General features: G+C 30.8%; 1 protein-coding gene, 1 long non-coding RNA gene and 1 pseudogene across 4 annotated transcripts in view; 2 read left to right on the top strand and 1 right to left on the bottom strand.

Moving 5' to 3' along the window:
* LOC121125453 (uncharacterized) overlaps window positions 1-2,325 on the top strand; it is a 3,138-nt gene extending 813 nt beyond the window's left edge. For both annotated transcript variants that reach the window (XR_005866657.2, XR_005866658.2), the window contains exon 3: window positions 1-2,325. This exon is cut by the window's left edge and continues 336 nt beyond it. This is a non-coding gene — a long non-coding RNA (uncharacterized lncRNA).
* Window positions 2,326-19,556: 17,231 nt separating this feature from the next.
* On the top strand, window positions 19,557-70,043 carry LOC121125206 (uncharacterized). 2 transcript variants are annotated; one of them, XM_040720343.2, is made up of 6 exons: window positions 19,557-19,858; window positions 20,870-21,006; window positions 49,116-49,296; window positions 64,126-64,557; window positions 67,652-67,734; window positions 67,795-70,043. In XM_040720343.2, the coding sequence occupies exons 1-6, from the start codon at window positions 19,801-19,803 to the stop codon at window positions 68,029-68,031; spliced, it is 1,128 nt and encodes a 375-aa protein (XP_040576277.1). In that variant the 5' UTR covers window positions 19,557-19,800; the 3' UTR covers window positions 68,032-70,043. The 2 variants fall into 2 exon arrangements, with proteins under 2 accessions (XP_040576277.1, XP_040576275.1); XM_040720341.2 differs by having other exon boundaries at window positions 67,652-70,043.
* Window positions 49,861-52,627, bottom strand: LOC139906451 (nucleoside diphosphate kinase 6-like; annotated as a pseudogene).
* Window positions 70,044-72,089: the final 2,046 nt, after the last annotated feature.

Here is a 72,089-nt window from a genome sequence, read left to right as displayed (position 1 = left end):
CAGGTCCTGAAATCTACACACAACCAGAAAGCATAGTCCAGAAGTTTTGTGTCGGGTGAATACGTGTGCCATATTTCTTCTGGCCAGAAATTAATTTTATTGAAGAATATTTTTTGCAGCTGTGGTAGTGCAGGCATGAGTGCCGTCTTGTTACAATACCAAATCATATCCGGGGAGTTATTCCGAAATCACGGGAGGAAGTAAGCCTCCCAATTGTACTTCCAGAATGAAGAAATGCACGAATTTCACTTGAATAACACATCTAGACGCAATTTTCTTTATAAGAGATAATCAAATGAAATGTCTACATAGTTTTATGAAATGTTTAGTTTGTATAACTGTATTTACGTACGTTTCTAAACAAGTCACCAAAATCCGCAAAATTTCCAATAACTTTGTCTTCTGAGGCTTTAGAATCGCACCTGGTATAATTTTGATCGGGGGATTATAATATAAACTTATTATATTAATATCATATTATCTTAATTGACAACTATAAAACATTGAAAATTATTAGCTCAACATCATGAAATGTTTAGTTATTTAATTATCCGAAATGTTATTTTGGCTCATTTTATGAATTTCTAACTCATTTTTTTACTGTTGCAGCATTCTATTTACGATTTGCGTTCATATATAATTTAATATAAGACTATTGACGAGTATAATTTTAAAAAAAATTAAGCAAAAACGAATGGGGGACGTAAAAACAACATTTATCTAGAACAGTATTTATCAATTTATGAATTCTTCCACACATTATTTTCAATTTCTATGAACAAATTACTTTTATTTAGACGTTTCAAATTGTAATGTAATTAAACAAAATGGATCGTCCCCTAAAATAATGAGAATATGACAGAATTTATTTAAAACCATTTTCGGCTGCATAAAAAGTTCCATTTGGGTATAAAAGCTTAATTTTAAACATTATATAAATTATTGGGTATCATAACTCATCCCACAAATTTGAAAACAAACTCTATAATTTACCCAGAAATGTCTATGAATTATTGAGTTGGATTTAAATGGTCGTTTGGGTAAATCCGGACCATTTGTAAATAAATCCTGAACAATCAGAGAAGTATTTAACTAGGTTATTTTCATTTGAAAGTGAAAGTTTGAGTGTTAGCTTTTCCGTAAGTTGCACAATTTTTAATTCAAAATAAGTATTTACAATGGAGGAGAACCGAAGCAATATCAACATAAAAACGTATTTTGCGGGACACAGCCCAGCATACATTAAGGAGATGATCAGCTATCAAAGAGCATAGTCTAAGACGTCTACAACCGCTGGAATGAGGAGGGGATAAAAAAGAGAATCCTACAAGTCCAAGAGTGATAAAAAAGAGATAAGAGAGGGTGGGCGCTGAAAGGTACAGTGAACTTCATTCTGACCAAGTGATACTTTGGATGCAAGATGATGCCAGTGATGTTGAATTCCAATTTCAACAAGACTCAGCCCCTTCCCCAGGCCTGCAAAACCCAAAACTTGTTGAAAGAAGATAAGGTGTCGTATTGGCACCCCTCACACCTGGATCTCTAGTTCCCCCGGTATGAATCCAATGGATTACGTCTTTTTTGGGGAGTTAGAGAAGAAGGTGTCTGCCAATTCACGCACCAGTATTGACTCCTTAAAGGCTTGTATCATCAAGTAATGGAACATAATCTCCCTGTGGACGTGGTGAAGCCCTGAAAATACTTTAGGTATCATATCGTGCGAAAGATTGTCCAAGATGGCGGCGACACTGAAAGGGGGTTTCTTTTGTATTATTAAAAATGGTAATTTGTTTTTCAAAACATCTACTTGCTTCCCATATTGATCAGGATGCAGATAAAGTGGTGCAGATTAACCGGAATGACCCTGTATATATAAGCAAAAAAATTGATTTGGATTACATTTTTGTAATATTTTTATGTTATATTAAAATTGGATGAGTCCGAGTCAAAACAGTTCGGAGTAATTGAACCAAAATCAAAAAGTGTTGCAATTGCCTTCCCTAATAAATGTCTATGTACTTAATAGATTATTAGTTTCTTTAGAAATTTTCCAGAATGTTAGAAAAATAATCCAACATGTATTTGGCTATTTAGAACATAATCTTTGTACTTTTGTAAAGTAATTTGCTTGAGTAATTAAAATAGACTGAATTTTTTCTTCTTATCCTTCCCGAGTAAGCTGAGTAGATAAGTTAATTTTATTGACCATTTTTATTTTTAGATATGAACATCATAAATGTTATTCGAAAAGAAAGGGTACATTGTATGTATAATTGTTTAAAATATGACCTGTCAGTATGTAAAATAAAAGAAACCAAAAATTAACGTGATAATTGTGACAATTTGGGGAAAGTTTGGGAGAAGAGCAGACTAAATTTTATAAAATCAGGTACGAGCTGTCGTGAGAGGAATAAAATAAAAACAAATCCCAGCTCTTATTTTTGATACTAGGTAGTTCTTAGTTAAGGAAATACACTAAATGCATATGGACCTCAAAGGTTAGATGGAGTAGGTATAGTACTATAATATTAACTCCATCTGACAAGTTAAAGGAACATTAAAAGAAAGTGTGATGAAACTACGAAATATAAATAGAGTTGTAAATTTGTGACATTAGACGAGTGCAATACTTTTTGTAATTGCAACCTGAACATAATTTTTTTTTCTTCAGTGGATAGAGTTCTTAGTTTTATTGAGGTAACTTATTTATTTAGCTCTTTTAATTTGAGAAGAATATAATCAAGGCACCTGCACCCTTGGGCAGTCAAAACACAGCCATCGTTTGTCTTCCAATGTTTGCAATGTATCTCTTGCAACGGTCCTGGAGCCATGAAACCAACGGCTGGGACAACTTCCACTGTTCTTTGCCACTCCGTAGATCTTACAAACAGTAGAAACAAAGATGGGAGAGTGAATATAAATGTGTTTATCGAAAGAGCCACAACGCATATACAACCAATCCTCATGATAAGGAGCCAACTCCTCGGCAATGTTTGTCATGACGTAATCGACGTAGTCAGGGAGCTTTTCTTTCCCGGAGGTCTTGAAAAAAGCGCCCAAAAACCTTCACAAAAACACGTTGGTCAACATCCTCGAGGCTTACAGAAACCATGATTTGTTTATATTACTAAAAACGCACGTCCCGCAGCTGAACAGGTTTTTATTTTCTAAAGTTCTCATCATTATTATATATTCTTGAAGAGAGAACATCTAGAAATAAAGTAATCACTTGTACACGAAAGACGAAAAATATATCTGAGAGTATCTTAAAAAGTAACATGTGTAAGTTCTTGTTGGCCAGTGGGAAGAATTGGGCATTGAATTCGGGATAAATCCTAGGTATGGTGTAATTTCCTACATCTCATAGCTTCTTGAAGATAATATATTGAAACTTCATGGCCGCTAAGCTTCTCTCCTTCAAAAAATTCTTCAAATTGTCAGAAAAGGTTTTATTTCTTTTTTTTGGAGATATCGGCTTGTCATATTTTCTACAACTCTATCAATGGATTTATGTTAATCAATATTTTCTAAGTTGTATTCAAGTCATGCTCATACAATTATAATTCCCAAATAAATCTATATATTACTCTTCTGCATTAAGAAGGGTCGTGTAAAATACATTTTTTAAATTTTTTTAACAACATGCAAAATTATTGTTCACGAATGTGATTGTCTCTTCATTTGACGAAAATATATGTCCTTGAAACACAATTTTTAGATGAGGGAACAAAAAAAAGGCGTTTAGGGCTAGATCTGGGGAGTAAGGAGGATGGCCGAGCAGTTTATACCGTCATTAGTGGATTTTCGCCAAGGCAAATGCTTAGGTGTTTAACGGTGTGTTATCAACACACACGCTCACATGAATTAACTCAAACGACTGTTACATAATAAATGCGCGTCCAAAATGACAGAAACTTTGCTGAGTAACAGAGTCGACAGATACTAAAAGTTGTGACAAGCTTATATTTATGATTGCTGTCATCTTTATGTTGAGATCATACATTTTTCAGACCATCCTCATATGAGCACAAGTACTAATTATTACGTTATGCGTACGTGTTGATAGTGGTCAATGTTCCTTTGAACAATATTCCTGGATCCTAATGTTTTTTTCTAAAAATTTAAATTACCTTAGATGTGTGGTAGCGAGTCCAATTTTAATTCTATATCTACTACCAAATTTGTATAAGTTGTTGAGAACATTGCCATTCAAAATATTTTATATAGGATGCTGTCCCTTTTGCGAATTACTCAGACTATAGAAAAAGCTTCTATAGCTTACTATTACTCACAACGTTATAGCTGATTGAGGATACTTTGACCTTTATATATATCAAACACTTGGAGCCGCATTTGGTCACATGCCTGATGATCTTGGAATAACGCACAAAGTCGATAGTAATTATATATATATATATATATATTAAACATTAAATAACCTGCCATTTCACTTTCTTCCATATGCAAATAATTTTGATGTTTGTTGGGAAAGAGTAAGTATTGTTGCCAATTATTTAAGCTAAATAAAATATTCCTGTAGTTTTATCTATATTTAAAAAAGCAAAGTTTATTTTTCTGTCTGTAAGTAATATGCACATATTTTAATAACCATCTTAATAAAATGTCGCAGGCGTTTGGCATGTAGCATTTTCCTAGGCATCATGTATACATAGTTGAGTAACAAAACGTGAACAGTTAATTAATGTTAATTTTCTTATTATTATAGGAAGGTTTAGGGATTAATTTTTGAAGATTGGTTCAATTATCTTTTGTGCATAAACAAACTATAACAAACATGTGTATTAATAAAAAAAAGTTCGTCTGTTTGACAACAACTAATTATTTATATTTATGCTGGATACTACCGCTAATTGTAAATAAATGAAATAATACTTTATAATTATTTTCTTTTCGTTCTTATACTTAAATACTGAAGCTGTTACGTAAAAATATATACATAAATAAATATTCTAGTTTTAAATTAAAGTTTTGGCCTAAATTTACAACTCAATGTTACTCAAATTTGCAGAAAAAACGATTCTAAAACTGATAAAATCAATAATATCGGAGGTAAAAAAATATGGCATTGACAAAAAACAAAGATAATTATCAAAGTACTAAAAAAAAAAATTAGATGTTAAATTTTATTAAAATCCTTTTCAAAGTCTTTCAATGGTGTCTTGAAGTTGTCCAAAGGTACTTAATTTTTTTTTTTTGCTCCAAAGTCAACGAATTATTCACAAAAACGTTACTTTAAGTGCTGCATCTCCTGCTGCAACAGCAATAACAATTGCTCTCAACTAGTGAGAATGTAAGACATCATTTTTTGCTATTCTGTTTGATATTAGGGCCTTCAAGTTTAGTCAAGCAACATATAAAGGCTTGGCTTCTGAGGAGACTTCTCTGTTACAAGAGTTATTGTTGATTCCAAAAGTGTACAAATGATGCAATATTGGGACTTAATGTACATACGTGGCTGAGTCAAACTATCTCAGAGTAATGTAGGTAAAATAAAGAGTTTTGCAACTATATCCAGTCTCTCCTACTTCAAAATATGATAATAAGTAGATTGCTTTTTTATCTACAAAAGTTTAAAAATAGGCAATTAATGACTGTAAACAATTAGTATCCATGCTACTAATAATACTTATTTATTACATTGCCCATTTTGTTGTTGCAATGCACTTTCTCTAAACGGCATTTGTATAAATTGATTACATTGAAATGAGATAAAAGACAGACTTATAGGTCATTTCCCCTAATTGATTATTATACAAATATGTATGTTCATACGTACATATTATGTGCACATGTAGTAATGAAAGTATTCATATTTAAGCATAAGTCATGTTCAATAAAGTTGATTTTGCAATTTTGATCCTTGGCTCCAATAACATTTCCGATATCGTCAAGGAGCTTAGTGTGAACTTGTTACACCATCTAGGATTTTATTTTGAGAGAGTCTTGGTAATTAAAAATAATTAAAAAATTCACAGCTATTGACAAAAAAGACAATTTTTTGTCAAAAAAATTCCAAAGTCAATATCTACTGACAGAAATTTAAATTTTTTGGAAAAAAATTTCAAAATTGAAATTTTAAATATAAAATTAATTCGAATTTTTTTTTTCAAAAATCACAATTGATCACAAAATATAAAGTTTTGGGGAAAAAAATTCAAAAATTCAGAGTTATTGCTCCATAATTTGCCCGAATGATAAAAAATTCTAATAAAAGGCAAAATTTCCTTTATTTCTTTTTTTTTTGGGGGAGGTCTACTGCTCAAGGATCATTCTCAAAACGTTAGGCCACTCAAACTAACCCTCTAAGCCGCCAAGTCCTCATTTGCAGCCAAACTAGTAATTTCCGTGACCCCGAATTCGCAAAAAAAGTCCTTCAATCGATTTATCGTGTCAAAAGTGATCAAAGCTGCTGTGGGGAAGTCAAAGAGGTTTGAGCAGATGTAATTTTTGACTCTTAGGCATCAAAAAAACCGTATGGGGCGTTCTAAGTGTCTTCTTAACTCTCCATCAGTGAGCTGGGACATTTTATTCCCTGTGATTTATATAACTGCTTCTTATTCTTTCGAATCTTCATTTTCTCGCCAATACTTTTCAGTATGCTCCTAAAACATTAATTCAAATTAAATGTAATTCTCTCTTTTTTTGATAATGGCTTATTCAGTATTTATCTATATATTTTACCATTTTTAATCAACCGTTTGCTTAAAAGTATTCCATTCTTTTCTTTTTTAATGGGAGGAGTGAGGCATACAATGTTAGCTAGAAAATTGTATTTGACTTGATATTATTTTGTATAATACACCAACAACATCAAAATGATGTATTATAAATAAAAGTATTTTTTAGTGTTTTAATGGATATTTACAATTAAAAATGAATAAAGTACTTGAAAAAAAGATTTATCATTTAAATGCCGTAATAATTAGAATTTTTCTACTGTTGTATTATTTAATTATTTTTTTTTTTTTTTGGGGTTTCTTATTTACCCAGTTCACTAAGTGTATTAATTTAAGGATGTTCACCATCAGAGTGATAATCTTAAATATCATGGCGTTTAGGTCATTTTCTTCTTTGATACAAAAAAGTAAAAATAAAATTTAGAACTAAATTATAAATGTTATTATTTTACAGAAACTAAAGTCCCTGTAGCAACCTGATATGCCAATGTCTAGTGTTGTAAATCCTGTGAAATCTAGGGCTGGCTCATTTTTTTTTTTTTTTTTTTGAACTTGGTAATATGTGGAATGAATTTTCTTTTCATTAGTAGTTGTCTATTTTATGCTTTCTTAAGTAAATTCAATTATATCAAAACCTGATATAACATTCTTGTGTCTCAAAGGGAGGAATGTAAGAGTAAAATTTTGTCGGAGAGTTGTAATTGTAAGTCCTTGTTGGACTCAGAGTAGAATTAGGGATCAATATCTGAGTAATTCTTGCAATGTCCTTGTTTACTTTCTTCTTCCTCTCATAAGTTGTTTATGAAAATTTGTCTGGAAATTCGTTGGCTTATACATATGACACATAAAATCTTTGTCGATTGAAGTAATTGTCCTTTTTTTAATAATTTTTCATTGTTTTTTTTTCAAAAACATAACTCTTTTTTTTTCATTTTATAATTAAACGTAAATTTTCAATTTTTACTAAAACAATGCGACAAAATGATGCATTTTGGATATTAAATTTTTATATTTAAAATATTAGAATAAAGTATTTTTCATTTTTGGAACATTATATTACATAATTTTTGTAACATTTGCGAAAACAAAACAGTTATGGCGGGTTATTTTTTCCATTACTTTTTTGAATTTTGCAAGCTCGAATTTTTTTGGAAGGGTTTGTTCCTTTTTACAATTATAATAAACTATTCACTTTTTTTTTTTTTAATATGCAAAAAAAAAATTTTTACAATTTTCTGTGTGAATTTCAATGGGGGCAATTTTTTGTCCCAAATAAAATATAAACTTATTCTTTAAACAATTTTTTACGTTTTATAAAGTTTATCCGACAATAAATATTTTTTTAAATTTGTATTGATATAAATATTAAAATGCTCCCCGCACCAAGGGTTTTAAACATTAAGAAGGAATGATATCGACCATTATCAATGTGATTTCCCGCTCCCTCCTTAGCTAGAGCAACGGCAGGTAACATTTTGCTAGTTCTGTATAAGCCATGTCATGTTTGATAATAATTTATTCATTTATAAATTATCTATCTAAACTCTACTGATATTAACTTTATTTTCGCCGATATATATTTTTAGATTATCAATTCACAGTTATAAAATATATTGGTAAAACTCATACCAATTTGTTAATTTAATAAAATATCTATTTAATACTCGATAAATACTAGTGTTGGGTTTCGATCTGGAAATGCTAGACCGGTCTTGTTGGACCGAATTAGCTCGGTCTGGATAGGTATCATGGATCATTTAGATCGGTCCAAAGGAAAATTCGGTCTAAATCGTTCCAAAGGAAAATTTGGTCTAGTTTGGTCCCAAAAAAATTGGTCTATACCAATTTTACGGATAAATTGTATATAACATCACATCATATGATTTTTCAAGTACATTGATGTTATACGAAGTTTAAACAGAGATAAGTCGGATTAATTTTGATTACACCGTCCATTATATGTATACAGTATTTGTTCTAGAACTTATCGTGTACTGTTGAGATTTTTTTTGAAAACAAAAGAATGGCAATTAGTCTGGAAAAGAAAAGCTCTCTCCTAATATATGAGGGCCAAAAAAAAATCGGTCCATAAAGTGGGACCGGATCAATATTGGTCTACAATGTGAGACCGAATAAAATCGTTCCATGGCATGAGATCGACGTCTGGACCGAAATATAGGTCCACATCGCTCTAGAAAAAATCACTTAAAACTGAACCAAAAAAAAAATGATGCGGAACCTCGTCTCAACACTAATAAATACCTTAAGGAAGTAAGATAAGGTTTAACAATTCTTGTTATTTATTCTCTCAAGAGTGATTATAAAACTACGCTCTTACAATTAGTAAATTACTGTTATCTAAAGATCTAATTCATTCTAGAAAATTATCAAATCAGGAAAATTATTCTTGGAAAATATGTATTCAATTCTGTCACTTCATAATTTTTTCTTAAACTATAATTAGAAAAATATTATTTTTAACCATATTCATTAATAAATTCATACATAGAAAATAAAATTCTTAATAACACTTGTCAACAAATTTGTGTACTCTTGTTTTTTTTTAAATAAAAAAATATGGAAATTACTTATATAACCCACAATTTATCTGTCTGTTCCTTACAGAAAGCGACCTTTCAAATATTGTTAGCGATAGATCGGTACTAAGTTTGAATTCTTAAGCATTCTCTTTTTTCAGCCATTTTTTTTTAAATCGGTCCCCTCTTTATTACCATTCAACAATCCTCAAAATTAGCAGTAGGATTAAATTACAATTTCATCTCCATTACTTTTAATCACGAGGTTTCATTACGAAACTAATCGAAAGCAGCTGAAACAAAAATAAACAAGATTAGTTTTATCCCATGTCTCCAAACGTAAAACGTAGCACACTCAAATATTATACGTTTCAGCTACTACTTGAAATTTCATATATCTTGTATCTTTGAAAGAGGATATCGGAACAGCTGAAATGTTATTAAATACTCTCATTTCAAATGTTCATATCATACAAGACGGATAAGGACCGATTGTAGGAGTGACAAATGTTATTCAGACTGGACTGATACCACTGCAGTCTTTTTAGTATTTTTAGACCAATCCAACACTAAATACTATCAAATAATCTTGAACATATGGCATTTTTTATTAATCTTTTCTTCCTCTCCAACGTTTTGAACTTGCTAACGGCGTAGACGCTGGTCCTAGAGACCCCCAATTGCTTATTCAATAGCTCAACCTTTATGAATTATTTAAATAGTAAACGTTCGGATCTCAATAGGCCACCCAGTACTTTTAAATAACCTTGGAACTTTGAAAGATAACCTACAGTATTGTTTCAAGTAACAAAACTTAACTTTTGATATTTTATTCTTTTTAGTATGTCTTTCACTTTAAAAAAAAACAATATTTTGGTGATCGAAAATAATAATTTAAAGAAAAGTCAATTTTTCGTTATTTGTTATGTGTTACGAGACATTTTCTCGGATTCAGAAATAAATAAATGAATAATTATACTATTTTTGAACCTGAACAAATGTATCTACGAACTGATATCATCTGAGCGATTTCCCCTCCCAATCTATTTTTCGCTCTGTTGTGAACAACTCAACTGTTTCAAGATGACAATCAAATAGAAGCAGCCAGTTTTTTGTGAATCGGAGACAACAAGATATCATCAAGACAATGCAAGGCCGTACACCTCTTGGAAAACGCGCATGTAGCTCAGATGGGAAGTTCTTATGCATCCAACCTACAGTCTGTACCCGGCACCAAATGACTGCCACCTTTTCCTGTCTATAACCAACGTACTGGGGGTAAACATTGGACATCCATAGAGGTTGTCCAAGTTTTTCAGGGACACGGGCTTCTACGAGAAGGGCATTATGAAGTTGGATTCTCGTTATTAATAAGTTATCAAACAGAACGGAGAATACTTGGCTTAAATCAGATGATTGTAACACTTCTTATTGTAATAAAGAGAAAAATACGAAATTACTTTTCCCCCACCTATACTTAGAAACTTTGAGGGCTTCAACCACCATCAGTTTTGATTTCTTTTTTTTTAAATTGAATTAAACAATACCTTTTTTTTTTAAATTTTTTACTTGCCTATTTTTATACTTTATTTTCAACATATTATTCGGATAGTTTATTGAGAAAATGTATTAAGAATACAATTTATGTTACGTATATATATAAAATAATAAATAAACTGTTTTCAATTTCACCCAGCATTTAAATTATACTGTTTTGTAGATGACATCTGTAATTATAGTTTTTTTTTATACTTTATTTTCAATTGGACTTTACTATTTACTACTCAATGAATAACTAACTCGTTTTTACTCATAATAATCTAAGTCACAAAAACGATTTTTTTAAAATAATAATTTATTTTATTAACAAGCTTGATAAATATATTCATTACCTCCACCCACAAAGTTGAACAACCCCCCTATTTCTTTGTTTGTAAGTCAGTGGAGTTACTGCAAAAGTCAAAAATGGATTTAAATTAAACTTTAGTTACAATTTTTACAATTTTTGCTTCTTAATGGAGAAAAATGCCATTCAATCTAAGTAATGGATTGAAAAGGGCTATGGAGACAACACTCCATTCAGCAAATAAAAAATTAAAGTAATATATTATAAAATGCCAATTTTGGCCAAAAAAATAATGTTTTCCTTGTTAAGACCAAGATTTTTGAAACTTTGAGTTATATGATCACAATAAGAGGCCATTACCGTGTAGTTCATTGAAATTTGAACACTTCCTTATATTATAATTAAGGAAGGTTGAGTGATTGAACTAAATTGATATTTCGATATATTAATACAATATGTTACAGAAAACCCCTGAGCTCAATAACTTAAGTATAAGTCGAGAAAATTACACTTGAACGTGATTGACAAATTTACATGCGCGTACTCTAAGCATTTAGGCGTCACCAGGACCACTATTTACACCGTCAGCAAGTCTGAAACGTTGGAGAGAAAGAAGGGGTCCGTCAAAAAGGCCAAACTGGATCTGAAGGAGTTAAAGAAAACAGCTCAGGCCAATAGCTTCAAGTATTTGAGGACCTGATCAACAGATCTCGAGGTTTCACACCAGACTGTTCAGAGAGCTATCAAAAAACGGGTGAGAGAGCCTCAACTCGACTACAACTTATGAGTGGATGTCCAGGTGAAGGCCTGCAGTTTCTGTCATCCAAACACCAAGGCCCTCAAAACACTGTAAGCCACCACTAGGACGACATGACAGATGACTACATTGCAGCGATTGTCAGGCCTTCCGCCGCCTTCTGGAGACAATCATATCCGCTAAGGGCGGTAATATTAATGATTAAGAGAGCTCAGACTCAATACTATTTATGGTATTAATTTTACAGAAATTATATTGTAAATTGATAAATTATATCTTGTTGATGTTTAAAATTGAAAATTTTCATAAATGAATGGACCACAAGGTAAGGTCTGGGTTGTCAAGGATAAAGATCAAAGTCAAGTTTACAATAACGTAAAAAGTACATAATCTACCAAAACTTTGGAATATTAGCGATATAGAAGTAAATTTGATATTAAGCGTATGTTTTGCGCTCGACCAAGTGTGCGATATAGTTTTAAACTATACTCATATCTGGATTTAATAAAAATACTCTTATAGTCTATTCCCTTTCAAATACCAATATTTAATATATAAAATACTTCACACAGAAGAAACACGAGGTAAAAATCAACATAGTGTCCACTGTTTCTTCCTTTTTTGGTATCAACTTTATAGGAATTCATAACAATAAATCATTCATATGAAGATGTTTTATTTTAATAGATTCTACAAATTGTGAACAGACACTAAGATTTTTATTTTCTATCCTAGTTTTGTAAGCTTATTTCACATTGCTTTTCAATCAATACTATGATAAATATTATGAGGACACCAGGAGAAAATTTTTTCGTTGAATGTTAAGCTTAAAATCCTCAATGATCTTTCAAAAACAAGATGGAATCACAAACCGATTCCCTTGAAATTTGGAGTTCCAAAATTATTCATTTACATAAGTAAACATAAATTAAGGTTTTTTATATACTTTGGGCATAAGAAAAATAAGGATATGGTCAAGTTTTCATCTAAAAAAATAGTTTATTTTTTCTGGATTTTACTGCAAAATCAAATTAAGGATTATGTACAGGGTGGTTTGTATATTTTGTTTTGTCGGTTTTTATCTAGGAAAAAAAATCAATGTCTAGTCCAGTCTAAAACTACTTATCCGTTCTTAAATAAGGAAAAATCTTTCCTTAGTGACATCATTTAGTATGAGTCTTTTTATTATTCTGTTAAGCTATATAATGAATTATTTAACTAATTAAAATAATAATATATATACTGTTTGCATTACAATGAATGCATGAAGACTTTTGCAATAAATATGCACTGCCTTTTTTAAATATCTAGTTTGGATTAATAAACCATTGTTAGTTTTAGGAGAAGTTGCAAGGTCCAGTCCTGAGACTGGAGTTGACCGAGTAAATAACAATTGACACAATACTACTCATATGTTTTTCGACGATTAAAAAGGATTAAAACAGTATGTCTGAACAAAAAATTATTATCCAAAAATTGTTCAGCAATAATGAAGTTATATAATTTGTATTTTACTTAGGTATAAGCTCCTTTGAGCATAATATCACCATTCAATTTATTAAGAAAACATTTTGGCTTAGACACACAATGTCGAAAAATAAGTTGGCCCATGTCAGATTGATATAAAACCCTTAGGTGATCGAGATTGCTGTGGTAAGTGCGGTTTATTTTATTCTTAAAATGGAGTAAATGGAAAAGTCCATTACATTTAAATCTGCAGAAGAATATGGCCAGATTGCCTTGTATCAAAAGAGATAAAAAATTTCCGTACACCCCTTCTAGACGCTGTTGGTAATGTGGTTTCGTGCACTATCTTACTGAAAGTAGTATGAATCTGATTATTTCAGGAATGAATTCAGGGAGGCACTTCCAACATTGACATGTTCATCTTTTTGCAGTTCGTTTGTCAGACTAAAAGTTTTGGGATTTTAATTGTCCGTATAGGTATGAGTCATCCTGGTGTGCTACTTTTAAAAAAAATGTAGTTTTGAGTTATTCTTCATTATCTCAATAATTGAGAAGACTTACCCTTTATTCCTCAGGCACATCATTATTTAACACAAATTACCAATGTAAGTGGGTTACTGTATTGAGTGTATTTAAAAATATGTACTAATTTGTAGTATTCCACAGATGACTTACTCAATATGATATCTCAAATGTTATTGATTACTTTATTTAAAAAAAAAATTAATTTGAGTTAAACATTAGGACATTAAATTTAAGAACTGTCCATTAAAATAATTTACAAGACACTTTATGGTGCTGGATGAATTACTTTCAATGAACTATTTCCGATTTAAAATATAATAAAATTCTAATTTAAAGATCATTAATCTGTTAGGTGATCTTTATTTTTTTTTACAAAAAAGATTATTTCTTCTTGAGCCACAGGATTTTGTTAGACGTTTGAACAAAAATAATTTCACAATTTTTGTTTCAAAAATATTTTTCTACAACCCTGATGTTTGCATTAGTTTATGGTAGAGGATGTAAGCAAATTTGAATATAATTATTTACTTAAAAAGAAATTAAGTTACTTTGGTGTTTTATGAAGTGTTAAGTGGCAACCTGAAATACATTTTTTATCAAAAACATAATTTTATGAAATTTATCAAACACAATAAATCAGATAATTGAATACCAAAAGTCCAAATTAACCATTATCTATTTCAATAAAGAAAAGTTGGTCTGTATTTATGTTGGTCTAAGACATAACAATGTAGTCAATTTAAATACAGTATATCTTGGTGGACGGTATATAGTGATCTCTGATAAATATTGGGACTGGTACCGTACGGGGTTATACCACGGTTCGATTTGATACTACCCTTAAAGCTTGGTACGTGTTGACCCCAAGTACAGTACGTTTATATATAATTACGTATGAAATATTTTGATATTATAAATTTTTTTAGTATTTTTTTGTTAATTGCTACATCCAGATAGTGAGGAAAAATTTTAGTCCATAAATATCCTTTTATATAAGAAATAATTTATGTTCTTGTTACTACAAAAAAGGGCTAATGGCTTTTAAAATAATAAAATACATCCCAGTAGACGAAAGTCCAGTGGTATGGTGGAGGGGTAATTTAAATAAATTTCCCAATGTTTCCAAATTAGTCTCATGATACATTGGTACTAAATATACATTTATATCAAGTGAAATATTTTTACTGACTACTAATCGGTGTTGTTTATTACCAAAAAATGTAGACAAGTTTATATTATCGCAAAAATATATATTTATAAATTCATGAATAATAGTATTATATAACAAGTGATGTTTTATATCAAATTAAGTTTTTAGAGAAGTTCAGTATATGTTGAAATAATTCATTTTTACAGAAAAGAAATTATTCAAGCATAATATATCAAAAAAACTTTATAAACTACAATTATTCTATTATCAATAATATTTTACTCAATTATGAATTTTTTTTATATACTCTTATATGGTACCAAACCGTTGGTTTAACGGATCGTCCCAGTCCTAATTTATATCTTATACCAATACAGTGCATATAAAAAGAAAAAACCTTAGTATAATATAAAATTTATGTTTGTAAGTTTGTCAAAAATCACGGACTCACAAAGAAAAAACAACATTTCAAGAATAGAGGAAGCCTTTACTGATTCGAATTTTGAATTGAAAAAAGTATTTTGTCCTCACTGTTTAGCTATGAAATATAAATGCATAAATAATAGTGGAAAAAAATCTATACAAGAAAATTTTAACATTTGTTGCAATTGACCTCTTTCTACAGAGTTTTAGAATAAATTTACTTCAAAACATTTAGATATAATAAATGTACCTTTATGTATATATTGTGAAAAACAATAAGACTTATCTTCTCATATGCTTGTTTTCTTTCTGTATCTCCTCAAGTTTGCGGGAAAACATAGGGATAGTTTGGCTCTCACGGACATTCTCAATGATGGGCAATACCTGTACAAGAGGTAGCCTTTCTTCTTGCTGAGTGATGCTCTCTTTTACTACCTTAAATCCACTTTCATTGAAGAGAAGTCTTAGGCCAGAGAAGTATGTTCGAATATCTTCTTAAACTCATGATAGCCCTGCTCTCGTCGTCAGGCATTCCCAGCACAAACTCTTTAATAGCATTGAAGTTTTCGCAGCAGTAGAAGTCTGCCTCGAACCATGTTCCCTAACTTGTAAGAACAGGCTCTGATAAGAAAAGAAAATTCACTATTCAGCCTACCAACTAAAAAAAAGGCGAGCTGAGACATGCATTCAATTTTGATCACAACTAATACTTTATGGGAAAAAACGGTCGCTCCTCCCACCACTGACCTGTGACATCGGTCCGGTTGATGAGTACCCATTTTTTACCTGGGTATTTGTCATTTGTCTGTCAGCTCTCTCTTTTCCCCTTATTGTATGAATACTTACGAGAGTTGTTTGAAAAGTCCGAGGGATGGCACTACTGGCACGTATTGAGATTATAGCTGTTAGTAGCCTCTCTTGTAAGAGCACACACCAACTCTCTACCAGATCGGTCTATTTCTTTCTGTTTGATATATTATGAATATCAAACAGTGATGTGGTTTTCAAAAAATGGAAGAAATGGTCGTGTGTTGATTAAACATTACTTCATGAAAGGCAAAATGCCTCAGGAAGTAATAAACAAACTTGATAGATATTATAGGGGTTCTGCACCTTTGGTTAGATTAGTTTATAAGTGATTTCAAAATTTTCAGAGTGGTGATATGGACACAAGTGAAGCAAAACGTTCTGAACGCACTCTTACGGTTATTACTCCAGAAAAAATAGATAAATTGGTGATGGATGGCAAAAGAGTGACGGTGCATAATATTGCTATTCGTATGGCATCTTGATTTGCAACCCTATTTCCATTAATTTTGCAACCACAACTGATGAGGTCTGAGTTGGTACATTATCGTGATTGAAAATAACTTTTTTTGTGGGCCAATCGTGGGCATTTTTCTTACAGCTCGGTTTTCAAATGGCCCAATAATAATGCATAATATGCATCTGTAATATTTTTAAACTTTTTCAGATAGTCAATAATCCAAAAGACAGTCGCCATATCCTTTCCAGCCGATTCCTCGATTCAAAAAAATGCCAAACAGAAAGAAATACAGCGATATGGCTGAAACATAATTTCGTTACGGGCCATTAGTGCCATTTTTCGGACTCTGCATGGAATTTGCAAACGACCCTCGTACGATGGACCAGGGCTTGGTTTGTGACTAAAGTATCATGTTCATATTTTAAAGTATAACTGAATTTAGTAGAAAAGGAAGCGAGTGACCTAAAATATAAATCTTTTTGTTATCACTACGGATTACACACCACTGAAGATAATAGTCATAGTATATTTGAATGAATGTAACACTGTGTAGCATATATATGATTGTTAAAGCCATATCATGGTTTAACAATGAATAGATTTATAGTACATTTTGCGGTTAGCATATCTTCGCTTCTGAAAAATATATAAAAAATGACTTTTGAAAAAAAAAAATTGTAGAATGTAATTCTTCATATATTTTTTGCCCCCCGCCCTCCCCCCTAAAAAATAAATAAACTCATTTTATATGTTTTGCCAGTTAGTTTGTATTCGAGCTGAGTTAACAATATGTGTAAAAGTTATAACTCCTCATGTGCAAGGGAAAAACGAATTTTCTCTCTCCTACTCGCTTTTTCTATTCCTAAGTCTATGACGTATATGATAAATATTACATTCTAAGCAGAATATATTTCCCCAAGCACATTAGCACGAGGGGAAACATAAAGCGTGCTACGTGACTCAATAGATTTTCACATAATTTACAATCTATGAACAATATATACAGAGTGCGGCAAGGAATTGTTCCACAAGATTTCTTTGATTCATAAAGGTGGAAAAAATAGTGTTCTACCGTTCCTTCTTTTTTCTGCCCATTCAAGTCTTACAGATGGTTCTGTTGGTTCTTAGGAACCTTAGTCCTCAGGACTAGTCATAAAGACCGTCTGTCCTTAGTAATGGTTCTGAGGAATAGCAGCCCTTGAGACCGGTTCTTAATGGACAGTCTTCATAATTTTTCATCAAATATTGATGATATGGATATGACGAAACCAAATCAGATATATGAGATTATAGCATATATTATCCAAAAAATATTCATTTTAATACAATATAAAACAAACATTATAATATTACTTATATATATTTATTTATTCTATTATATGACAGAATGATTAACAAAAGTAAAAAAATAGTGACCGACACAACTCTTATACGTACTGTCCACTGTACACGTATAAAATCAGTTTATTTAAAAAAAAACTTTTTGTATTATAATTTTGAAGCCTCAACAACTCTCTTTATCAAAATAATGTGATTTTGGGATTTAAATATATCTTATTTGTCTGAGTGAAAATATAATGATAATTTAAGTTTTGAACGAAAACTACTGTTGTAACATTTTCACATAACCTCATAACTTTGAAAGGACAAGTTGCTGAGGTTTGAATATTATAATATGCAAAGTCCATACAAATAAATTGTGGGTACACGAATGAAGTAATCTCCCTCCCTTAGCTTTTTCTATGAACCTTAAATTTTTATTTTTTTGAATAAACTTATAAAATGCATACATTTCTCAAGGCCCAAAAGTTTGGCAGGGTAAACATTGCCTCATTCTAGAGCAAGTCATTCTTGGACACTTCTCACCTGATTTCACTTCCGAGGAGTAATTTGTTGAACAAGGTTGTTAAGAGACATCACCGCAATGTGGACATGTTAAAGTCCGCCATCATGGAATATTGGAACAAGTGGTGGTCCAAAAAATATATTCGGGTAATTCCAGTATAATGGACGTTACATTCCTAGAGAATTCATGGAAACTAAGCTTAACATTTACAAATCATTGATTTGAATTACAAAAATTGAATATACATATTTTCTCGCACTTATTGGTATAAAGATAGGCCTACAATTTAAAATGTTTTAACCCTTCGGATTTTGAGGGAAGTGACAAATACTCAGCGTTATGGAGGTTACATTTGCATAGAATTGCTCATTCAGAAGACATGTGCCAAGATTCTTTATCGTAAAACAAATAAGATTGAATTCAAGGGTAGTCACATTGAATGATGCTGTCGGTCATTACAAAGTGTTTCATAAAAAAGTAACTTCTATTGATAATATACATACTGTTTTTAAAATGTTGGAACGTCAACAAGCATGAATGATTATTTTTCAAAATTTAGTGTGTATTAGACTTTTATTATTTGGAAAACTATTGCCAATTTATATTAGCAAATTATTCTAATTAACCTATTGGTGGCGCTGCAAATTGGAGTTAAAGTATTCAAAATGGATTGTCACAATAAAAGTATCAAGTTCTATATTTGAAAGGAACCATATCGGGGTTGTTATAAGTATTTCGAATCACATATAGACAATAAACTATAGCGTACATATATGGGTACATTAATTCATCCAAGAAATTTGAATAATAAGCCTATAATTGACTCACATATGTCTAGGACACATGGGGACGTGTGTATTTATAAGTATTTTTTCATTTTTGTTCAATAATTTTTTTTTTTTTTCAACATCACAATTAAGATATTTCATATAAATTAGCTCCTGCACCTAGTATGTGTATGAACGTATATGAATATGACCCGCGCCTTACTTTTATAAGGCATGTACCGCTCTCTTAAGGCACTCGATATAAGTGTCATTGCGTAATGAATATCGCCCGCTTCATGCAAGTACAACCGAATATATATTTTTTAAATATTATCTCTTTTCATTTTTATTTCTTTTATTAATAATAATATTAGTTTATTTTATTCTGTGTCTGTTAATGAAAATAATTGAGAAATGAGGAATTGAAGAACTGATTATCAAAACAAACAAGGAATAATTAACAATAATATTGTAATAGTGATATTAGAATGAGTGAATATTTTATCTCATACTAGGCATGAATCAAATTTATTTCATCATTATCACACTTTATACTCTTCTCATTCCATTAATAGGTAAGATGATATAGAATTATGTTGGTGGTGAGTTAACACAAAAACAATCAGGAACAAAAATCCAGACAACGAAAAATGTCTTCTTTATATTTTTGTAGCATACAACACATTTATTCACAGACATAAAGGGGTCAATTATAAACTTTGTATTCAATTTTCTGTTATAAATAAAAATTGTTAAGAATATTCACTATAGTTTAAAGACTTAAGTGTATTTATGAGCCTTAATTAAACTGGATATGGCCTTTCAAATAGAAACTCTCAATTTATCATTTAATTTATTCATTTTCGTTGTGTCAACGACAGGCTTTGTATTCAATTTTCTGGTCCAATTTGAGATACCTTTAAACTTTAGCAATAGTTATAAGTCTTTTTTGCTTTTATCATTTATAATTTAGCGCCGAAATTACCTTTCTGCACGAAATCGTCAATTTATCATTCTTTCATTGTGTCAAATTAAATAGTTTATGTACATATTTTGGGAAATTTTAGGCTTTGTATTCAAATTTCGGTTATGAGTCTATATGCACACAGTATTTAGCTATAGTTTAAAGCCTTCAATGAATTTTTAAGTCTTAATTTATCCCCGATATCATCTTTCAAATAAAAATATTTAATGGACATAATTCGAATAATTATAGGCTTTGTATTTAAAGTTCTTCTAAGTGTTAACATATCTAAGAGTTTAAACTATAGTTTGAAGCCTTCATTTCATTTATTAGACTAAATTTTATCCTGACCTAGCCTTTTTCAATATTAATTCTACCAATTTTTAATTATTTCCCTGTAAGGATGCATTTTTTCCAAGATTTAAACTCTTTTGTGGCACCTCTTGAAGATTCATCATTAAATTTTGTTTATAGAAATGGACCATAATCCGTTGAATAGAACAAATATAATCTCCCCTCAATTTTAAGACTAATCATTCTTGGTTGCTTTTGTGTTGACGGGCCACTAATATACTTTTGAAATTAAGTTTACTATTTGTTTTGTTGATATCAAAATTTTCAGACTCAAATGATACAAAATTACCTAAAATCATCGAAAAACTTGCAATCACAAATCGAATCGAGTACTCAAATGGCGATAAAATAAAACTCCGATGTCCCATTCTTGGACCAAGCCCTTTTAAAATCACTTGGAGAAAGGTAAGGTCTAAAAATAGGCAGCTTATTCATTGTTGAAAATAATTATGTATGACTATGTTTGTCGTATATGATTCGAATTCCTTATTATTTTAATGACGCAGTCTTACTTATCAATGAATAATAATTCACAACAACTATTTCAAAGGGAATTAGTTATTGTTAGTAATGTCATAACAATCAAAATGATAAACAATTTGATCTATTTGATGATTAATTCAGTCATATCTGATTAAATTCAATCCAATAATTGAAATTATAAGATTGTATATCCGGTAGCTAAATAATCTATTTATAGTGTACGCAATAATTTCAATTCCGCTTTAGAGGATTTTAGCACTATTACTGGTAAATTGATTTACCTTTAATTGGCACTATTAGAAAGATCAAAGTCTGCCACTTTTAGAAATGGTTCATTTTTTTAAAATCAACGGAAAACTAAACATATGTTTAACTTAAAACTACACAAAGCGTTTTCCTTTGGCGGGTAGCACTTTCCCAATAATCACAATCCATGTCCTATTGATATTCTTGGCGTGACTCCTTGTTTGATTATCTTGCCCACTCATCTTACACTTGGTCTTGCAGGCAATGGACTTGAGAGCCCTAATGAGCTTCTGAATGTTCTTCCCGTATTACCCAATAGGCTTACAATCTGGAATTGACTTTTCCAAGCCTACCGTCGGTCCACACTTTGATCATATTGCTGTTGGGGATCACGGGTGCAATACTAAAAATAATAATAAAAAATTAGTTAAATGATTTCGACGTCCATAATTTGAAAGCTAATTATTTACTCCTTAAGTTAATTATACTTGCAAAAGATTGGTTTTTTCATAACTAGAGTACAACCGCAGAGCACATACAAAATTTGATCTGTCCTGGCTCAGAAGTTGAATTGTAGTACGGCAAAAAAATAAAATATATATGTAATATATTTGGGCTAATTGTTTATGTGCTAGGTTCCATGATTCTATATTCAATACTGTTAGTGCAAATATATATTGTTGTGGTATCGGAATTAATGTGGATCTCGTATATAGGGCCGGTTAGATCAATCATAGCCCCATTAAAACTTACCAAAAAACTTGACCCATTAACGGCGATAAATATTAAATAAGTTTTTAACAACAAATTACAAATAATCAATTTTTTAGGAAAACAAAATTCAAAAATCTATTCATAAAAATGAAATTTCAAATAACACAAAAACTAAACTTCCAATATGATATTTTTTTGAAATAGGAAATCTTAAAAAAAAATTTCGCATAGTTTTGAGTAAAATTTATTCATCCTAACCCAAAAAATTTCTAGTAATAATAAAAAAACCTTAACTTATGGGGAGGGGGGGGGTTACAGGGGACTCCTCTGGTGTGTTACATGTTCGATTCAAAGTTTACAGCCCTTATTCAACGTTGATGACTTGTTAACGGCGTAGACGGTAGTCCTGTAGACGCCCAATTGTTTGGAGTGCGCGAATGGAAATTTTCCGATCACGTTTATGTATCATTTTCTCGACTTGTACCAAAGGTAGAGAGCTCAAGTTTGTTCTGTTTTGGAACTAATTGTTTATGCTTCAATATAAAGGAATATGAATTAGTTTCAATCACTCAACCTTAACTAATTATTGATTTTGTTTGTGTGAATATATCAATGGACTGCCCGGTATACTGATTAACATTTTTATTTTCAATTATTACTTATATCTACCCCAACTTCCCCCATTGACAGTATTAGTAAATACGTTTAATTACCCACATAAAAATTAATATAATAGCTAAGGTACTGTTAACTATTCTCTGCCATTGGTGTACAAAGTTCCATATTGTTTTAAACTCTGCAAATCAGAAAAATATGTTTCAATATCAGTTTAAAAAGCTTTGTAATATATCGAATACGGTTTTTTTGTCCTTACTCACTAATTACAGGGTGTCCACGATAAATTGGAACTACTTTAAACTTCATTCAGATCCATAATGTGGAATTTGGGGTTAAATCAACCTAATATAAAAGGTTGCGTGAACAATAAACTATAACTTCCACCACAATTGTTTTGTCAACAAACAATAGTCATCATGGAATAAGCAAGGAGAGACGCCATCCTCGAATTGGCTCGCGTGGAACACAAGCCTCTGCTATCTACAAGCTTCTTAATTACCCTAAGACCACGGTGTGCCGGGCGTTCAATGCCTGGGAGGTTGAGGGGAAGGTATGTCGCAAGGCCCACAACATGAAAAGTGACCGAAACCGTTGGAGTGAGCAAGCAGCTGGTCTCCAAGGCTGTGAGTAAGGACCTCGGGTACAGGTCATACCGAATGGACAAACAACACATCCTCACGGCATCCATGAAGGCCACCAGGCTCACCAACGGTAAGCGTCTCCTCAATGACCTGAAGAGCCACGGAGGAAGAATCATCTTCTTCTCCGACAAGAAGAACTGGACTGTCGACAGAAGCTAAAACGTCAAGAATGGCAGGTGGCTTGCCAAGAAGAGAGAAGAGGTCCCTGCGGTCTTCACCACAAAGTTCCCGGCTCCATTACGAGGGAGTGGAATGCTGTCGATTCCGCAGAAGTTATCAGGGCAATCCTTTAGGGGCAGGATGTAGAAGATGGTGGCTGCTGAGGGAGGACATGTTGAATAAATTTATTGTTTAATATCATGTCTAACTTTTTCATATTAACAAATACACTCCCAATTCCATTTTTATCAAGCAGGTTGAATTTTAAGATAGTTCCAATTTATCGTGGACACCCTGTACCTATCTCTGATGATATTATTAACCATCAATAGAGTAATTTAATTGTGGAATCATAACATTTAATATGATGACTGAACGACAAATTGTAAATACGCATCACTCATTACAATAATAGGATAAACTCAACTATGAAAACAAGTAAATTATTTTGAGAATATTATGATTTATGATACTCAGAACAACAATTAATAATAATAAACTTGCACAAAATAAAAATGAGATGTATATAATATATTTCTGACAAATAACATTATTATTTTTTTACTATGTGTCAAGAAATATTTATAGTCAACTTTTTAAAAGTTTTGAAACAATAAAAGGACTAAAATAGATATTTAGCTGTCTGTACAAGATAAAAATGTAAAATTTTATCAGTATATGCATAGAAATTACTATATGAAACCCAATTAGTAGTGCTGTGCACTCCTATACTCGGGATTACATAGAAATGAGATTTCTATGCACAAAACTTTACATATAAAATTGTACATTCAAATTTTTCTGTAGGACAAGTTAATGCAGTTTTTAAGCTCTCCAAACGAACAGGTGATCGCAATTCATGCAAACTTAGTTCCTTTTTGACGTATGCCACAGTTGTATTATCGTTTAATTATTGACTTCTTCTTAATACGAGGATCGTTTGAAACGTCCGTGCAAAAATAAAAACTACTTCATTGTTTGGGGTAAACCTTTTTTTTATTTTTCAATATAGTCTCCTTTTAGGCTAATACACTTTGTCCAATGATACTCTAGTTTGTTGATCCCTTCCGAATAAAAGGGTTTGTCCAAGTACAAAAATAGCCTCCTTGTTTGAATGAAATCTTTTTTTCTCCCCAGGCATTTTTTCAAATTGGCGGACAAATAGTAGTACGAGGGAGCCAAGTCTTGAGAATAGGTGGGATATGAAACAAGTTGGAACCCTATTTCCATTAATTTTACAACCACAATTGCTGAGATTTGAACTGATCATGATGGAAAATGACTTTTCTGTGTGGCAATCATGTACGTTTTTCTTGCAGCTCGGGTTTCAAAGAGTCAAATAAAGATGAATAATATGCACCTGTAATAGTTTTACATTTTTCTAGATAGTCAATGAAGATTATTCCTTACAAATACCAGAAGACAGTCGCCATAGTCTTTCCAGCCGAAGAAACGGTGTTCTGATTTTTATTACAGATTAACTTGTATAACTTTGCTTAGATTGTTTTAAGGTTTCATCCACAGTGACGAAACGACACTTAAAGTACTGTATATTCTTCTGAAACAGCTGCAAACCATCCTTGCAATACTTCCCACGACTTCGTTTTTGGTCAAGGGTGAGCAACCGCGGTACCCAGCTTACTGATTGTTTTGTCATGTTCAGATGTTGATGGAAGTACCCGTTCATTTGAGATACCCACAGCAATAGCAATCTCACGTACCTTCACTTTTCTATCATCCATCACCATATCATGGATTTTACCAATTATTTATGGAGTAGTAACCTCAACATGGCGTCCAGAAAGTTCAGCATCACTTGTGCTGATATGGCCACTCCAAAAATTTTGCAACCACCAAGAAACTGTTCCAATAGAAGCTGAAGAGTCCCCATAATGTCTGCCATACTTCTTTTTGGTCTACTGAGACGTTTTGCCTTACATAAAATAGTATTTCATAAACGTAATGAGTAATAAAAATCACTCCACTTTCTTGATCCCACATTTTGCTTCCCATCCCTGTACGCTCCCAAGCACTTGGAGACTGGGGGTGATCTCAAGCATTCCCCTAGGGCTGGCAGGAAATCCAGTGTCTCAAAAAGGAAAGTAAAGGCAGTGTTCAAGAGGACTCCCAGCAGGTCCATTGCCGACATGGCTAGAAAGATGGGAACGTTGAGATCAACTGTTTCAAGGCCATTGAAAAGGGCTGGAGGAAAGTCCCTGAGGCGTACTGAACGCCCTCTTCTAACTGAACGTCAGCGAGAAGTCAGACTTGAGCGTGCCAAGAAAATCTTGAATGATATGAAGAGCTCATCTGGACGCATCATCATTTTTTCAGATGAGAAGACTTTTACGGTCGATCCTGTTTTCAACAGGCAAAATGACCGTGTTGTGAGCTTTGGAGATGTGCAAGATAAGCACCGCTATGTGGCAACAACAAAGCACCCTACTTCGGTGATGATGTTGGGTCTCGTGGCCTCCAACGGGAAGGCCATGAAGCCGGTATGGTTCCCCACTGGCTACAGATTAACAGCGGAGGATTATGTGAAGATTCTGGCGTGGAAATCCCGCCGACGCTTCCAAGAAAGCTCAGGAGTGGCTCAAGGAAAACATTAACTTTTGGCCCAAGGACTACTAGCCCCCTCAGAGCACAGATCTGCACCCACTAGACTTCTCTATCTAGGCGCACGTGGAGACCAAGGCCTGCAAAAAAACGACATAAGAACATAAATGCCTTAAAAGCTGCTGTCAACAAGGCCTGGGCCTCCATGGATGCCAATTACATCCAGCAAGTCTGTGGCAGCTTCAGACGTCGCCTGACCAGTGGCATTGAGTCAAATGGTGGCTAAATTGATTAAATTTGATCACAAACTATTTTATTATTCTAAAAATGTATGAATAAATTGTTTCTCAAGTCATTCGAAATGTCATTATTGTCCGCTATAAGTTCTGAACAAAAATCGGTAAATAATTATGCACGGCCCGGTATTATGTGTCTTTAACTAAAAACCAAAACAGTACAGTTAATATATTCTCCATTTTGTGTTTTTTTTATGTTTACTTTACAATACTTCCCTTTTTCCTCTCACACTAAAATAAATTATTTATGAAGTTAATACGTTTAAAAATTTCAAAAGCTTTACATATTAAATTCAAGGTGAGTTTTTTTACAGTTTCAGCAAGTACTTCTGGACATTTAATGCATCATCAATATAATACATATCTAAAACGTGACTTGATAGCAACATATAATAGTTTGTATTAAATTTTAATAAAATAAGCTTAGTTAGAATGATTAAATTAAACCATGAGTGAAATATCTTCATTCAAATATACTTTGTACAACGATAAGATGTAACCAAATAGTATATATAGGTATTTTTATGAATAAAAAAAAGTTTGAATTAATGCACTTTGTACCGTACACTCTATGGTATATAAAATAACATCAACTAATGCTTTTTTTCAATCTAAAAGGATATTCCATTAAATAAATTAGAGGATTTCATGATGTGAGCACGAGATACAATTTGAAAGAATTTGAAAAATAAAGCTTGTTATGCATCGTGAAAAAGTTTTACAAATGATATTAATTTAACTTAAAAGCCATCTAGTGAGTAAAATATAAGATGTAATCTATACAATCATTTTTGATCAATTAAATAACAATGTCATATATAAATATATATTCAAAGAACAAACTTTGTTTGTATTTGCATCCAGTGTCATGAGAGTAAACCAATGCCTAGAATTCCTTCCATACATCATTCTTTTTCTATTACTTGCTCCGGATTTTATCTTCAGCCAAAGATCATATGAAATATCTTTCATCAACTTTTCAGAGAGGGGCTACAACGGTTGGTCTATTGGCTCTGTCAAAAAGGGCAAACTACGTACGGAGGAGTTAACAAAAACAGACCGGGCCAATCTTCTCAAGTCCATAAAGGTCCATACAAGGGATCTCGAGGTTTTACACCAGGTCGTTCAGAAAGCTATCAAAAAAGTTAGTGGAAAGAGCCTTGGGAGGGTTGTGAGGCCTCTCTTTACACTAGCAATGAAAAAAATCCATCTCACATGACGAAACTTTATTCAGAACAAAATTTAAACTTTTCGACAAAAGCTTACCATATCACATAAAACAAAAAATTCAAAGTTTTAAAGTGTAGTGTATTTTGGGATATTAGAAAGGTTCCTTGGTGCTCAGGAAAGGGGAGGTGGATAAATTTAAGTTGCCTCGGGTCCAGCAGTTCGCTTGTACAACACGTGGGCTGGGGTGTATTATGGCATATTATAAGGTGTATTTGGTCCCTAGAAACCTGGCAGCGGAAGAGTTTAAACTGTATTTTGTCTCAATACTTCATCATTACAAACTGAGAGCTTGTGTGTATTTTGGCATACTATGAGTTTTCCTTGGTGCTTACGGAAGTGGCTACGAGACTGCAAGTTCGGTGTCTGACCCAGAAATAGTAAACACTTCCTCATCACGTAAAAGAAGAGTGTCTATATATTTGTAAACTCATACTCAAACTACCTAAATGTGGATTTAAAATTTTACGGGTTTTATTTTTTGTTTTATATTTAGCAATAGAGTTCTTAATTTATTTTAATTTCTAACTGTGACGGGCCATACAGGGTAAATCTACTCTAGTTATAACGAATTTTTAGACAATACAAGGACACAATTTGCGTATATAAGTTAATTTTTACAAGCCCAAAGCTCTTTTTTTTTTCTTTCCGCCAAAGAAATTGAATGAAGTTTGGTTTGTTTTTGATTTGTTTATTTACTAGGCACCAGGCGTACAGCAAAAGACACGGGTCAATTTTGATCAAACTTCTATATGATCACTGCAGGATCCCATTAAATTTTGAGGGATGAAATGTCAAGGTAACAAAAGCTTAAAAAAGGCATAATCGACCATAACTATGGTACAAATTTAGGTAAATAACTCAATTTGATTTTGGGTGAAGGTGTTGCCCTCCACCGAGTGCCCACTCTAGTTGTATAATAATAAAGTTATACGTCATAGGATACTTCATTTCCTTTATTGTTTCACAGAATCTTTCCTTACAAATAAAAAAATAAAAATCAGATGATAGTAGGCTAAATAGCGGGCCAATCGTTATTATTTACTCCATTTTAACATACAAAGTATTGAAGTCCATGGCAAGATCCTGGGTGAATTGAAACACAAAGAACACGTTGTAGTCAATGCATCCCTCTCATAATTGATTTTGAGCTCCAGGCGGTGGGGGAAGGTGGCGGAGACACTCTAGAGCTACTCAGCTTTCATAGATGACCTTGGACTGCATGTGTGCCAAGATGGAATAGCCTAGAGGGTTAAGGTCTGGTCTCTGCCGTGGATAGAATTCCTTTTACCTAAAGTGCATGTTGGTCTGCAGCCCCTCTTAGGCCTTCTTTGCGGTGTGAGTAGGTGCTCTATCCTGTAGGATCACACAGGGAGAATTGGAAACGATGGATTTGATCCTTAGAAGAGCTTTGGTGTCCATAATTTGGACATACTAATCAGTTTTCACCCTGTATCCTTAAAGGAACTACATTTCCACCATTCATGGCCTTCCCGTTGGATGCAACCAGGCCTAACATCATCACTGAAGCAGGGTGTTTGCAGTTGGTACTCATCTGTTAAATCCCCGAATGTCTCTCCTCGATTATTCTTCCTGTTAAAAACAGGGACAACAATCAAGATATCTCATCAGAAAAGATCTCAATGAGTGCAAACGTTTCTTTGAGGTGGTTCAGTGTCTTTTTTGCACGTTCCACACGAACTTTTAGCTGATATGGGCTAGTTCATCTTTTGTAGGCAAATGAAAAATTTGGTTTTTTCTTGAAAGCCAACTTCACTCAGTTGACACGGAGGTTTTCTTGCCTACTCTTGGAGAGTGTCTGAGGTCCTTCTCGACCTTCAGTGCATGGATACATAATAAATCGTCTTCTTTGAGGCCCCATTCTGCTCCAAGATGCCCTTTTCGTAAAACCCCACGCAGAGTATTGCCGCGATCTCAATCCTCTTCTCGTACTGTTTTGCTCATGGTGGAGAATAGGACAATGTTTTTCTTTGCAATTGACCGACAATTATGTGTTCTACAACCCTCATTGGAACATTTAAAAAAAAAAGCCGCTTAATCGCCAGAAATTTGCGTAATAGATATGAGTAAATAATAACGGTTGGCCCAGTAAGTTAATCATACACTCTTATTCTTTAAGTAATCCCAAACACTCATTGACATATTATTTATCCACATTTTCTAAAATGAATGATATGTTTTGCATATGAGTGCGTGCAATTTAAAATTAGAAATGATAGCCAAAATTAGTTTATAGAAATAATAAGATTACTAATATATTATATTTACGATGAGTAAAGTAATTATTCTTATTCTTTTGGAAATGGAGCATAAAAAAATACTTATTACTTACCTTGTTTATTTATCATAAATTATGAATTAGCCATGGTGTATCAAGTGAGATGTTATAACCGTATCCGTAAGAAGGCTCTGTATCAGCAGATCTCTTTCCATAATGGTGTCCATAACTGTATCCGTAAGAAACGGGAGCGTAGATTACGAGTAAATCGATAAATTAAAGTATTATAGGTCCTGAAAGTGCTATATTTGATGATTAAAAGATGAATTTCTAATAAAATATGATATAAAATATTTCCATTTATAATTCCTCAATTGTGAATTATAATCCAGACGAAAAGATGGAATATTTGAAACATAGGCTGGAATACTTATAAACTTTAAAATTTTCTGACTTATTTTTGGCAAATTTGTCCATCTAAAATATTTTTTTGAAATATCAGGCTGTAAGTATACAGAATTTGGACAATAAACATCAAACATAGACATCAAAATACATCTGGTATTTTTGTTTTAGGAAGTTAATGCCTTAAGAAATACAAAACTGAAAATAAAATTATTTTTACCCCTTCTTTTGTGAGTTAAGTTTTTCTGCCACCCACATAATTATAAGCCATTATAATTGGTTCAAATCTGTTTAAAACATTATGAATTTTATACTCCAAGTTTTTTCTGAAATTTTATGAATAAAAATGGAACGATTAACCTAAAAATAGTAAATGTAAGTAAAAAAAACACAATAATTCTTAATATAAAAACTTTGAGTAGTTTTTTTGTACGGTGCAAACTTATTTTTAACAAGGTTTGAAGTGTATTTTTTTTTACATTGAAAAAAGCTTTTCCAAGAGTAAAAATACAGGATGTAGGAATGAGAAATGTCAGGAAAAAAAGAAGACATTGCATCAAATCCTACTTTGAATGTCATGTTTATTACACAAATAAAAGTATTACCATTCCAGCAGGGCTCTAAAAAGCTTTTGTAATATAGTCTAAAAATCAGAAAAAATCCACACTTTCTCACGCTTAGTTTTATAATGTCACATGTGGAATTTCCCATATTATTCTTTCAAATATATCTAGAAAAGTTAACCTTGAATTATAATGTATGACATTATCAATTTATTTTATAAATTAACATTAAATTGAAATGTTCCGTTCATTCGTCAAATGGAGTTGTACTGATTAAGTGTAAGTAATTATTATAGTTTTACAATGGTGACATCCCTTATTTGTTCGGTCGAGTGGAGTCTTAGGATTGTTCCTATCAGTTTGTTAGTCCTTCAGACATTCTTTAGTAGAATTGATACAAAAAGTAAAAAAAAGTTCTAGGATCAAACTTTTAGGACTGATATGCAGTACTGAGCTGGGCTGGACCAAAACTGTACTTGATAGGATTGCAGTTTTCATTCCCAAATAAGGACTGACACAGCACTAATTACAGCTACTCCAACTTCTCTTTGAAGTCCAGCTATATATTGATTGTGAATGTATGTGTGTGTGTCTCCGGGATTCACGGTCAAACCATAAAATGGCCGCTTTAGTACAAAAATTTCATTTATGCTAAAGTGATGGTTCAGGTAAAAAAAAATGGCTTTCAAGGCCGCAGCGGCCTTAGTATATGGCTTAGAGGACAAAACAATAAAATAAATAATTTTAAATTCTTAATGTCCCGGGCAACGCTTGGCAAATCTACTCTAGTCTCCTTTTAAAAAAAGAAGGCGAAGACAAATTTCAACATGCAGTCAGAATTATTCTTATAAATTTACTGTTTTTATTTTTGTTTAAATGAAGCAAATGAGTTCAGAATCAATTTTACTATCTAAATGTCCTGGGCAACGCCAGAAAAACTTATTTTTTATTTATTTGTGTTTTTTGGGAAACCTGTTTTAATTTTTTACTGTCCGAGGCACTGCCGCGCAAAATCAGGTATATATTAAGTATATTTACTTTCCTAGGAACAATTGAGACGATAAGTAAAAGTTAAGTTAAATTTTAAAGAAGGCCTTCTTTTTTTCCCCCTTTAATTGGTTAGATGGAGTTGTACTCATTAAGTATCATAATATTAAAATTACTCCATCTAACCTAGGAATCTAAGGATAGTTTTAGTTAGTTTATTTGTTTCAAAATATCATACTAAACTTATTTGAAGACTTGCTAGAACTTCTTTTCCTAAGTTGAAACAAGATAATGGTAATTTTGCCCCATCTTTGTCGAATTTAGTCTTGTTTTTATTTCCACAGAAAATGTTTTCGAAAGACAAAACATTCAAAAAACTGTTTTGTTTTGTCTTACATTAGTGATGCAAAACACATTTGTTGACGAAAAAATTTCACCTAGTCTTTGCTGACAAAATTAACACTGGTTGGCGTTACATTCAAGACTCATTTATATCAATATAAAAAAATGTTAAGTCAGTCGTTCACAAGGTACGTAATGGTTTCTATAACAAGATACCATATATGGATAAAAGATACTAAATATTTAAAATTGTTATTTCACGCTAAAAAATGAATTTATAGTGATTTAATCATGGGACATGTTACAATGTGAGTGACAAAGTATATGGACAATTTTATTAATGTGGCCCGTCCAGAAAAAAGGTAAGCAAGAATGATTTTTTTTAAATTGAGTGTGGATTGCATTTATATATTGTTAGACGAATTATTGTCAAATTCTATGCACAAATTATTCTTATTAACACTTTAAAGGCACAACAAATTGCACTTAAAGTAGCCAAAATTGACTGTTATAATAAAAAAAATGATAAATTTTATCAATGTTATAGTTAAAGGTTTAGATTTACCTAAATAAAAGTCTCTTTAATCCAACAAAAGTTCTAAACTATTGATACAAATCTTGTATAGGTAGAATCACCCCAGAAATTTGAATACAATCATCATAATTGTAAGGTTGTACCCGTATAGTCTAGTGGTTCAATCAGTTCCGTTTCTTGAACTGCTAAAACTAGAACCGACAAAGTCCAACCGAAACCGCACAATATTGCTTATTGGTCGCTCTTCTTGTGCTTATGTTCGTTTGTTGTATTTGTTGGTAAATTTATAACTTTATTCCATCTTCATGATGGAGGACCCTTTATACAAAACATGTAGACAATGTATTTGAAGACTGGAATCAATCCTCCATTCTCCATATTCCTGCACCCCCTAAATCCTCACTGCCTCCCGTTTAGTGTTTGAGGTTCTTGCTAGAGCTTGGGGGAATAATTACTCTACGTATAAAGTAGCTGTGGCCCTATTTGTATTTAATATAATTTTCTGGCCATAATTTTCTAGCTACGCCCCTTGTTTTAAGTGTGGGTTACCTAACTGAGCCTGTAATAAAAAAGAACTGAGACCGAAGACCGGAACTGATAGAATAGCTGAGTCTGAACTCGGCAAAACCTCCAATAATTGACTCAAATATGTTCATGAAACTTTGGGCTGTATGAATAGATGGTGTAAATAATTATAACTTTTTCACTCAAAGATATCTTTTACGCAAAGTTATTCAAAATATAAAATTCTTTATTCATGGATCGTAACGAATAAACTAAGAAATACAACTTTTGAAATATTATTTATTCCATAAACATCTCTAGTCGCATTCAAAAGAGCGTAACCCATGTGATATATTGTAGGTAAATGTATGTATTAGTGATGGTTAGGTTTACTTATATTTGGACGCAACATGTACATATTTTCTTTAAAAATCCATGCTTCAATAAAAAGAACATTCTTATCACATAAATTACGTGTTGAAAATACTAAATTTTTATGTATGAATCGTTAAGAGTTTTCAAAAAGGATGTGTTGATGAATGGTGTAAGTTTTATTTTAAATACATTCGTAATCTTATTGATTAATGCCCAAGAGCTTTTCCTTCATTTGCATTAAGTAACTGCTATAAATTAAACCATAAATATATTATTTTTGTAATAACATTTCTAGCCTGGCAAATCTTTTTTCCCGGGATTTTTAGAAGTTTAACACTTATATAGAATTTACGGGAAATATATCTATTTCCTCGAAAAATACTGCATTTAATTATTTCGTAATATTAAGTAATTTTTATCATATAATATGATTATTAGTATTTTGCTAATAATGTTGTGTCTGTCTTAATTTATTTGGTCCAGTCCAGTCTTAGCACCGTTCCTATTAGTCCTTGGGACCTTAAGAGTGTTGGTCTCTCGCATTACCAGTACAAGAACAGATTAAAAAGAAGAAAAAATATAGTAGATTGACGTCATCAACGACCTGACTTTATAAATTAAGGACTGATATACAGGACTTAACTTGACAGGATTGCAGCCTCCAGTCCTAAATAAATACCCAACCATCATATAATAATATAATATATATATATATATTTTTTTTCGAGTCAGATCGGGTTAGGGAATTCAAAATACTGGACTTGCGGATAAAAATACAACAACTTGCTAACAATTAGAGATAATGAAATAAATGATCTTAAAATTAAAATCTTGTTAGCTAAAGTAAAAAAAGTAATAACTCAATTAAAAATTATTCACTCTGAACGCTCAAAATCTTAAAATAAAAAATCCCCCACAACGACAACTTCACAGAAAATAAGATCCAAATTGATTGTATATAACTGTATAAACAGTAGTAATTGGGCAATTTCAAAAAAAAAATCCCAACGCCGATTTCGATGCGATTTTAGATAAAATTCTCTATATTCGTTCTTTAATATTTAAAAAAATAGTTGAATAATACTATTTTGGATTCTAAGAATTACAATTGAAAAAATAAATTGCTTTCCTTATTGAATTTAAATGATATTTGTACTAAATAAAGAAAGGCGATTCCCCTGCCCGGCCAGCTTTTTCCAAGGCAAGTATTCTGACGGCGAGTTATCCCGCAGCAAATTTTCCAGAGGCGAACTTTCCCAGATCATATGAGACAGCATGCATTACATTTACAAAACGTATTCTCTAAAATAACAATTGCGGAACCGACCGCATACGCTTATAACGCGTTTGTTCACGTTCATTTTGTGCTCAATTTGTTCCTTCTTAGTTTGTGAGCATAAAAAATCATAAATGATCTATTACGATATTTTCTAAAATTACAAAACTCAAGTCATAAATTCAAATGGTCTGTTTTCGATCTTGATGGATATTTTTTACATTTTGTTGCATAACTTAGAAAAGTAATGAGTAGTTATATAACAGTAATAAATAAGAATACATTAGAATCGGAAATTAAACATTATTTTCCAGATAAAGATTCCAAAAAACCACCCGATTCCAATTAACTGTCCCATCACTAATATTTATATTATAACAAGCGTATTAAATATATTAATTATGTAGATATTTAAGTTGTGTGGAAATAACAAAATAAAAATAACAATTGAAATATATAATAAAAATAAGTTAATTGAAATTTATCGTTTTTTTCATCTAAGTTTTGAAAGCATAATTGTTGAGTCATTTGAAATCATAATTATATTTGTTTGATGGGGGATGGGAAGAGTAGGCCTAGTTCACACAAAATTTACTTTTATGACTATTACACAGCTTGTAGAAGCAATAGTCAGACATGAATTATTTGCAAAGCTCAAAACAATACGCATCTTTTGCTACCAATTTCATACAATAGTAAGCTGTATTTTATTAATTTGATTGAAACAGTAGTAAATATTGATTACAATATAAAAGTGATTGTTGGCATAACTTAACACAACTAAATTTTAAATTAACAAATATATATAGCTTAATTTATGCTCCTCGTATACAAGGTTCTGTACCGTGGGATACCAGTGTCATCTAGTGTGATGCAGGGTAATAATATTTTTTATTTTTTTTTATTTAACAATCGGGTAAAATCTCAAGAACTATCAGCCAACAACCGCCTGAAACCCTTTATCTCACAAAAGTGAACCTTGCTTTATTCTGGATATTGCGTGCCCGTCAATATTCCTCTTTATCCAAAAGGGCAATTTCTGTTACTGTCACGAAATCAAAAATAAGAAAAAAACTATATCAACTTTGTGTGCTACTCTGCATGTCAGGCTATTACACGTCCCATCATGACTTGTAGCCCAAGTTTCTCACCAAGGATAAGCAGAATATGTAGTTTGGCCCTTACAACTAAGAGTTGCACACCAATATCTACACTCTAGTTTATTATTTGGTGTAAAACATGGTAGTCTCTTTACCCATTTATTTAGAAAAGTGTCTCTTGGAAATGTGTTGACAAAAAACATCAAAAAAATCAATGGAATATAGGATACAGATATCAAATAATGTTTGTCGAATTTTTTCTAGAAATTCGTTCACATATAAATTTGACACATACAAATTGATGATTAACTTTGTAATGTTGTGGATAGTAATTTTATAATCTTTTTTTTTTTTTTTCCATCAAACGTCAATTTTCAATTTTTAAGAAGAAATGCTACAAGACGATGCATTTTGTAGAAAAATGGATATCTATTCTATTAGTACAATAGTCCATTTCCAATTTTTTGAACATTTTATAACATAATCTTTGCAATATTTAAAAAATAAATCAGTTATCAAGGGATTTTTTTTTCACAAAATACTTTTACCTAACTTTTTGTGTTTGCAAGTTTATTAAAAAAATATTTGAAGGCTCGTGTTTTTCTTTACAATACCAAAAGTGTTTTTAATTTTTTTTTTTTTTTTTGGAAAATTAGTGCAAAACAGTTTTTTGCATTTTTCTATAGAATTAATATTTTGCAGTTTTATGACAAAAATAATAATAATAAAAAATATAAAATTAAATAAATCATATCAAATTTGATAATAATACTTATATTATTTATTATAATGCTTGCCCGCATAAACGGTAAGAAGAAAAAATATTCACCATTGTTAATGCAGTTTCCCGCTCCCTCTTTGGCCCGAACCACACATGGTAGCCCTTTGCTAGTCAAGTATAAAATCATACATAAGAGACCTGGTATCTTAACCAGTCCATGGATTTTTTCCTAAAAATGTCGATAGTAAATATTGGTGTAATACGAACATTATTTTTACTTACTTATTTATTTTATTCTATTACAGAACAGAAGAATTTAAAAAAAAAATACTTCAATGACGCCCCAAATGATACATTCTACCTAATATTAGGACCAACAAATGAACCCAGACTAAACTATAATCGTTGGCCCTAATTAAGGATTGCTCCTATACAAGTTACAACTCTCTAGCTCTTTGATGCATACCTTGCAAGTTAGTCTCAATTTATCTTAAAAACCCCTCAAGCTTAATAACTTTAATAGTTACGTTGTTTATATCTAATAGACGTTGTATCAATTTCCTATTAGATATATGTTGTTTTCATGAATGAGTAACAATTTATGAGTAACTAATAGAACATGAATGATGTACCATGTTTTCGTAAGCTTTCATTTGAGGAGATCATTAATCATAGAATGTTTTTTATGAAGATATTTCCTTTTAACTATATTAAATACATAAATATTAGTAAGGGTGTAAATTGTACACAATTTCGGTATTTAAAAAAACAACTACAACAGAAAATGAACATGGTAACACTGACATGAAGTTTAAATATATTATAAGCAAAGCTATAAATCAAGTGGTGAAACGAATATCGCGTGATCAATATTGGCACATGTTAGTGTTCTTCGCCTCCTTTATTTTTGTCTGCTAGGAATGTTGAATATTAATTTATAAGTAACTACGCAACCTTCATAAATTCACCCTCTGTGAGAATAAATTCACATGGTAAATTCTTTTAAGTGAAGAACAAGTCTCATACAGCATAAGGGAAATTACAAAAAAATATATAATTTCGTCATCTGTCCTATAATAAAAATCGACATTTCATGTGGTAAAAAATACTAAATACAGGCTATAAATCTATTTAAGCAAATAGGGATTTTATTTAGATTTAACTAGAGTTAGTATCCAGCATTGCTCAAAGTAATTAGGTGATGGCAAAAAGACAAATTTTACTTTAAAAAGAAAATAACTCCTCAAGATATCGCTGGTGATAGTCTCTGTTTTTCAAACTCACAAGTAATTACTCCATACTTTTATAAATCCCTAAGTAATAATGAAAATCCATTTTAGAATGGGCATATTAAAAAAAGAAACCGAGCATCAATATGGTAACCCTGACTGTTTGGAGGAGAGGGAGAATTATGCTCATAGCGTTTCATTAGATCACCTTCAATAAGCCGTGACAAGGGAAGAAGGAGAAAAGGATATAAACAAGGACATTCTTTAGAATGCCCCCAATGTCAATTCCCAATTCTACTCTGAGTCCAACAACGACTTACAACTACGCACAAATTCTCAAGATTACGTTCCGTTTTCAATGAGCACACCCAAATTTTGAATCCAGTTTTGAATATAATTGAATCTATTTAGAAAAGAATGTTCACTAATGAGGAATTAAATAATAATCACAACTGCTAAGGAAAAGAAAATCAATTTTTCCGAATACCAATTCCCAAAAAAAGGGGTCAACTAAAAAATACATCAGATTTTCATCATTACCTACGATCAAGAATACTAATAAGAATTAAAGTATTTAGAGGGTTAACTAATAAACAATATATTTGATTAATGTGACTACATAATTATTTCTTATTTAAAATTTTTTTATATGTTTTATATCAGGGAGTACTATACATTTAGTGCACCCTGTATGAAGTTCGATTCTATATCCGCATGCATGCAATATTTCCTTAATACGACTAAATTGTAATTTCTTAGATCAAAATCTCCTTATGATATATATCAGGGAGCACTTTATAAAGGTTAGAATGTGAATTTCTTTCTTACATACAGTCACTCATTCATGAATACAGATAAACTTGGTCTTATATATAGTATAATACTCGCCCTCTCATCAAAACTGTGTTGTTTTCATATATTTAGACGTGCATGAATACAGAAAGACGAACAGACAAATTTTATTATATTAATATAGATTTTCTGGAATACTGTAATGAAAGGAATGGAAAACACTCAAATCCCACTATGTATCAGCAAGGATTTCTGCAGAAACTCGTGTACACTTAATAGTATTTTATCTCATCAAGGATGAAAAAGTAATGTCTACAACATTAAAATTAAAAATGGCAACATTAAAAAAAAATCGCAACCTCCAAAATGCTTAGAATTTACGATCCTATATATATGAATCCCGAATCTTCAAAGGCAGTATTATTCGTTTAGTAAATAAATTCATATTTTAAAAGTTATTATGATGGTTTTATATTGAAAATAAAATTATTTTTTCAATCCATCAAATTTATTTAATATTCATTCATTCATTGGCAAATATAGTTTAATGCATTTAAAAAAATTATTTCAAATATATCCTTATATACTAGCAAGTCGAAAAAAAAGAAACAGTGAATGTTTTTTCGGCAAAGAAGCTGTAGAATCTTCATTCCATTTATTTTATATTTCTGATCGAGTGAGACCTCCTTTATCCATGGTGGCGATAATAGCAAAGACTCTCACAATAATTTATGCTTGGAGATAAAAAAAGACTCCTCTTCAGTCTCATTAAGACATCTTTGCATGACAATATACAATAACAAATTTTTCCTTTCTTTTGGAATTGGGTGCATTCATTAAGTCAGTAGACTCATGTTCAATTTGGTTTGACATATATAAGCAGTGTAGTTCATAGCTTAGACAGCCTTGGAATAAGTGGCTGACGCATTGATAGCTCATCAACTTTTCAGAATAGAAACTGCTTGCTTCCTCCAGGATTTAGGATTTACCCATTTACAATCTACCACTCTGTAATTGCTAAATTCGATTTCTTATTGATTAGAGAATATATTATTTTATTTCTTAGATTCTAATTCATAGATTTATAAATAAAATATTAAAATATACAATTCATACATGAATTAATTTTAGTTCTTCATTGATTAATTGTTTCGAACATATTTCCTTGATTGTGTAATATATCATATGGAGATATGAAGCACAATATTGGCTAAAAAATATTTTACTGTCTTTACATCTCCTTCCTGAATAAAAAGTATTCATCCAAATGACTACTCAAGAGTTCAAAATTCAACAGCTTACATTGGCATTGTTTCAATTGTAATGGTGTCATTAATCCAGTTAGACTAAATGTTATTGATATGAGCACCTGATAGGGGGTCCAAAACAATTATTTTAGCTTGAATACGAAATTTGATAATTTCTCAGGTGACGAGTTGAAGTGAAGAGCTAGGACTCGGAGAAACTCCATACAACACATGGCTAGAGTTAGAATTCGGAGAGAGATTTAACCATTAATTGAATATTGGAGGTATCCATACTATAAATTAAATTATCATGCCAAACAGAATCTGTAATTTTCCTTCATGAAAGTGGCTTGGAAGCAAGGATAAAATTATTATCCCTATCATTTAGTGATACTCAAGAGAACTAAAACATGGAAAGATTGTTCTTATATAACGTAATGGAGACGAAATATTTACAGATGATTAAACACCAGAAAATATTGAAGTGATGAATTTTGACTGCATATTATTAGAATCTCGAACTTTAAAGTTCTTTCACTCGAAAAGTACATCCCAATCGATTTGAAATTTAAGAAGATTATTTATAAATGTGTGAAAATTACAAATCAGTATCTTTTGATATCCTACATTGAAGTACTAAATAATTGTTGCGACATAATCGATACATGTCCGACAGTTGGGAAAGATGTGTAGCTTACTCGATTTATTTTTTTCTAAATTGTAGAAATGACTTATAGAACGAAATCAACTCATCAAAAATAAGTTTCTCATTTTCAATCACAATGATCCAAAAACTAGTTTCTCGAAAGTTGAAGCTATACAACTTTATTATAAAAGTAAACAGCAGTACTAATGAATAATATTTAAAGTATATGTAGCTATCAAGGCTTGTTGGTAGTACATAAAATGTTGCTCTCTGTAGACAACAAAAACATACATTTTGGGCTGTGAAGTTTATTTTTATGTTTTTTGAGATTCAAATGCAAAAATATGTTGACCTCATTTCTATACCTTTAACCTTTATATTTAAAATTCATTTTAAATGAAATGTACATCTATTAAACTTTACATAATTAAAATGATACCACAAATTGGTATGAAAGATTACGTGAAATTTAATTTTTTCTGTGGGAAGCTTTGTGGTGTAGTGTGTTTTAGTAATTTTTTATAATTATTTTGCTAAGTGGTGTAAACTAACTGAATGTCAACTCCAACAACAATTTGATTTCAAACAATAAAATTGTTGTATAGAAAAATACTTTTTTTAAAGTGTTAAACTATTAATGTTTATGGAAATTATATATATAATGTTGGACTTATAGATTACAAAAACAGACATTTCAGACTATTAATATCTTTCGATAAAAGCTATGTTTGTTCCAAGTGAGATATTCTTCTTTGTTATTTATCTCTTAAGTTCTCTGTTAAGTTATTTATCCACAATTTTTATAATGAATTACATATATACCTATATTTCGTATTATTAAAATCTTACATAGCATTTTATTCGATATTATAAAATATTCCTTACTTTGTAATATTATAAGCAAAGCGTGGCTTTACATTTGCATTTGTAGCTAAAATGTATTCATAGAACTAATATGATGTCCATATATATATACAAGGAGGGATCAACTAGAAATTGTATTCCTGTCCTTTTGGAAACGGAGTACAAGTAGAGAATAACTTATGACTGCATTTATTTTCAAAAAGAATGAATATTGAAATAGCCATGACGTATCAAGTGAGACAAGGGCACATACAGCTGACAATAAAATACATAAGATATTTTTGTGGTAACGAATATACAATATACAAAACATCATTTGGCAATATATGATATGAAATTTTTTTATAAATACTATTTTAAAAATTTAACAATAACAAAATGTACAACCAGGTTTTTTTTTCAAGAGGAGTGTAGCACGCCTTCTTTCCAAAGTAGTCACGTGCCTATACCCCTCTTATATAATGGCACGGATTTCTCAGCATGGGCTTCCATACATCAACGTAATAGTTATTAAAAAAATATTCATTAACAGTAATTACATTTTTTCATTCAGAATTAATTATTTTTGATAAGAAATTACATTTGACTTGATGATCGTTAATCTATTTATATCTTTAGAAGTGGTAAAAATATGATACAACAAAAAATCATATATAATTACTTTATCAAATAAAAAACATGAATGCTATCCCATTACAAATTTAAGTATATTCAGATTATGTACAGGGTGCTCAGGAATTAATGTCCAATGAATTCTTACATCATGAAATAAAGAGGAATATCTTGGGAAATTTAGTTTTTCAATTCAAAATATTACAATAAACACAATAGGGGGGGGAGACCAAAATGCATTTGAAGGAAATTTGGGACAGCCACTTTGGCCTCCCTCTTGACTTGATTTTAGCACTCTTGACTTTACAATATAGAGTATTGTTGAGGAAGGTACCATTGCAGGCTCGGCAAGGACTTCCTGATGGCAGTTCACAGTTAGCTTACAATAGGTTAGTGTTTGTTTTAAGTATAAGAATAACAAATATTATCTTGTTGAAACTCCAAACTCATGTTGTTAATATAATATTAATATTTGGACCTATCTTTTCTCGATATACAATATTTATAATAATTTTTAATATGTAAATTGATATTTGTGAGTACAAAAAAACAGATGAAATAAAAATGTAAACAATATTAAAACTGTTATAATTGTTCATTCTGTTTATTATGTCATTAAACATATTTAATTTTGGGGTTCATTTTTTATGCAGCTCAATAACATCACCATAGAAGTAATGTTTACAAACGGAGGTACGTGTAAGTTAAATAACTCTCTATTTGTCAACATCGTTATTATAACGCTGTCAGTAAACTGGGTAATAAATAAACCCCAAATATAAAATTTATTTTATTAGATGATAAACAGTTGAACAATTATAATAATTACGTTATTCTAACTTTGTATATTTTTTAAGTATTTTATTAATTTTGCACTAAAAATATTAATTAATTAATAAACAATATTAAATTTATTATGGATATCTTAAAAACATAAAATTTTTGATTAGGATAAAAATTATTTTATATTTTCACTACGATATGCAAATTATGGTCGTCAAATTTGTACACATCTGTTTTTAACGAGGTTTCCTGTATTTTATAATATAATAACAAAATATTATAATCTTGCAGTTACCATTTGAAATTTTAATGCTCGCATGAAAAAAAAAAAAGTATTCAAAAAATCAAAAGGAATTATTTTGAAGCAAAACTACTAATTAAACCTCTATTAAAAATTGCTAAACATACGAATTAAACCATAGAGAGATCTATATAAAATTGCACGTAATCTGATTTTATGTTTATTGTATCTAGTGGTAAAATTTTTATTATTTTCAATTTTTCAAGAGTAAAATTTAAACTACAGGTTTTCTGTTTTTTGTTTAGCAAAATAATCTGTAAATACTGCTTGGCACAACTTTTGTTCAATATGGGAGCCCTTATTCTAAATAATTGCCTCAATGCCAGACGTAAATCCCTCGCGAACCTTGACTATTTAGTTATACTCGATCTTTGTCGACTCTAGAGACTGGGCACTCCAGTCGGGAGGAATAGCACACACCCTCTCCCTCAGACCCGTGTAGGTAGAGTAGTGTAAGGGGTTTGCGTCTGGGGAGGAGGGCAGTTGCATGTGGAAGTCCACAATGTCCAGAAAGTTGTTTTTCAGGAAGGTCTTTGCGGTGCAATGATAAGGAACTGTGTCTTGAGTGAAAATCAGGTTGCCCCCTTACTTTTCCCTGGTCCATAGTAGCACATTCTTATTTAGAAGTTCGATGTGAGCATCTGCATTGAGACTTTCCTTCCTCTCTACAAAAATGGGAGGGCAAGCTGAGGTATTGTCTACATGTGTGGCTGTATAGCTTACTCACAGTGGCATTAACAGTGGAAAAAAATTCATGAGAAAAGAGGAAAACTCTGCTCGTATTTTTGCTCAACATTAGAAAATTTAAATCGTATTTGCTCTTTCCAACCATCTTAGTTTATCTCTGTTCAGAGATACGATTTCTTGTTGTCCACCTCTGTGATTTTGCAACAATGTCATTCCGGATTGAAAATAATAATAAAAAAAATAAATTATAGAGTATTTTGTATATATACTTGGTTTCTCAAGTCAAAAATATTCCAAACGCAACATGGGTACCAAAGAACATGTGGAAGAAAATCTTTTAGCCTCTTTCTTCGCCAGCTATTAACTCATTTTTACTTAATAATGGCATAGAAAGATAACAATGCGGTTTTGAGGGTTCCTTATTGCAGCGCCGTGGATAAAATAACCCGTAATACTTGGGCTTACTAGATGTAAGTCTATCTAATGAATAATATATTTCACCATATGTGGACAATATTAGAACTGTAAAAAAGTATCAATCAATATTATTCAAACACAAATCTTAATTTTTGTGTCATTTAATTATTTGGATAGTACTTTTATTCTGGACCACCCTGTATGCTTTGAATATCAAACAACTTTTGATATAAATTATGATCATATTAACAATATAATAATTAATAATTGCAATTGGAGATGAGATTGTCTGTATATCTATATAAATGAAGAAAAAAAGATTTGACCCTAGTATGTATATTGTATCAATATCTAAGTATATGATGCGTCAACATAAAAAAGTCTTACACAAAAGTTAATAACATGAGAAATTTTCAATACACACCCTAATATTCCGTAGAAAAATTTGTGTAAATTAGAGGTATTTATTCAAATTTGTGGGATAAGTTAAGATACCTTAGGGTTTTTATTATAGTTTGGTACTATTTCTTGTTTTGAAGTGACTTGTACTTAGCCACAAAGTAGGGGCGGCATCCCCAAGATTATATATAAGAATATATATAATTGTTGATTTTAAGGGAGTGGGCTTGGTGTTTGGTTTTTTTTTGAAAAAAAGATCCAAAAATTAAAATTTATTAGAGGAAAATATGAAAAATTATTTTTTGGGGGAAAAATTTCAAATATTTTTTTTTTCTGGAAAAAAATTCAAAAATCCACAGCTATTCACAAAAAAATCAAAAATCCCTAGGTATTCTCAAAAAATTAAAATTTAGGAAAAAAATCCAATTCCCAATTTGTTCACAAAAAAATTAAATATTTCACTCAAAAATATAATTTTTTTGTAGACTATTTCAAAAATTCAAAGCTTCTCAAAATAAGATTAAAATTTGAAATTGTTGGAAAAAATTTTCACAAATATAAAGCTATTTAGAAAAAATTTAAAAATATATAGTTATTTACAAAAAATTTCAAAAATCTAGTGCTATTATCAAGAAATTATATTATTTGAAAAAAAAATTCAAAAATTAAATAACTAATATTAAATTTTTCGTAGAAATATTTAGAAAGTCCATAGGTATTAACAGAGAAATAATTTTAAAAAAAAAACATTTAATAAAACAAATTTAAAATTAATCAATTATATTTTCTATAGTAGAGTTAAAATATCTTAGTTGAAAAGGGGTGGTGCAGCCCTTCCAGCCCACCCCCTGCGAATCGCACTGAATATGGTGTTTCGAATAAAATTTGTCTGTTTATCTTTATTGTATTATGTTGATCAATTTCAACTACTTCAAATGGCATTTGCAGCGCTTACAAAGGGCTCGCAAAGAATAATTTGTTCAGAATTTTGTAAAAAGGTTTTAAAAAGAGACAAATGGCAAAAACAAACAATTCTACTCTGCTTATGTGTTGACGGGCCACACATGAACATATGCAATATTTAAATGTACATTTTTTTACTTGTATTTTAGAACTTCTTTAAGGTGACAATATCTTGCCGGACAAAATTGTCCGGATTTGTAGTTATGTACACATTTTAAGTGGTGGAAAACATCAACGTACTGAGGATGGATATGCTTCAAACACTATTAGAAAAATTGCCGAGGCGGAATATTGTCATCAAAAATATTGTTTGTCAGTTACCCTTGAAAATACTAAATTTCTTTCAACTAAACCTATGAAACACATAAAATAGCATGAAATCAACGTAGATTTGTCTAAGAGACAATTTAGTTTTTGGAAAATGTATTTGTGGTATGTCCTTAAATCATTAAGAAGTTTAATTTACAATATTAAGCTTCTAATTGTATTATTATTTTGGTTTTTGAATAAAATATTTAATTAAAATAAAGGAAGATGCATAAAATTTTTATTTAATCTTTGATAAGAAATGTCCCATCTTCATTTCACAAATTCATGAAGAATACAAGATTCACCATTACATTAGGAATTCTTAAATTAATGTGTTGATTTAAATAAACTAAGATGTGTTTTAATTGTTTTTTTTCTTCAATGTCTACATAGTTTAAAACAATCTGTGTTTCAAAAAGTTTGTAAAAGCATTCATTTATTGTTTCTTTAAAACATATAGATTGTATCAAACAAATGTAGACTTTTAAAAAATAATAAGTTACTTTGGAATGTGGAGCTTTGATGTACCGAAATATGTTTAGGAGGTGTTTTGAAAAAATCAAAGCAATACTAATAAAAAAGAGGATTTAATTATAAATAATACATAGTTTTATTGGAAATTATTTAACATTTGGTTCTACGAACGGATTTTCATGGTAAATTAAATAATTGAAAATTGAAAAAAAAAAAACTCTCAATGATGAATTTTTGTAAAAGCAGAAAATTTTATCCCAAGAGGGCTTTGGAACAAAAGAAAAAATATAGAACAAAACTATAATACTTCTTTATGAAAACAATAGGTACATGTCATTTGTTTTCTTTTTAGACATTTTTCTCGAAATCCATATTTTGATAAAATTTTGTGTTCCAACTACGGCAATTTTCCTCCTCAGCCAAATTTCCCCTTTGCCATTTTCTTGTTAACTCCACAAACTTCTCCGATAAATTTAAGCTTCATGGTTTTCCATTTCTGTAAATATATTATAATAAAGATTAGTCTGGATGATGTCATCAATCTTGTAGATAATGCAAAAGATAACGTGAAATAGATTCGTGTTGTCAACCAACCAACGGAAAAAGGAACAACTCATCCTCCAACGCTAGAATCATAGGAAAACATTTTAAGATGTAGAGGAGTCCAATGTAGGGATCGTGGAGCAAAGTTGCATTAATTTGGTTAATATTCTGGGAGGCTTCACCACAGAATGTGGGATTGTGCATCAGCAACCTTGATAAAAACTTTATGTACCTATTGTTCCTTACAGCAACTGTCCCCAGATGTCTTATTTTAAAGGATTTGTAAAATGCTAGAATCCTGTTTAGCATTAAAACTACGATTTAAGTCTAAAAGTTCAATTGTCAACCATAGTTAATATTTGGTGGAATAAAATAAAGATTAAAAAAAATCGAGTGTGTACTTTGTTTTGTACAGAAAAAAAAAATATCTATGAAAGTCATAAGCTACAGTTCTTTTGGAATCATTTAATGATGTCTTTTTTTTTTTTTTTGACTTATTGGTTTATTTTTCTATATGCTTCTTTATTATCATAAAAAATGTGATAGGTCTGAGAAACGACATATCTGCTGACAAAAAGTACTATTATGTATCTTATCTTAATTCTTTAACTCCTTTAAAATGGATATACAACTAACTTTAGTTAACCTCAAAAAAAAATCAAATACTTCTAAATTTAGTTCTTACACAATTATAAATATTCCTCAGATGTTATAATAAGTCAAGTTTTTTCTGCAAATATGGATAAATCTATAAATTATAATTCTTATATATGTACTTTCTACATTATAAGCTAATACGATATTTTACAAAATATGAGACATCGTACAAAAAAAAATTGAAATTTGTAACATACATAAATCATTTTCTTTATATAAACTATTACATTTAGAAAATACTTTCATAAAAATATGTTCATTGACATACGAAACATGTTATAAAAATTAAAACACAATATTTTATAATAAATATTAGGTCAGAAAGTACCTTTATGGAATTAATATATTTTAAAGTCATGACAAACAGGTATATTTTTTACTAAATATAGCATCCATTTAATGCGTGAACAGCCAGAAATCTTTACCTGAAGTCATTGCAGACAACCTCAATAATGTCTTTGGATAAATTGTATATGGTTCATCAATATTTAGGTAGGGAAGTCTACAGGGTTTCCTTTGACCTTGGGCCCAAAAGACATCACCTAAAGGGGTTGATATCCAGGCTGTAGGGGGCAACATTAACTTGCTCCAAAAGCCATTCATGTCTTTAAAAGTTACATATACTTTGGAAATAAACACATTTATTTTTTGGAGTAAGTAGGGTATCTCCAAACTAAAGATTTCCACTTAATCATCTTTAAAACGTTCAATATATTTGCATCATCCATCATATTCTTCATTTGGGGTGGGGGGGGGGGCTTTGACCGTCAGAGCTACAATGTTTTACACGCTTCACTATTTTTTAAAGGTTCTCACATGGAAAATGTTTCCTTGCCAAACAAAAATATATATATATTTTTAATAAAACTCTATGAAAATTATCAAGTAAATTTCGCTACAATCAATTTAAATAGTGTGTTAACGAAGTAGAAAGTTTTGTGATCAGAGCGTATCGTTTTGTAGAAGTGGTAGTCTTTCTTAGATATTAAGGGTAGGTAAAAAATATGTATGTATAACTTTTAATTTTGTAGATCCTAAAAACATCTTTAATAGCACGTCTATGCTATAGATTGATGAGTTTGCATAAATATATTTATTATATAAGAATATATACCATTTTATCTTTTAGCCAAAAAACTAATATATTAATGAATACTTATGTTATATAAACTGTGTTTATTTTATATCAACCTCTGTTTTTTAGAGAAGTTATGTATATTGAAGAATAATTTATCAGTACAGTACATAAATTATTAAACCATAAAATATTGGAAAAACTTGAAAATACATTAATTCTATTATAAAAAAACATTTTACTATTTTACTGTACCAAACCGTGTATAATATATCTAAGTCAACTTTTAAACTTTCCGTACAGTTTTCTCCGTCGTTCGTTTGGCGAAACTATGTGACTCATTTATACAAGTGTTTAATATTTGGATTCATAAGGAGTCTTGAGATTAATGCTATCGTTTAATTATACTTCTATTTTATTTATATAACTAAATCGTTATTAAACTTTGTCTTTTGAAAAGATCAGTAAAACATTATGTGAAAATAATATATCATATTTAATATAATAATTAATTATATTTGTATAGGATGGAAAATTTTTAGAGGATTCGTCAGCTAGGCATTATTCAATAAGTGGAAAGCATGAGCAATATTTGCGAATTAAACGAATGAATGATGATGATGATGGTGAATATGAATGCAAGGGTACGAATGGGTTTGGTTCCAAAACGTTTGTTTTTTCAGTTAGGAAAAAAGGACAATCTTCTGGTAAGTAAAGGATTATATTAATTAATTTATTATATCTATGGCATGTATGTACATTGTACAGGGTTTTTCAGGTAAATCCAGTCCGTATTTAAATACATCCTGAATAAAAATTAAACCATTTAACTCGGTTATTTCAATTTGTCGTTTAGAGGTTCAGTCTAACCTTTAAATTAGTAGTGAACTTTTCATTCAAAACAAGTATTGTGATGTAGGAGATCCGGAGGAATAATATTATTGATTTTGATTGCGTGAGACACAGCCCAACGTAATGAAAAAAGATGCTCAAATTTCCAAAGAGCACAGTCTACGAATATTAGATAATCGATATATCCTTAGCAATTTAAGTATGTATTTTTATTATTTCAAATATCCATAATTTTTTTTTTCATTAGTTATGAAACCTATATATTTTTTTAAATGATCTCTTAATTGGTCAGATGGTATTGCACTGATAAACATTAAGTAAACATTATTACATTTACTCCATCTAACCAAGAAATAGTCTTTGAATTCCATAGGCATTCGGTATATTTCCTTCTTTAGGAACGTCCAAGAAGCGAATCTACGGACATTGACTTGAAGATAATAATTTCTCCAGAGGGTGTTGTCTATTGAGCTACGTCGTTCCATAAGCCCTGTGTTTCTTAATAAAATAAATTTGTAATAAAAATATATAGGCTTGTCTACACAAATACAAGCAAGAATGGTTCTTCTCAAATCAAAATTGAGCAAGGATTAGATTTGTAATGTTTGAAAAATAATAATTGGCAGCTCCTTTCAAAAAATTGATTGCATTTATCCTTTGAAACCACTGCAAAAGGCTCCTATAGTGTCACAAATTCGTCACCACAACAAAGTTATTAGAAATTAATTATTAATAAAAAAAATCCATTACTTTTGCTGTTGATGGTTTTAATAATGTGCATCTTGCGTTGTACCTATAAGTGCGATTGGTTTAAGAAATATACGATTTCCTACTAAAAGATTTCTTAAGCCGTTTCGTAACTGTTTGACTCATATTGTTTGGGTGCTCGTCAAAGATACTCACCAGCAAAGAGAAAATACGCCATAAAGGCAAAAACGTGATTAGCATTTATTGTTTTGATACTTTAACAGCACAATTTGGATTTCATTTTTTCTGATTCGGTCATTTTGATGTTCTCAACTCGGTGTTTTTGTTTTATAAGTAGTGTTACAGAAAACGTGAAAAAATCGATTTCGTTGGAACTTTGAAGGATGTTTATATATGTTTACAATAACACCCAATATTATTTTGATAGGACTAAAAAAACCTTGGGTATGCATAAGGGGTTTTTTTTTTAAAGACAGAATGACGGATAAAGTTTCAAATCGATTATGGTAAAAATTTGTAGGAAAGTTTTATATGTTAACAGTGTGGCCCCATCAATTTTTTGAAAGATCAAAGGAAACAACAATGTGATTTTTTTAATTTTCAAAAGAGCATTATAAATAAAATTACATATTTTTTGTTAAAATTTGTAGGAAGGTTATGTATGTTGACATTAAGTATCGATTATATTTTGAGAAGTTAAAGTCAAAGGTTATATCGACCATAGCTTTCGAACAAATTGAGATACATAACGATAATAAAATTTTGAGAGTTAAAGATAAAAAGGAAATTTTAAGTGGAACATAATTTAGGCGTAGGTTCGCAATCTGCAAGGTGCCCAATCTAAATTAGACTCAATTATGTTTAAAAAAAATGTTTACTAGAGTGGGCAAGGTAACATCGTAGACTTTTTCAAACCAGATAAATAGAGGTAACTTTTGCAAGAATAAAACAGAGTATAACATTGAAGCGGATCCACAAACTTCTTTGGTGAAATATCTTTCTATTTTTCCTTTCGTTGCTACATTGGCCTCCAACTTTGATCAAAAGACGCTAAGCATTTATTTATATAGGTTTCTGATATAGTAACCTCCTGCTGCTCGAAGGAGACCTTGAGTTCATCCAAATTTCGGTGAGGGATAGCCCAGGCATTCTTATCGACTACACCTGAAGCGGAATAGTCGAGGGAGGAACAGTCTGCGAACAGATGCGAACGGTTGACCAATTATGGTTAAACCATGTCAACAATTTCTTGCCTCTCTTGATCTGGTTGGCCTTGGCTGCTGTTGAAAGCTGTTGCCGATATCATCGTACATAGAAAACCTTCCTTTTACCCACATACATCTTCACAATTCAATAACTTACATTGAGAATACTTGATATGCTGTCTTATCAACTAAGCTTGGCTTTTGGTGATCGAGTGTGCATGTCCTCCATAATAACCGAATTTCCGGCATCTACAGCTGTTAGAGAACCTCTAAAGGCTCTTGTATGAAGTTACAATATTTTTAACCATGTAAACGAGTCTTCGGGAGAAACCTATGACCTGGATGATCTTCTCGATACACACTTGTGCGTATAGCGAATCATACACCCTTTCTTGCATCTATGCTAACAGCTTGTTTATGAACTTGAATAAACCCTACTGTTTTACTTGACACACTTTACATTCTTAATAACATAGTGTAATCTAAACAAATATGAGATTATCAAAAGACTTAAGACCAGCCTGGAATACTATTTTTAAACAATAATAAACAGTAATATTTGAATATAATCTAAGTATTTTGTACTGAAATCCCCAGGAAATGGCGGGACTTGTACTCTTTTTGTGACCAATTAAAGACAATAAAAGGGTCATTATAAGAAAAACATAACTTATTCTTCCTAATTTAATTGTAAGTTAAATGTTATTATGAACTAAAAAAGAATTTGTATTCTGTGATAATAGTATTTTTATTATACTATTTTATTTTATACTGGATAACGAATAAAATTGTCAACATCGAAAAAAAAAACCATCTTCCCCAGTAAAACGATCACACTTGTTGAAATCAAAGTGAGGGAAAAATAATGAAACTTCTGGGAAAACGTTTTCACAGAGTCCGAACAAAAAAACTCTGTTTCTTGTGTCTGTTATACCTAACTTGCCTCTTATAGTATTAGGGTTTTCGTAGCAAGCTCATAAAACTTTAGTGGGGGCCATAAGTTATATCCATAATGATATGCTATTTTCTTCAGTATGTTCCAGCACATGAAGAGAACAAAAAAAGGTTGTCAAAAGATTGAAAATAAAATTTTTCTTCATGTTCATCGTAGAAGCAACAAACTTTATTCATGGGTAGCTTATAAAAATCTGATTTAAGTACAACGAAATTATAGTCTAAAATGGGAGGACGAATTGATTGAACAACATATAGTATTTTGTCTATATATATCAGCTTTAATGATGGTTAATATAAGATATATTATTTTTGTGTTTATTTCAAATTGTTAGGCTTAAGACGTTTATTCCTCAGCAAACAAACTTAGAAGACTGAATGGAGGCATTCCCTCTTCAGGTCCATTAATAATTCTCAAGTATAGAAGCAAAAGTGTTAAGCCACAAAGAAATTTACTTTTTACATGGGAGATAAAAGTATATAGACGACGTTTTACATCCATAATTAAACAAAAATAATAATAAGCTTCATTATTTGACAGAGACACGTATTATTTACTTCGTCTATTTAATTGTTAATTGATTGTTTACAATAAAGAAAGAATATTTTATAACGATGTAATATCATACTTCTATTACATATTGGGGTCAAATATTAAAAAAAACCATTAGAGGGATAGGTTTTTGATATAAAGTAAGGTCTTAATCCTTTTATTTGTTGGTTCCATTATGACATCCGAGTACAGAACAATTGCTTTTTATTTATCATAATTATTTTTATAACGTAGTTTGTGTAGTTGTGAAAAAGAAACCTCAAGAATAGAACGTATTGAATAACATGTCATAAACAGTTGAAAGGCTTAAATCATTACGTCATTCAAATTGATCATACTAATTTTTTTCCTAATATTTGTATATTAGGAATCGTAAATGTCAATCAAAATACTAAAAAAAATATAATTTGTTATTCTTAGTTGTTGTAAAAACCGTCAATTTTGATATATTATAAAAAATATCCAGGAAATATTAAATACTTTCTTGGAATCATGGAAAATTAATCAGTAACCTCAGTTTGATGAGGTTGTGTGTGTTAAATTAGATTTTTGTAACTACTGTTGTACACCTTTGTCGTCACATTGAAAAAAAGAAGAATTCAAGAAATGAAAAGAAAAACCAAGCAAAGACATTTAAACAAAACAGTCTATTAAATTCACTAAACTTCGATTAAAGAATGGCTACATATAAGTCCTAATTAGGAAATTATCAAGATAAATAACTAATTGCATATAGTCTGATAGAATGTTTCAGTAGCTATTTGACAAAAAAAACAACCTATAAAATGTAGATTCAAAGGAATAAGAAGTATTTTTATAAATCTCACGTTTTAAAATTCAAGCTCCATAATCACTAAATGACCCTTAGACGACTTGTAGTGAGTGAGGGATTCCAAAAGACGGAAATTTAAGGGAGTTATCGGAGCAATCCTACTGGCCAGGAGCAGTTCGACGGGGATTTCGTTGCCAGGGATTCTGTCCCGCACATGGACGCACACTTATCCATTCATGAATACTCTTACAAGAAATTGTGGCTAAAAGCGGAAAAATAAGGTCACATTTGAAATCAAACTATACTAAGTTAAACATATGCATTTCTTGATCCATTTGGATTTTGAACAGTTTTATTTACTATATTAATAAAAATAGGACATTTATTGTTATAATAAGTCAAACAAAATATTCTGAGAGTAGTTTCGATTTATTTTTACAATAAAATTAACATGATTAGAATTATTCTATTTAGATCAGAGATACACCGTTTGGTTTGTTAACTTTTGTCCATTTTGAATGAATTGCCATTATTTTATCGCCATTTTCACTGATTGGCCTACCATAGCGTTCCTCCTCTTCGACGTCCAGATTCCCAAAACGAAATTGTTGGAAACACTGATTTGCTGTGGCTTTTGATACTGTATAGGGGCAATCAACTACACAATTTTTTTGGCGGCCTACTCCGACTTTGCACCTTTGGTTGTAGTAATATTGAATAATGTATCGAATTTTCTTTTTTTTTCTTCCATTTTGGAACCCTGTAAAACACAACTAGCTTTTTACTTAACCAAATAAAAATGGGGTATGACGGCACCCAAAATAACCAACATGAACAATCCTGACATCACCCCTAAACACTTTATTATAGTATCTTTAAAAATAAAATAAATACCATAAAAATATCTGGATCAACTGAGTTCAGTAGGGTAAGAATAATATTATACACAACATTTAAAAAAAATATTCATATCACACAAGAAATTTTATCATTTTGACACGAAGGCGCCACTCTCTGTAGCTTTATTGACAAACTAATACAGAGCATGACAACATTACTTCTTTTTGTATAAGGTGTGGTAATGAGGCTGTAGAAGTAGAAGTGGGGCAGGCGTGGTTTTATTCTAAATACAATATTCTAAAATTTTCTTGGAAATACTGAGACTTACTGTTATTCCTTACTATAATGAGGAACCTGTGTTTCCCTCGCAAATAATATCGGCAAAAAATATATTCACGTATTTTTTTTATCTATTCAAACTTATTGATATTGAGGTCAGGAGTTTTATTGGTGTAATTAATGAAAATCAGTTAATTAATTATGTTTCTAATATATAATAAACGATTTTCTTAGTTCATTTTCATAATTTGAAATTTGTAGAGTTATTTAAACAGAAGTAACTCTTGTGGTAATCATTATAGAGTGTTGAAATTTATGCTCTAAGATTCGGTGTTAAAAAAATCAGTGTTGTTTGTTTTAATCAAATAATTGGAATCCAATTTATTTTAGAAAAATAAAATATGTGATTTTTTTTTAAATTTTGCATCTGTATGTAACATTTAACTTTACTTTTTAAACATCCTTATAAAAATTTAATTAAAAAGAAACAGAAATTATGAAAAAATCACTAAAGTTCTGAGTATGGAAAATGAGGGACGTCACATATATAACATGGTTTTAAAAACCACGTAAAACAAATCTTTGAATCTGTGTTATCATTATTAAAAATGAAATAAAAATTTTTGAATGCGAATATCTATTACATTGGCTTTTGAAAAAAGGAAGTTACGCCGTCGAACTCTGTATAAGTAAACCAATTATATGGCTCGTTTAAAAAAATTAAACATTTTGCCTAATTTATATATATGCAATCAATCAAATTCAATCATTAAAAAATAATATTTATAGATATAATGAATGGATCATTTAAAAAGAAACACATTTTCAAATCCCTTTGGCACAATAAAACGCAAATTCGTGCAAGCGAGTGTGTACTCACACTCTTAAATGAGCAACACATGATAAATGAATTATTGATGAAGGGAAAAATATGAGGGTACCATCACCTTTCCAGCCTTCCATAAATCTTTATTGATTACTTTCATCCTTTAAATAAATTAAAACTTATATTATATTATTAGAATCAAGAGTATTTTAATATGAAATTTAAATATGTGGACCCTGTAATAAAATTAACCTTAAATCAACCTTAAGTTAAAGATATTATTATAGAGTTTTTTATCAATTATCCACAAAGATATGTCAGTAAATAAGAAATTTGGTTATGTCGTTGATATTTTCATTGAAAACCTTCATTTAACCTATCTCGAGAAATTGGAGATAAAGAGAGTGCCTAAAAATATATAAGTACGTGGAAGGGATATTGGACTGATGGAAGGTTTTTTTAAAGATCATTAGGGGGCTGGAAAATCTACAAATTTAGAGATTACAGGTCCTTGAATTCGCTATAACACAATATATAAGAATATTAAACAATAAACAAGAATTTCTGACTAAAAAAAGCTTGTGTTAGGGGAATGTTGAATGTCATAGACTGTAAAAGACCCGACATTTCCATGCATTGCTTCATTTACAGAACCATAACAAATACTTTATCATTTAGAAATATATTTGGAAAAAACCGCAGGAGAGACAATATTTACTTTAAAATGGAAAAAGAGACCATAGAACATTTTTTCTCAAAATGTATGCGTACTCAAGGGAAAAGAGTCAAGTGATAGAGATATTGTATGACAGATACAAAGTAACATTAAAAGCAAGTCATTTTCATTTTATATTTATTTGTCCCCATCAAGAAGATATTAATTCTATCATAATGAATTTAGCATGAATGCTTTATAAATTTAGAACTACAATGACTCCAATAACCAGGTGATACCTTGAATTGAAGATGTGCAATATATATTGAACTTACGATTCCATGATTTAAAAAAATATATATTAATTAATGTGGTGTAAGATATATTTTTTATATTGTATAATTAATAAAAGTTAGAATATAGTAGAATACAGTTTTATCTAGGTACAAATTTAAAGAAATATACGACAGATGAGAGAGTAAACAGAATTTTCTCGTTTCTTGGAGTCTGACACGACTCTCAAAATTTATTAAAGTTTTTACTTCTGAGGCTCTATTCAATCACATGAAATAATCTGATTTTGGTAAAAAAAAAAAAAAGGATTATCAGTATTGTATCTATTAGATGGACAAAACCAGAGTCTGTGCAATCACCTTGTCAGCTAAGATGATTGTTATATTTGTGCCTTCCAAGATTAAACCTGAGAGCATTGTGGCACCATGCTGGAGAAAAGCCTCTAGCCAAGTGCCAATTCCCACTTCAGGTTAGAGATTTCGAACTTTCAACAAGGTGGTTCTCGCCTTTAAACAATACACACTCAATATGATGCAAAAGGGATATGATACTCATTACCTGAGCTTTTGGAGAGACCACTTTTAGCCTTTATTCGCTACAAATTTGAATCAAATTGATTTTGAATTTTGGTCTATTTTGAAGGAAGTGGTCTGCTATAAGTCCAATCTTAATTTGGATGTACTGAAAGCCTCTTTTATAACGGAATGGGTCCAACATTCCGAAGGAAGTGGTCCGTGCCTACGATGATGTCTTGCCTCCAGGCTGTAATAATCTATTGCTATCATATTAGGTAGTACTTATCCAAAAATTTATGTTACTAAATAAGAAATCAAAAAGTTATATCCAATTTTTCATTTTACAGTATTTAAGGTCCACCTTTTACAATAGAAATTGGCTGAAAAGTCCCAGCCTTAACAAAGAAAATACTTTTTTTGGTTGAAATTGTTTTGTTTTTTTAATTTATTATTATTATTTCACTTTATGGAGCAAAGTCCCCATAACACTTTCAAGCTTAGGTTGAAAGGTATTAAGGAGCATTGTATACTTAAAAAAAAACGAGATTATTTTGGAAAAAACAAAAGAACAATAACATAATACTTACAGTTTATTTCATTAGCAATCAAAACATATGATGGTCGGACTGAACGATTTCCATTATTTTATCTATATTTTAGACTATTAGTATTATTAATTTTTAAATATAGTGTATATAAAGTAATCCCTATTTTAAAACAATTCATAATTAAAACAAAATTGTAGCTGTGGTATTATTTGATATTACTCCAAGGAATATCAGATTCGAATCGTAAGCAATTTCAGTATACTGAAAAAAGACAACGAAAATGATCAATATATAGTAGGGCAGGGTCCAATGGTATATTTTTACGTTTGGAGGCCTGTCCCCAGAAATTGGAATACATTTCAAATTTTTGTGTTTCTATGTCAACATTGCATGCCCCTTTGACCTAGTCACATTAATTTTTAATTGACAAATTATCTATAAAATTTCAATTATAGAAAACAATGTCAAGTACACCCATTTGACCCCGGTATAAGCTCAATTGTGTGCACCTGACTTTTTTTTGTGTAGAACTATAAAAATTATAACACTTTGAAGAAAAAAATTAAAGCTTATCTTCGTTTACAGACTCCTACCTACATTTTGATACTTAAATTAACTATGGTTCTCCTTTTACCTTTTTTTTTGTGTAGAAGTTCAATTTCAAATAAATAATTATTGTCAATTTTATAACATCAAGAGTTTCCGCTGTTTTGTTTAATATACATTACAAAGACCAATATATTAATCCAAAGAAGCAATTATATTTGGGAAGTATTAGAGTAGCAATTTTTGAGATGCACTGCATATATTGTTGACATAGAAATAAATTCATTTCATTTTACTTAAATTACCCTCGTTTCACCCCATGTTAAAAAAAAAGTGATTTTTTAGGTATTCTAATGTAGATAAATCCTTATAGCTCCTGAGACTTTATAATTCATAAATTCAATTATTCTAATAGTTAAGTTAATCTATTTTTTTCTTTGAGTTTTCAGGAACATTAATATATTTGATTTTTTTCAAAACTACTTTTATAGCATTTTTTGCTAAAAAAAAGCCCATTTTATTAACTTATACAGGGGCGCTTCAGGTAAATCCAGGCCACTTTGTATCTTAATCAATAAGAGCAGAAAGTATAGTTTTGAAAGTATATTTACAAGTTCTAGGTCTATAAAAGAAAAAGAAAAAATCATGCTGTGTTTCCACCATCTTCACCAATCATTCGCTAGATACGAGGCTTTAAGGATTTGCAAGTATTTACCACGTACATGAGTGAAACTTTGTTCCAGTACTTGATGATGAAGACCTTCAACGAGTCGATGTTCTTGTATGGATTGACAGATACCCTCCTCTCTACGTCCCCCTAAAAAAATAATCCATAGGATTCATATCGAGGGAGTTAGAGAGCCAGGCGTGGGAGGGTCAGATGACACCTTATCTTCTTTATACAAGTTTTGGGTCTTGAAGGCCTTCTAAGGGTCGGCCAAGTGTTTTTGATAGAGTAAGTTGACACAATTGGCCTCCGCTTTCATCCAAGGTATCACTTGGTCAGACAGGATTTCAGTGTACGTGTCGGCACCCACTCTATCCTTTGGTTCAAAAAAGATTGGGGCATGACACATACGCTATTTCTAATGACCCCTTGGTTCATGATGATTTCCAAAAAATTGGTTATTAAGGACGTGGGGCACATAAGCTCAAATTGTGGCCCACCATTTGTCGACGGTCCATTGTTTCTCCTCCGAATATCAGATGATTTGGTTTCCATATCACTTCAAACGGTTCAGCAATTTTCTTCCGTGGGTAGCCCTGGTGGCCTTAATTTTGTGTGTAAGGATATTTCTTTTGAAGAGACGGTAGGATTTCATCTTCAGGTCAGTGTTTATGTCCCTGGAGACTGTATTACGGCTTACTTGGCTCTTTTAGGCAAGAAAAACTTCAATGAACGTTCCAGGCCTACGAGGAATATGGGAGTGCGTTTTTTATAACTCGGGGACTAGTAGAATTTTATTTTATATGTTACTTCCTCCCTTCCAGCAGCTGTAGACATCGTAGAGTGTGCTCTTTGGATATCTGAGCATCTTGTTTTATGTACGCCGGGCTGTGTCCCGCCAAGAAAATTCGATGATTGGGGGGTCCTGCACTGTAAATACTTGCTTTGAATTAAGAGTTGCGCAATTAACTTAAGGCTAAGGCACAACCTCTCACTTTAAAATTGAATTAACTGATTTAAATGCATTCCGGATTGTTCAGAATGTATTTAAAGGTACTCCAGAATTACTAAAACGACCTTTTATGTAAATAAAATAAACATTGATAGCTTAATAATAATAGAATTAAAAAATTAGGTCAGAGATATTGGTAAGTTCGAAATGATACTTTATTATTGATCGATATATATTTAAAATGGGTTCAATACAATAATATCATGTCATGATATAATTGATCACATTAATAAAAAATTCTAATAAAAATAAAAATACATCATTTCAATAATTGAGTTAACATAACACAAAATTTAAATTTATAAAAGGTGATTTAAAATTAGGACCAAAGTACAAATATGTATTGTTAAAAAAAATTAAATATAAACAATTTCTTAATAAAGATATAAATTATACGTTAAACTAGTTGAAGTCTTGTTAAAAAGGGCTACAACAAAATAACGTTTTTATATGTACAAGAAAAATTATATCAAATCAATTTGATTTTTCTGAAATGATCCCAAGGGGTGTCGTTATTAGAATAATTACAGAGAGGGGTGAGAGACTTTTATATCATTTTTATTTTTAAGGCGGCCGACTTTGAAGAAAAATTATGAAAATAATTATTAATTTATTTATTATGTGTAAGAGGTTATTGAGCTATTATTTATAAGGTGCAATTTATAATTAAAAATGAATATTTATGACTTTCCAAATTAAATTTATGTATATATATATTAGAGTGGTCCCTAATTTTTTTTATGTTCCTTTAATTGATCAGATTGAGCTGCAGTGGTAAAGTATAAGTTAATATTATAGTATTACATTTACTTCACCTGATATAGGAATCATTTTTGAAATCAATATATGTACCTAACATAAGTAAGTTGAATAAAACTTATTTAAAAATGTTTTTATTAATTTTGGATCTTGTTTTGAACTCGATATATTTAAATTTTTAGAGGAAAAAATCACGAGAACGACATTCATTTTTGGACCCTTTTAACTTATTCATAGAACATAATGATTAAAAATGTCATAGTTAAAATTATATAAAAATATTCGTTATATAATTTAAAAAAAGATATATGCAAAAAATATGTATGTCCAAGGTTTTTTGTTCCATTTTGTATTGATCCAATTTTTTAAGGAGTCCACTAGCAAAAAGTCAAAATTATCATCGAATTTTTCCCAATGTTAATGCCAATTTCATGATGTCATACCTCGTAAAAGGAAGATCGAGGCAATCGAAGGAAGATACTTCTAACTTTATCATCCTATCTCAAGAAATGTTCGAATTCCGATTAAAATTCCACGTGAAACGATGGAAGGAGAATTCATTACTTCTAACTTTATCATCCTATCTTAAGAGATGTTCGAATTCGGATTCTAAATTCCCTGTGGAACGACGGGAGGAGAATTCATTCGAGAAAACTACCAAACTTCATAGCGGAGTAGAGTGGACTCCTTCCTCGAGAAGGATATACCAGGATAGATACAATTAAATTGTTCCATTCACCCTGCGGAAAAATTTTTATTACTTCAAAATGGAATCACTTAAAAGATACAAAATGGAACAAAAATTCTTGAAGATACATATTTTTTAAATATGTATTTTTTTATAAATATACATTGAATATATATTCATCATCACAATGTCTGAGGAAGGGTGCTTTTTTTTAATCATTTATCAGCTTCAAAATGGAAATATATCGAGTTCAAAACAAGATAAAGAATCAATAAAAACACTATTTAATCATAAAACACACTTTTACATAAGTTTTATTAATTCTACTTTTAATTTGGGGATTGTTTAAGGGTAAAAAAACACTGTGAACGATTATAGTACAGAATTAATATAAGGCAAGATATTTCAGAATTAAAATTATAGAGAAAAAAACTGAGATTCGTTTTAGATTCTGCGCTCAAAGATAAATTCCTATTTTGGCTTGAATTCATTTTTACAAAATACGTGTGCCCTGACAATATAAACTTAGATATTGTATGGATATATAAACAGATCCCTTATGAACCTGAGGGACATAATTATTTTCTTGGCTTAAGAGATGAGCCTTTTGATAATGCATTTGTCATGATCCTAGATACTTAAAATAATTAAAATTCGCAAAAAAACTTTTACTACCTTATGGGTATGAAAGTGTTAAAAATATATAGTTTTTTAATTATTTTAATTTGTGGGATGGACTTGCACTAATTAAATATAACTAAACATTATGATATTACAAATACTACATCAGATCTCGAAATTGTCTTTTTATTTCATATACATAATTAGTGATGCGGATCTTGTGTATTTTGGGTATACTAGAAAAAAAGAAACCGAATACCAACATGTTAACAATGTTGGGACAATTTGAAAAAAGACTGTGGAGGAGAGCAGCTTAGCTGTCATGACGTTTTATTAGATCACCTGCGAGCAGCTGTGGCATGAGAGGATAGGGAGAAGGAAATAAACAAGAAGATTGGCAAGAATGACTCCGATTCCGACCTTCAATTCTAATATGAGTCGAACAAGGAACTCTGCAACAAATCCTCAAGGTTAAGCTTTGTCTTTTATGAACACAAACCAATGTTCTATCGGGGTTTGAATATCACTCAATGTATAAAGAAAATAAGTTCACCACCTTGTAGTTAAATAGTACAGCTGAGGAATAGAAAATTCATTCTTTAGATTAGCAATTCCAAAAAAAAACATGTCATCTAAAAAATATAGACTATTTACATCCCAATACATTATGTATATATTCATTTCTATGAGCGACCGAGTATCAAACATATTCACATTGTGTTCAAGAAAGTAATTTTTACACGTTGTTCATTGAGATATAAAATTAATTGTAATGTGGGGAAAAAAATAGTACAAATTTTTTTGTCTTTAATAAAAAATTAAGAAACGTATTATTTGAGCCATATTCATTAATGTTTAGAAGTTAGCCATCGCCCATGAAGTTTCATAACTTTTTGTAAAAAATAAAAAATAATAATGAAACTATTCAAAATGTTTCTTTTGATACAAAATGAATAAATATTAATTTTGAGGCCTTTTGATCAATGTTTAGAGAGTTATATGATCAACAACTATTTTAAGTGGATAAAAAAAGAGTTTTGTTGTAGTGTTTTCTTATAATTTGTTATTTATCTGTAATGAAAGGCAGCTCATACTTGTCCGTTAGTAAAATATAAGATATTAACATTTTTTTAAAGCGTTTTTGTCACTAAAAAAGTGAATATTTTAAATTTATTATTAATTTATAGGCATACATTATTTTATTTGAAGTTTTTATTCATTAATGTCCAAATTAACAGTTTTTTTTTGTTGTTGCTAGGACAATATTGAGTGTTAAGTTTAAAATGTATGAATTAATGAAAAAAAAGTTTGAATCTTTTGTGTGTAGAAGTTACAATTTTGTAAAAAAAAATGTATCTAATAGATTAGATACATCATTTTAAATGAATGATTTACTCTACTTGTTATGTAGATAATGAAATAATTGAATATTTTAAAGGTCTATATGTTATTGGTGTAACATTTGATCATTTTAATACAAATCACTACAATATTAAGTAACACATTTTAGAGTTCAAATGCCCACTTTTACATTAATCATAGATACAAATATTTATGTAGTTTTAATAGATCAAAATCAAACTAAAATAGGGACCCAAAAGAGTGCAAAACCTCTACCTAAAGTCAAATTGAGTTATGTATCTCAGTTTGTCCTAAAGTTATGGCCAATTATGTATTTTTTACCTTAACCTCTCAGAATTTAACAGCCTTTATTGTGAACATATATATTCTTCGTATCAAGTTTGATCAAAATAGATCAGAAACTTTTGGCAAAATCCTGGTGACTAACGAAATAAAAAAGAAACAGAGGTAATAAAACCGTTGCAACTCGTACATACATTGCAATTTGTACACAACATACATAAAGCAACACACCCAAAATTCTTTGTTTGCCTTTTTTTGTAGAACATTACATATTTAGCAAAAAGTTATTAAGTAATTTTGGAAGATTTTTAATAATTTCAATTTGATCTATTTTGAGTATAATCAAGTATAAACACTAGTGAAGATTAGAAATGGCAAACTATGGCTCAAACTGTATCTCAGTTTGATTTATTTTCTAAAGTAACATTTTCGGACAATGTAACATTTTGAAAAAAAAAAAAAAAAAAAAATTAGGGACCACTCTAATATATAAAGATTTATGTGTAAATACTATTTGGAATATAACAATTATTACATGTAAAAATATTTAATTATGCCGGTAGAAGTGTAAATTTTAATAAATTATTATTCATTTTAGGAGTTAAACTACTGGCAAGAAAAATGAGTCAAGGAATCGTTTCTATAGGTGAAACATCTGAACTAACATGTTTTTTAAAAGACCTTGGTAAAAATGATGTGGTTCGCTGGTTGAAACGTCTCAAAGTGAATCTTCCTGAATCATCTCCATTTTTGAGGGATGTGATTCGAATCCCATCACCTTCCTCTGGTCAAAATGAACGAGGTGTAAAAAAACTTTCCTATAAAAGACTTGATCCTCAAAGCAATCCACGTTATCATTTAAAAAATGCTTCATATTTGGAAAATGGGCATCGTATTTATACTTTTTCACTTCAAATAGAAGAAACAATCATGGCTGACTCTGGAGAATATGTGTGTCTTGTGGTTGAGCCACTTGTGGATAAAAAGTTCAAATTTAACATTGGACAATTAAGCGTTCAAGACGCTTCAGGTTTAGTAAAATATTGTGTGTAGGGGGAAAATCCTGTTTATTTGAGTAAAAAAATGACTTTATTTAACAAAGTAATAATTTTCGATTTAGGGCAAATATACAGCATTTTGTTAAATAACTTGTTGGTATTTTAAAAGTAATTCCATAATTTGTCTTCTATAAAAATTAATGTCCCTAGAATTTAAATTATTCTCTAGGTTTAATTGTGTATAATTTTTCACATTCAATGTGATACGAAAAAAATAACAATAAACTTGACAACCAAAATCCTGATGACAATTCTTCTTGCCCTTCATATATCTGTGCCATTCAGAAAAATTTAATGATCCTTTATCCCACTTTTTGTTATTTAGAGATATTATTCTACAAATTTTACAACCATTTCTTTGCTGGACACTAATTTTGACCTGAATCGAAAATTATAACTTTTTTAAATATTACCTGTAACTCTTAAAATACCAGACAATTTACTGTACGTATCATACTGTCTGAATCTATTAGACTCCAATTTACTCTTGAGCATATTTTCATGTCGTCAGTGAAAAATTGAGTTTTATTATGAAGTGTCTTCCGTGGCAAAGTATAGTTTTTATAAAGTGGATTACATAAAATGGATTAAACCGATTCATATTCTAAAGAACAATGAAATTGCATTACATAATAATTGCTTTTTCCCCTCTTATTGATTAATTATTATTGGAGAAAAGCAACAATTAAATTTATTTTTATAGCTTACTTAGACAAAAATTAAAAAAAATTGTTTATTATTCTTTGTATTGGGCGGTCCAGTGAAATCGGAACACTTGCTAATTCAATAACATTGGCCAATGCAATTTTTCTTGCATGGATTTTTAAAAGGGAATTTTATTACATTCGGCTGCTGATTCTAAAATCTGTCATTGGTTTTTACCTATCTAAATGAAATTCGCCCTTTTTGGAAATCCACAAAGATTAACCACTGGTGATCGTGGTATTTCAATTGTTCAAGTACTATTTTGATGTTTCCATACTCCTCCTTCATGGAGACTGAGTGTCCAATAGAGATACATCCATATATGTTACCTTGTGAAGTAAAAAAACTCGTTTTTTTAGCTATCAATAAAGACTCTCCACTAACTTGAATGAATGGTAATTCCACATCAACAAGAAGCCCTTTAATGTCACTGCAGTATTCAAAACGTGATTATCTGAATCGAAGAACCTTATCAGTTCCGTATCTCTGTTACAATAAATTGTGACACTTGTACCCTGAGTAAGCATGTTTCACTCTTGCAGTCTGGAAGCCAACAACTCAGCAGATTGTTAAGGTAAATTCAAACCACGAATTAGGTAATTCAATTATGGTTGACTATACAGATAATTTGACCAAACAATCAAACCAATTCTTTGTAATTTGCATCTTCTTCCCTTAACAAGGCAGAAATAGAAACCATTTAGGTAGTTTGTTGGTTCTCTTGATATCATCGGCATACCAAATTGAAGCTTAGCATTTTTTCCTTGAGACTATAATATTAGAGTTTAGAGACAAGTCGTTTATACTATTTGAAGGGCCCATTTTTTGTCTTGGTCTCCAAGAAGTACATTAAAATAAAGAAGGTACACACTCTTGACGAAAATAGTTATGTTCCGTCGTTGAGGTGATAAAGTGAATCATCCACAGATATAGCAGAATATATCTGGCTCGCTACAACACTTTCTTGTCCGTGAGAATAAAGACATGGTTAGCTTATACATTATACATATGTGTTCGGATTTTGTAAACAGCTATGATGGTGATTTAAAAAATGTTTAATAATCCCCAGCTTTTACTAAATCCAAATGAGAGCAACACAAGAAAGCACTTCCAATGAGAGCTACACTAGTATTCATTGGGTTAAATAAAGTATATATTGATTGCTAAAGGAAAACCTGGCACACGCCGAGTGATATATTTTAACACGGTAGGGGTTCGAATCAAAGTGAGAGCATGACATACATACAGAATAGTAACACGTGGTATCATTATAGCCTTTTAATGTAAACTTCTACAAGTATTAAATATCAGATAGCACAAAAACTAGATGTGATGGAGTAAATCTAAGCATATATTCGCAATCCGCAGCCCAAATTCAATAAGTATACATTGTCAAAGTTCATGGAAAAAAAATTTGTTAACCAGTGTAATCATGAAGGTTGAGTGTTTGTAATAAAATAATAATTCGATATATATATAAAAATAAACAATTAGTTACAATACAAAAGAAACCTGAACTCTCTAGCTTAAGTTCAAGTCGAGAAAATAACACTCGAATGTGATCGATTACTTTCCATTTCTCCGAGCAGTTGTGCATCTCCAGAACCACTGTATATGCCGTCAGCAAGTCTAAAACGTTGGAGAAGCAGAAGGATTTTGTCCAGAAAGGCCAAACTGTATCCGGATGAGTTAAAGAAAACAGCCTAAGGCGATCCCCTCAAGTCTATTTGGCCCATGGAATAGATGTTGGGGTTTCACATCAGACTGTCCAAAGAGCTATAACAAAATTGGTTGGAAAGAGCCTTGTGATGATGACCAAGCCATTTTTGAAACTAGAAACCCATCTCATACGTTATAAGACACTATTGAATGAGTCTGTGGAGTACTTTTGAACTCTTTTTTTGACACTTTTGCACCCTTACTATTATCCAAACACCGATGCCCTTAAAGCCATTGTCAGCTGGCATTGGGACACCATGGCAGATGACTACATCCACAGCGGATCGCAGGCGTTCCAACGACCCCTTGAACCCATTATTGCCACTAAGGGGGGCTACATTTATAATTAAGAGAGCTCAGACAAACGTTTATAACTATTATTAATTTTGAAAAAATTCTATTGTTAGTTAAGAAACTATATTTCATTAAAGTTTAAAATTCAAACTGTTCAGATTTTAATTAACCACTTAGTAAGGCAAACAATCCAATTAAAAAAATGTCTGAAATGTATTCTGTCGGTATTTTAAGATTTGTATTTCAAAATACAAGATTTATTTTTGCTACACCTAATATATATTATGTTTTATTTAAACATTACAATTATTAAAAGATATACAATTTATTACTATTTTAATCTTACAGTTCCAAAGTCCGTAGCCAGCACACTCACAATGAACAGAATAACAATCTGGGCAATTTTTATTCCACTCGCCTTTATTTTAATAGTAATACCTCTTATTTGTGTTATATTATACTTACACCCTAATGATGATTCTTCGAAAAAGGGAATAGGAAGTGAGTCTAAGCCAGGTGTACCACCTCGTCAGGGAATATCATCTACCTCCTCCTCGAATCAACTGGAGTACGACACTCAATATCAACAGCATCCGTTTACTGACCATTATTATCAACCACTGGTTCTTAGACTGGGTCCAATGGGAAAATCCATATCTGCAATTCCTGAGGAGCATTTACAAGAAAAGCACATTCAGTGCTGCCAACGAGCTTTTTATTCATCCTGATTAGGTTCAAACCATAGAGAGAGAAATACATTGAAGAGACAAATGGATTTCGATTGGTAGTTCAGGATTGACAGACTTTTGAAGTGTTACCAGCTTCAGCTTCATTATGTGATAACAATGTTCAACAGCCATTGACATAACCCTAAAATTTGTGAACTCCCACCCTCTAGCCAAAAGAATAGTAATGAAAACTGTCTTTATTAGCATATAATCTAAACAAAATCCTGTGGAGTCTTGTGAGAGTACATAGGAATAATCCATTTTTATGAATATTTTTAGTCCAAAATAATTTCAAAATACAGAACCCAGGGCTTTACATTAACACTAAAGCGACCGTCCAGAACATAAAAAATTGTTATGTTGGAGATATTAGTACATTATATATACTGTCTAAACGGAGAGGTCACTCCAATTCGTGCAAACTAAGTTTTATTTACATGTATCACAGTTGTATTATCGTATATTCATGGGAATCTGCATCATTTTACCAAATCTACATTGACAATCATTATTTTCTGCTCATACATCTTGTGCATGCATAAAGCACAACTTACACATCAGGCCCATTTGAAGAGCATGAGCATAACAAAAGTCTATAGGATATTTTCAAACTGTAGGACAGGTAATAGGTTAATTGAAAGCCCTGGATACCAATTTTGCTACCAGGAACGCTTATAAATATTAGTATTGTAAGACACTGGTATGTAATAGATTACAATCGTCAGTTTGCTGAAATGAACATCATCTATGTCAAAGGGTATTAAGATATAAACAGTAATACATTGAGATATTAATGGCCAAAAATTTGTTTTTTTAAAGATATGAACCAGTAGAAAGTTGGATACGGGACGCAAAAGCCACTTTTATTTTATTTTTTTGTTAATTCTTATCGAATCTATTGTATTTATTTATGAGCTCATGCGAGTAACGAATTGAACTCGTATATGAAAGTATTTCTGTATATTATGTTACCTCGAGATATAATGGTGTATCATTATTTCAATGTCAGCTATATAACGATATTAAGTGACGTCACAATTTTAAGGCCCTACACAACCAGGTTTTCATGAATAATAAACTATTTGATGTTAAAATGGGACCAACCAATGGAAGGAGTTAAACCCTACGTTCTATTAAAATATTATCCCACTTTTTGCTTTTTTTATTTTTTATTATTATATAAGACCCTAAAATATATAAAAATAAGTTATTACATCGTCATATAACTCTTGTGTTATATATCAGAGATTAACAAAATTACAATAGAAAAAAACAACCCAAATTGAAGCAAAAAATTCAATTACACAAATTTAGCCACCGTTGTTTTTTTTATCTTCAGTACATATTACTTTGATATAATTCAAATATCACGTTTATCAATAGCATCAAAAAATAGTTAATGAAGTTGTGTACTCCTTTTTTTATTCTTAATCAATTTGATGAAACTGCATAACATTTTATATAATAAAAATATCAACCAAAAAAATATTTAAATTTGCGTGACCTTCCATAATGATGCAACTTATGACGTCAATGAAAATGTTCTATAAAAAAATAATTGATGGGTTTATTTTTTATTACACCATCATAATTTAATAAAGTTTCTTTTGTAGAAATGACCGATTATGATATAAAATAAATTATCTACCTGTTCATATAAAAGACAAAATCAATTGGGAACGTCATATTAAATCCATTGTATCAGATGATATTGAACAATCGTTGGCACATCTTATAGTCTCATGTATTTTTTCTCTATGGTTCAAATCTATTTAACTACTTGGTGTTGAATCGTCAGAAATATATTATTTGAACAGTATTAAACATTGATAAATTAGAAATGAATTCAGACAATATCTCTCAATATTATTATTATTTATTACAGTAAAAAAACCAAAAAAAAAAAAAAACCTATAGCAATAAGACTAAAATTTGTTCTTTTTTAAATATTTGTCAGCTATATTTATCTATAAAATTATATAAATATATCCAAAATAAAAAATATTACCACATTTGTTCAAATGTTTTATTGACATATTTTACTAGGAATATCACCAAAGTTGGACTTTTAGAATTATAAACTAATTATCCCAGAACACTGAGAATAATGAGTCATGATGTCACATGGCATGTTATATTGTACCAATCATCATTTCTTTAGATAGTAAATAGCGGAAAAAAGGGACAAAATCAGTTTGCAGTATTTACCCAATTATTCCCATTAATGGAACTACATTGTTGATCTAGTGGTACAAATAATTTTAAGACTAATATTTAAACAAGGGGTATTGGTAGGCCATTTGTAAAACAAAATCATCTTAAAATAGTGCTTTACAAAACTTTGATTCAATATATGAACCCTCAGCCATAATTATTTACCTCAATACGAGGCTAAAGTCCTTGCAGACCTTGACTATGTAGTCAAACTCGAGCTTGGTACACTTTTTCTTCATGGAAGCCTCTACCAACTGGAATTGGAATCTCCTGTGTGAATTAGCACACACTTTCTTCCCCAGACACGTCTAGATAGAGTAGTCCAATGTGTTCGCGTCTGGAGGAGAAGACAACCACATTTTGAGGTCCAAAAACCGGTTATATGTATGTCAGGAAGATTTGGGTGTTAGTGACGCAATGAGTCGGAGCTTCGTCTTTCGTGAAAAACAAAGTTGCCCCCGAACTTTTCTGTGGCCCAAGATAACATTTTCTTATCAAGAAGTTCGATAAAAGCGCATATATGCGCTACTTTCTATCCACAAAATGAGAGGGCAGAATTCACCTGTGCTGGCCACAACGCCATGATACCGGCTGGTGTTTGTGTTCGGAAGAGATGTCTCATTGAAGGTGCACCCGACCACTTTGGATACGGCCATAGGGACATGCTGTATGAAAGAATCTTTTAAATTTCAATCCTTTATTGCTCTATTTTACTTGTTTTGTTGTCAATTGAGTCGAAAATTATAATTAGCAATAATTAGGAATAAATTTCCGATTTATTAAAGTTTAAATTAAGCATACCACAAGATAAGATTAAACCTGTATTGTACAATAATTGTTGGCAATTTTTCAACGATAAAGAAAATACTACTCCATTTGAACCAATCAACATCCAGAACACTGCTTACTGAGAGAGAAGAAGAAAGATTGACACTTGATAGGGTTGTGTGCACGTTTATAGGGTTTATTCGGAAAACCTGGCTAATATTTTGTATTTTTTGTTATAAAATTTGGTTAGCTATCTAATCTGACGATCACACTTTCATAAACATAGCTCTCAGGGATACCTATGATCTTGAAGTTTAAAGTTGTTCTGGATCTAAAATATCGACCATTAATTAAAGAACATTACTACTGCACTTGGCCTCCAAGAGGGGCCTGTAGGCCACATTAGACGTGACATGTAATTGCAACTTATTTTTTTCCTCCATATTTCCGAAGAAAATGAGGTCAGCAATGTTTATAAGGCTTTAGACTCTACTTTGACACCAAATGGTTCAATCGAGCATAGTTTTTTAATTTTATTTTCTATATTGCTGAAACTATGATTTTGTACATTGAAATCTAAATGTAAGTCGATAATAATATCCTTTCCTACTTTTATCTTCCTGACGCATATCTTAAGTTAGAATTATATATTATAAAATTTTTTCATTATGCATATTGTTATAATATGTTTTGTTTTATATAATTACATAACCCGTCTGCGAATTGAACTAGAACCAGATACATCCCTACAAAATATTGAACGACCTTTTTGGCTTTTCAAATGAAACAATTTTTTTTATGGACAAAAGAGGATATTTTTGTGTTACTGTGACACCGATAAGTAATAGATATAGTTATTCTCTGTACAGTATGTAATCGTAATTAAACAACGAACTTTGAGCGTCTTAGAGAGCCGCAAATCCTTAAACAGGACGTTGTTTAACCATCTATCATTGCTGACAATTTGAAAAAATAACAAAGTATATTTTCCACAATCGTGGAAAAGGCAGATTATCTTTCTTGCCATCTGCCTTGAACAGGATAATGATGAAATTTCAAGTTTCTTTGTTAGGAGA

The sequence above is a fragment of the Lepeophtheirus salmonis genome, chromosome 10 (assembly GCF_016086655.4).
Source record: "Lepeophtheirus salmonis chromosome 10, UVic_Lsal_1.4, whole genome shotgun sequence".
Classification (NCBI taxonomy): domain Eukaryota; kingdom Metazoa; phylum Arthropoda; class Copepoda; order Siphonostomatoida; family Caligidae; genus Lepeophtheirus; species Lepeophtheirus salmonis.
This window is presented reverse-complemented; position numbering and strand designations above follow the sequence as displayed.

Excerpts from the sequence above, each read along its gene's own strand:
- LOC121125206 (XM_040720341.2), top strand. The coding sequence starts at position 19,801 with ATGAATCAAATTTATTTCATCATTATCACACTTTATACTCTTCTCATT. Across the intron at positions 19,859-20,869 it reads TCTTCTCATTCCATTAATAG|ACTCAAATGATACAAAATTA; the intron begins GTAAGATGATAT and ends CAAAATTTTCAG. Across the intron at positions 49,297-64,125 it reads GAAAAAAGGACAATCTTCTG|GAGTTAAACTACTGGCAAGA; the intron begins GTAAGTAAAGGA and ends TATTCATTTTAG.